This window comes from Eutrigla gurnardus (genome assembly GCF_963514095.1).
Source record: "Eutrigla gurnardus genome assembly, chromosome: 13".
In the NCBI taxonomy this organism is placed as follows: domain Eukaryota; kingdom Metazoa; phylum Chordata; class Actinopteri; order Perciformes; family Triglidae; genus Eutrigla; species Eutrigla gurnardus.
In genome coordinates this window covers 13364601-13436689 of record NC_139936.1, presented here as the reverse complement: position 1 = coordinate 13436689, position 72089 = coordinate 13364601, and the positions used below count along the sequence as shown (strand labels likewise).

At 41.4% G+C, this 72089-nt stretch overlaps 4 protein-coding genes across 6 annotated transcripts; 1 reads left to right on the top strand and 3 right to left on the bottom strand.

Moving 5' to 3' along the window:
- Positions 1 to 29837: 29837 nt before the first annotated feature.
- On the bottom strand, positions 29838 to 35400 carry adra2b (adrenoceptor alpha 2B). The gene is made up of 2 exons (XM_084024520.1): positions 34491 to 35400; positions 29838 to 34318 (listed from the first exon to the last, which is right to left on the bottom strand). The coding sequence occupies exon 2, from the start codon at positions 34294 to 34296 to the stop codon at positions 32722 to 32724; it is 1575 nt and encodes a 524-aa protein (XP_083880646.1). The 5' UTR covers positions 34297 to 34318; positions 34491 to 35400; the 3' UTR covers positions 29838 to 32721.
- Positions 35401 to 40141: 4741 nt separating this feature from the next.
- Positions 40142 to 42955, bottom strand: dusp2 (dual specificity phosphatase 2). Its single transcript, XM_084024541.1, has 4 exons — positions 42390 to 42955; positions 41953 to 42074; positions 41637 to 41856; positions 40142 to 41071 (listed from the first exon to the last, which is right to left on the bottom strand). Exons 1-4 carry the CDS (start codon positions 42775 to 42777, stop codon positions 40854 to 40856), a joined length of 948 nt encoding a protein of 315 aa, XP_083880667.1. The 5' UTR covers positions 42778 to 42955; the 3' UTR covers positions 40142 to 40853.
- A 1824-nt stretch (positions 42956 to 44779) lies between these two features.
- izumo1 (izumo sperm-oocyte fusion 1) lies at positions 44780 to 50585 on the bottom strand. Of its 2 annotated transcripts, none has more exons than XM_084024294.1 (10): positions 50456 to 50585; positions 49155 to 49379; positions 48820 to 48894; positions 48630 to 48713; positions 48493 to 48513; positions 48276 to 48365; positions 47887 to 48014; positions 47536 to 47686; positions 46587 to 46755; positions 44780 to 46266 (listed from the first exon to the last, which is right to left on the bottom strand). In XM_084024294.1, exons 2-10 carry the CDS (start codon positions 49354 to 49356, stop codon positions 46185 to 46187), a joined length of 1002 nt encoding a protein of 333 aa, XP_083880420.1. In that variant the 5' UTR covers positions 49357 to 49379; positions 50456 to 50585; the 3' UTR covers positions 44780 to 46184. The 2 variants fall into 2 exon arrangements, with proteins under 2 accessions (XP_083880420.1, XP_083880421.1); XM_084024295.1 differs by lacking the exon at positions 50456 to 50585 and adding an exon at positions 49966 to 50018.
- Positions 50586 to 50682: 97 nt separating this feature from the next.
- On the top strand, positions 50683 to 57693 carry LOC311023374 (myogenesis-regulating glycosidase-like). 2 transcript variants are annotated; one of them, XM_084025165.1, is made up of 6 exons: positions 50683 to 50729; positions 52463 to 52913; positions 53929 to 54460; positions 54847 to 55651; positions 55763 to 55881; positions 56192 to 57693. In XM_084025165.1, exons 2-6 carry the CDS (start codon positions 52636 to 52638, stop codon positions 56537 to 56539), a joined length of 2082 nt encoding a protein of 693 aa, XP_083881291.1. In that variant the 5' UTR covers positions 50683 to 50729; positions 52463 to 52635; the 3' UTR covers positions 56540 to 57693. The 2 variants fall into 2 exon arrangements, with proteins under 2 accessions (XP_083881291.1, XP_083881292.1); XM_084025166.1 differs by lacking the exon at positions 50683 to 50729 and adding an exon at positions 51080 to 51097.
- Positions 57694 to 72089: the final 14396 nt, after the last annotated feature.

Sequence of the window (72089 nt, the reverse complement as noted above, 5' to 3'; positions counted from 1 at the left end):
CCATCCACCCACCAACCCATTCATTTACCCCAGTTATCCATGTCAACACCCTCCTCCAGCTATTCCGGAGTGTTCACATTATTTCCGAATCATATGAATTGTGCGTTTTACGGAAATAACCACTATAAATGACAACAACAAGTAAAAGGATAACATTGAGAATTTTGACGGTTTACACTGACTTCAGGGCAGTTGAATTATTTTCCAAAATTAAAATGGTCTGGATCTTTGTATACCAGTTTCCATAACAACACAATCGATTGGTAGTGGCGGCAAGAAAATGTGATCGGGGCATATCTAATGGTTGTATTTGCTCCCTCCGGGGCGTGCGATCCATGACTAAAAATCTCTTCCAAACTAATTAAGTTAATCACTAGGCCTTTTTACACAGACGATTACGCCGTAAAGGTGGAAAGGTGAGTGAAAATATGCCGTGAACCGCACCATTTATATAGAACTTTGCTTTGTGGCGTAACGGTAGTGTTGCTTTCGTTAACGAAAATTATGACGAAATATGGTCGTCAACGAACCTTTTGTCACGTGAGGAAAACGAGACGCAACGAAAATACCAAATGCCGGACATGTGACGATAACGATAATCAAATATATAATGCAATATTGTAGACGAATAATAACGAGACTAAATGTGGTTTACAAAATAAAAACTAAAATGTGTCTTCATTTTTTCGTTGACCAAAATGAGGTGATACGAAAAGTTATAACATTGTTTCATCTCGTTTAGTCACGTTATTAATAGTAGGCTCGTTGGAGATAAACTGCGCCTCACCGGGAAAGCAGACGAGAGCCGGCGGAGCAGCAGGAGGCGGAGCCTAAAAGCTGCGCTCCAGTCGGACAGTTTCCATCGGTCTTCGAAGATTTGACAGGAAGTCATTAAAAAAGTTACATCCTGTTAGATGCGATCTGCAGGCTATTTGTAGTTTGGGACCACATTCAGATTTATTTATATTTGTTCATAAATATCTGTGGAAATCAGAATCATAATACTTTAGTAACCCCTCGGGAAATTGTACAGCTGCAGTTGAAGAAGAGAAAGAGAAGAAAGAAAGAGAGCCAAATAAGTATAAAATATAAAGTATAAAATAATGCTTATAAATATTACTACTATTTATTGGCATTATTTTTTGACAGTTTTACTGTATTAAATGTGTGGGTAGTGTTGCTTTTGTTTCACGTGAAAATGCTGGTCATGTGATAACATTTGGTTGGTAAAATAAATATGTTGTAAATTCAAATCAGAGCATCTTCTGTGTCTGGAATGGATGTATTCTTGAGTCTATAAAGGTAACAATAATATAATAATAAGATAACCTTGTTTAAATTGTGAAATGGGTTTGGCTAAATATAATCTTGGACTAAAACTAGACCAATATGTCATCAGTTTTCATCAACTAAAACTAGACAAAAATGTCATCAGTTTTCGTCAACTAAATCTAGACTTAAATGTCATCAGTTTTTGTCGACTAAAACTAGACAAAAAAAGTCATGGACAGTTCTGACTAAAATAAGACTAAAGTGCTCAGACTTTTAGTCGACTGAAACTTGACTAGACTTAAAATAGTATGAACGTGACTAAAACTAATAAAAATTTAAATGATAGCTTGAGACAAAGACTAGACTAAAACTAAAAGTAAAACAGGCGGCCAAAAACAACACTACGCAATGGTGGGTGCGTTTACAAAGTAGCCCGGCTTTGTGGAACGAGTGAGACATCACACCCAGTCGAGAGCTGCGCTGCCCATGTGACGTGTTAAATGCGCACGGGAAAATCCAATTCGCTCAATTGTATCAAAACAACTATGAAAGGTGAACATTTGCTTGTCTCGCAAATTTACACGCATCATAAACATATCGATGTGTACAACGGCAACTACCAACGTTTTATCATCCTCGGATCTACGCTTTGAGCTCGTCAAATCGGCCATCCTGGTAACATGTCCTCACTACGTCACATCTTTCCCACCTCGGCGCCTCGAATCGTTTACAAAGAACGCTGTATCGCCTCATCTCTGATGCGGCTCTGTGACTCTGTTGCCATCTTAGAGCCGTAATATTCTGTTATGCCTTTCCGCCTCGGTGAGCGTTTTCGACGGGACGGAATAAAGGCGTAACACTCATAAGGGTCTACTCATTTGCTTTCATGTAACAGGTACTGAAAATCTCTGGTTACCCTGACTAAGCTTTTGCTAAAACCTTAACTAAGTCAAAATAAAATGCCAGATTGAATCAATAATCAAAACTCAACATAAAATCTCAATGTAATTCCCATATTTGGCAGTTAAGTTCAGCATTACCAACATTCAAACGTTTTGATTCCAAATTAGTCCAAAAGTTGAGTGCACAGCTTCAATTGAAGTGAAGGGGGTTAGTCCCAAACTGAACTATTCCGATTTCAGTGACCAGTGTCTTTGACCAGCAACATCTATTTTTCTTCTTTTTATGAAAAGAACAGATTTTTTTCTGAAAAAAAGAAGAGCCTGGGAGAGCCCAGTAAGACAATTGTCAAATCATATTTTAATTGATAAAAATGTAATGCATTAAATAGGCATATGCTATTCTCTCATTTGGATCAAAAACTTGCCAAGGCAGACTTTTTGATATTCAGCAAATATCATATAGTTGTCCAAAGAATCGATTTAATGTTGAATCGTGATGAAACTTGATTTAAAATGTTTCATCACGATTCTCTTTTACTCTTTTATAAAAAAAAGACAGTTGCAGAAACACTATATCCACATGCTTTTTATGTTATTTCTTAAGTGCTGGGAAAGGAACCTTTCACCCAACAGTAGGGTGATTAGAGCAAAGTAAGATATTACACTGAGAAAAAGCAACCATCAACCTAAAAAAAACAACGATTGGCCTTTGGAGCAGGACATGACACTTACCATGATGCCATTAGTGCGCTGTATCCACTGAAGCATACACACACAAACACAAAGTTGAGAGCCCTCTAGAGCAGCTGATTAATGTCATGGGAATACAGGAAAAATACCCCCCAGCCCCCAAAAAGAATAACATGGCAATGTGAGGGCAACAAAATAATACTTTGGTGATAACTGTCTGTGAAAGAATCTAAGCAAAGGAACAAATGGATCATGTGCTAATATTCTAAAAAAATCTAATGATATGTATCTTATCAATTATCTTAGCTACAGTTAAAGTTTAACATTGTAAAGGAGACATGCATTCTCATACTGACGTTTAACTTTATCCTTTTAAATGTGACATTCATGTCAATCAACTGGCTGTTGCTAGTAACTAGTTGCAGCATTCAAATATTGTTACTTACACTACCCACTACTACTGATGTTTAATCCTGTCATGATTTCAACGATGTTAGCAATTGTGTGGTTGAAAGACAGCGAATTTAGCAGTAACATCATAGCTTTGGACAAAGTAGTGCTGTCCCGCTTAGGCTCTTGGTTATGAATAAATATTTTTATCACACAACAGCAAATCACACAAAACAACAGCAAATCACACAACACGGCAGCAAATCACACAACACCACAGAAATTCACCACAATCTGTAACTTTGCTACTGCACAGAGCTAGAGAAGGTTGGGATCTAAACTTTTGTTTTTTTTCCCCCTCGGCTAGAGCGCCATTCAAGCCTTTTATTATTTTATACAGACGGTGTGGTAACAGGGAGAGAGAGGGAGAAGACATGCAGGAAACTGATCCTGATAAACTCTGATAAACTTTTCAACTATCAAATCAAATTCCTCTCAACGTTATGTCCCATCTGTCTCCCCTTTCACTCAGAAATGTCACGGTATAGAAGCTAGATGCTTTTGAAATGCCGTTTCAGCTCAACTTTTAGGAGGACTGACCTTTAACATGGACCAGCTATTCTCATTTGTGTTTTGACTCCCCGAGCAGTTATATTTATGACTGTCAACCATTGTGTCAGGAGTCTAAGCCAGGCTCAAGGTGATGATTCAAAATATAAAATGAATGGTATTTAATGCAGGACAGTGCTTTTAAAGATGTATTCCCCTGTACTATGACAAAAAAAAGAATAAAGTTGTTAGTAGATGCAAAGATGTTATAAGTTATTTTGATTGCATTTTTGTCCAATATATTTTACCATATATATCAATTAAGAGAAATTGTTACTGTGGATCCCATATGCAACACACCCAATAGAAGAGCTTGTAAATGGTTTGACCATGTTTGCAAACCACAGGCAGTTTGTGGAAGGTGAGCAGCACCCAACTCATCAGGTAGATGTCAAGGTGAGTGGCAGCTGGCACAAGGACACACTCAATGTCATTGCCTTTTATCACACTTGCTCTCTCTTCCCTTTGTGGTTAGCCAAGTTTCTGGTTTACCTAATCCCATGTGTATTTTGGTCGGTGAGGCCGATTCAGTGATGCTTGTGCACACACACAAGCAAGCAGTCAGTGTCAGTTTAGCTTTCGCATGAATTAGACTTGATTCGATTGGATGCCAGGCACCCAAAAGAAGCAGCTTGCTATGACAAAACAAGGCAAGAAAGTAGTCAGCTGGAAATGTTTTAATGTCCGTGTATTTGGCTGTCAGCCGGCGCCTATGAAATATCCTACATTCCAATCACAGGCCTTCTCTCCGAGATCAAGCCAAACAATTTATCAGTGATATGTTTAAACATTCCAGCAAATGCACTCTAGCTCCAAAGTGACCGGCATAGTTTTTAAAGGGGATAGGTTTGGATAACTTCAACAGAAACGTGTGAAGGAGAAGAAAAGGTGACAAATGTGGATAATATATGGAAGAGAGTGGTGTTCGAAGAGGACAGTGAAATTGAAAATGTAAATAGCGAGGTAGAAATAGAGACATTACAAAAACACCACTAGAGTGTTAATTTGGTAGAGGTATGAAGCCACTCATGCACTATTAAAAAGCAGACTCCTGCAGGGATATTGAAACAAGTAAACACTCCACAAGCCTCTCCAAATCACACAGATGTGATGGTACTGCAGGCACTACATTGTGAAGTGGCAAAAACAAGGCACAAACAAAGCACCACAAAAGGACTAAGGTACACAAAGGCCACCAGTGTGGAAGTGAATTGACGTCAGCAAGTCCTTGACGCACTACAGATTTTGCACCTCTGATATGCACTCTCAGTTGTTGATGACGCTGATAAGAATGCTATGCTAATAATACCAACTCTATTACGAGCACAGCTGTGGACTTTATGGTTTAAATGAGAATCATGTTTTTCTTCTGCCTGTGGACTGGGGCCTTGCAGAGGGGGGGCTGCAACAGAAATGTCATTAAATAAACTAATTCAAATCTCACTGGAAACAAATCTAAAATGTAACCATGCAAAATAAATCATATCCCTGACATTAAAATAGTGAGTGAAGTTTAGAAAGAAGGAAACACAGACATCTGTCAGCGGTAGGGGTGTAACGGTACACAAAAATCTCGGTTCGGTACGTACCTCGGTTTTGAGGTCACGGTTCGGTTCATTTTCGGTACAGTAAGAAAACAAAATGCAAAATATAAATGTGCTAGTTGTTTATTACTTTGGTGCTTTTAACAGTAGGAACATGCACTGGAGCTAGAATGCTGCTCAAAAATATAAATACAAGTATTTAAAATATTTATTTAAAAAATAAAAATAAATAAAAATAACAGACTGTTTCTTTAAAAAAATGTCTCCATCTGATGTGGAAAATTGAACAGTTGCAACACTAAATAGTTTCAAGTTGTTGCTCAGATTAAATAACATGAATAAGGCTCAGACTGTTTTTTTAAAAACAAATCTTTTCTCCATCTGATGGTGCAAAATTGAACAGGGCAGGGAGAGGCTGTTTAAACGCGGTGGGGAGCTGTGTTTGCACTAACGTTACGCTCGTCTTTCTCCCCGTTGTAGCGATGTTCACGTGGGGGTGGTGCCGTTTCAAATACGTCAACAGGTTTGACGTGTTGCCAGAAACATACCCGACCTCACATGAACAATGTCGGCAAACCGCTTTGCCGAAGTTTTCCCAAACGGGAGACCTTAATGTCGCGGGAGGGTCCTCCAACTCTGGCTTGTTGCCAACGCTAGCGGCATTAGCCCTGACGTCCGCTACTACTGCTGTTTATTGTGTCACGGTGTGCGCAACTGCGCATGTGCGGCTGCAGCACGCTCCACAAATGCGGTCCTCTACTTAATATGTCCGTATGGAAACTCGTTCGGTACGCCTCCGTTCCGAACCGAGCACCCCGTACCGAAACGGTTCAATACAAATACATGTACCGTTACACCCCTAGTCAGCGGCCATCACTTCTGTCCTCTGTCCCCATCCCTCTGCTGTTGTCATTCATTGCCTGCAGGTAGCACTGGTAAAGGGAAGAGGGGCTGCTTTGTCTCAGCCAGCAGCCAAGTTTACAAGAAATTGCCAAATTTTAAGATATGTGGCAAACTAAGCTAAACGGTTCAACTTCATACAAACCTTTTTGTTTTAACCTCTGTAGCTGAGGGTTACATTGCACCTATACTTTATGAAGGTAATAAAATAAAAACAGAGGCTACATTGTCTAGACCAAGATGGCAGCAACTTTATAACTTCAACCTTGTCAACAACAGTGCATCATCACTTCCCTCCTTCACAATAAAATGAAGGGGGAGCTGAGCCAGAATGCAAGGCTCTTAATCTACCCGTCCATCTAATATCAATCTATCGTGATTGATACTGAACACAAACTTTGGACAACAAAATAAAAATGTACATCGAAATGCTCAACTTAAATGATTAAAATATTAAGAAAATAGAGATGTCCCAAGCGAATACTAGGGAGCAGAAAATATGCAGGATCAGGGCTGATTTGGGCTGATTTTGATAGATCAACATCAATCCTTATTTACTGTACTCTCTATCAATGCCAGGCTCTACAATGCAGTGTTTTACTGCATATGCAAGTGTGAGTGTAAATGATTATTTTGGCACACTGGTGAGTTACTGGAAATGCTGACACAAAGGCTGGCAAAATACACAGATTTAACTATGATACTAATTTTCATTAGCAAAGAGCGATGAACATTCCAGTAGCAGCTTCTCATTTCTAGCCAACACTGACTGTCACCTCAATAGTTTGACAGGTGCAGTCAAGTACTCATGGACAAAAGTGTACTGAAGTCCTTTCAATAATTTGTTGGGGCAGCGAGAAAGGTTGCGTTGACATTTTATAGTCTTAAAATAAACTTGGATCTCTGGTGAACAAATTATGGAACTAAATCACTATGTCTAAACTACCACAAACATTTCTTTGGCATTCCTGTGCAAGTCCAGGATACTTATTGGCCAATGCCGATTTAGCTGTGGCAAGCTAATAACAGTCAGTATATCAGCCTGGCTTATTAAACAGCCATGCTTTATTTACAACATCTGCTTAATTTATCCATAGATCCATATAGTAACAATCTTAAACAGTGTTCAAAGAATAACATGCATGCTCAGTCTTCTAGTGCATATTACCCATAGTAACCGTTTTTGTGATTTTCTTCTTCATACTAACCCTTATGTGTCACGTGTCCCAACGAAAAATCACAAACAGGAAAATTATTTATGTCTTTAAAAAAAAACTTTCTACCACTGGTATAGTTAGAATATAAAATAGAATAGTTGTTTACAAGTTTTGCGAGACGGAGGGGTTGATCATGGCACATGGTGAAAGCAGTGGTTGGGGGGTTGAAGATAAAGAGATACTTATATATACATTTGCAACCTCAAGACGGTAGATGCCCACCCACTGTCTCCTGGCGAGCAAAAGTGTGACACGATGAGCAGCCCAGAGAGAGAATATCCGCTTTGTGTGAGAGCATATGCTCGAGGAGATTTTAAAAAAGAGGGCAAAAGTGAGGAGAGGAAAATAATTCAGACAGTCTCCCTCAAGCCTGTTCCTGTGGTTCTGCAGTCAGTGACACCTCAGGAAGAGGAGAGAGGGTGGGGGCAGAATGTCAGTTGACTGTGGTGCACAAATACAGAGGTACAATCAGCTCTTTGAGAGCATTCACCCAGCAAATAAAATAAGTTAGTCCCTATGTCTAGTAAATAAGGGCAGACATAGGGAAAGAGACATAACTACTACTTGTGAATATGAATACTTTTAAAATAGATGCCATTGCCAGATAGGATTCTGTTTTGGTCTTCAATGTTGCTGATGAAATTTGGGGGAATAAAAAGAACCATTTTTTAAACAATTTTTCTATTATAAGAACATTGGAAAACATGCTGGTCATAGCGAAAATAATACTGGATTCAATACTTATAATGCTCATTATGGATATAAATATTGAAGTGTAAAAAACAGAACAATATATTGATCTATATTCATATTTTTGAAAAACAAAATCAATTTACTAAAAAATTAATAAATACATTTGTAGTTTTCTTTTGTGCACAAACTATGTAATGATGATACCGTTTCTAAGTCATGTGATTGTGATACAATTTATGGCCAACAAATGAGCCAATACAGATATCTCTGTCATATTCTAATCTAATATTGCCCCATAATATTGACCAGGATCTAATCCAGAATTTCAAAACATAATGTTGTGTATGTTATTTACCTACCATACCTTCTAATGGGTGAAACACCAATGCATCATATATGGTAGCATTCATTTCAACTGAGTCACTCAGAGACACCTTTACAAAAATCATGTAACCACACTGTGCATTCCCTCTCAAAACACGACAGTAAATAATCAATGAATGTTAACAAAATTTACATTTTAGGCCCAGAAAAATGCCACTGTGATATTTACACTGTGGCCAGCATTGACCAACAGTGGTGCTGTCCACACCAGTTAGTCCATCTAAATCACACTATATAGTCCCATGATGTTTTGAAAGCGTTCCATTACAACAGTAGTTGTTGAATGCTAACAAAATAAGATGTGGAACAATAATTGATTAATCAATAGGTCATCACTTACAAACAAACACATCCACATGAACTTGCATGGACTAACTAACACAATTCCCTCAAGAGCACTCATGGAGAGGGAGACAGATGCATTATCGCCCACCAGATACCATGAATTACTGCTTCAGTTCCCTTGACACAAGACACTCACAAGGCAGAGCACTTCAAAGACCCACATGCAACTCAAATAGGCTATATCAGTTGGTTTGAAAAAAATCTGAAACTAGGGCTGTATTCATATTCCCTGTAGACTGTTTATAGTACAGTTGTGTTTACAATAGTAGTGAACACAGAACACAGTAGAGAGAGGGAAATCCTGATTATGCTACGATGTACACCATAAAGTACCACAACGTACCTCTCACAAAGACATTTATGTATGGTACTAATTCATCTATGATCATGATTTGCACATATATCTTACCTGACCATGCTGAAAATTCAAAGGAGGTTTCCCTCCCAGAAAAACACTCTGTGAAAGTGATGACAATATACCGTTGCTATGGTCCCTTGAAACATAGCAACTAAGTGACTTATTCAGTACATTTTCCATAGAAAATCTGTGGACCTCCGACCAAGGCCTTAAGAACACCCCAAGGGCAGCGTAGCTCCCCCGCCCCAGTACATCCACTGGTGGTGATAACAAAGAATGGGTTCTCTCACACACACACACACACACACACACACACAGAGAAACACAAACACACACACACATATGCAGGCAAAGACACAGCAGGCTCCTTCTGCATTTTGTTGTGACGGAAACAGGAAGAAAGAGGTTTATCCTACCTTACTCTGAAGCAGCAGCAGGTTTGTCTAGACATTCAGTGTTTGTCTTAAAAGAAACAAAAGCAACGTTAGGAGCCTGAAGTCGTCTTAGTGAACAATTTCTTTAATGGTTGTAAAATCTAAGTATGAAGCAAATAAATACATAAACAGCAATCAATAATGAATAAAATAAGGGTGTCTACACATATGGGCATAAAGTAATATCTTAATTTTTGATTTTCTACAAAGCATGCAGATGTGTGCCTGAGTGGGTAGGTAAGCAAAGAAGGTCATGACACACACAGGCTTGTTTATGCCAGTATGAACTGTATGTGGGACATCCACCCCACCCCACAAAGAATTCATGTCAGCCCAACCATGTGATGAGATTAGATGAGAGGAGGGGTGACGGATAAGAATAAAAAGGAATGAAAGTGTGGCATCTTCAGCATGATTAGGTATTCACAACCAGACAAAGTAATTTAATAGGGTAGACATCTGAGCAGCTACCAAAGTCAAATGAGAGTGGAGAGGGGTGAGATGTGAGATGTGAGGGGAGCAAGAGAAAATCTCTGACTCATAGCTCATTTGATTGCAGAGGACAACTCTTATCTATCTACTATGACGTACATGTTCACACTCACTGGCACACTACATAATACTCTTTCAGCAAGCCACTGTAGATGGACGTTGCTTTTGACTTTAATAAAGTCAATCAAGTCATTTTACCGCCAACCGTTGCTACACACTCGCCCACATAGTCAGGCACTTGCAACGTGGATTAGCTCATGTATCAACATGACACGGATACAGGCTTCCCTCCTCTCCTCTCCATCAGAGGGTGAAATGACATCTCTGATCCTTTCAGGGCTTAAAAACATCACATTAGGGCCTCAGCTGTGCTTTCACTTTCTCTCAGTTTCGCCATTTCATCCTTTTGCCAAACCTCGACTCGACCTACACATCAGGTGGGTATTTAAAAAAAATCTTGCAAGTGCAATATATCCTGTTTGATTCTTTAAAACAGCCTCATTACATTTGTATAATATACATTTGTATACAATATAATAATATAATATATACAAACGTAATGATGTGTGAGGAACTTTAATGATTATGAAACGCTCAATTTTAAACCAAGCCTCTACTGTATATGACCTATATAAGTTAACAAGACCATCAGTGAGATAACACTGTTATTCTGCACGCAATCAGACAAAATCATGCAAGTTCACCACAATCTCACACCGCACACAGATTCATCTTAGCCGACTTGCAGACTGCGCAGTAAAATTAGTTTTTCTACAGGGACTCTGGCATGGGCATTGCTAGACCCCTTTTACTGGGGCACGTGCCCCAGTATTGATCTGCCGTGCCCCAGTTAAATCTCACATTCGAGTTTTAACATATTTTAACATGTTTTATATTGATAATAACGGTAAAAGAATGGATTTTTTTCCTAATCTACAATGTCAAACCAACGCAGTTTAACCCAAAATACAAGCCGAGGCGTGCACCTTGTGGTCCGGGTCCGGCGCACACATTACTGTCGTAGCCGGTGCACCGCTGCGTGCACGCCGTGTTTCAGTGCGAAACAAGAATTAGGAATGAGGAATGAAATCGCAACGTCAAGGGACTAAAGTACGTTTTTAAATAATACCCATGATCTTATTTTGATTTCGATTTGAGTGACTTCAGAAAATAATTTGGACGTAGTAGCAGAGACAAGGAAGCAGTAAGATAGATAAATGCAAAATAAAAATAAGTCATGTTGTTTTTTTTAAAAGAAAGTGCGTGTAGTTTCTGTCTGTGTTGCGGTCGTTCCAGTAAGGAGCTCAAACAACGATGTGTTACACATTTCTTTTACCACTCAATAATCATCACCAGTCCTCATTCCTGCTGCTGTGAATCACAGATCACTCTTTGTGATCACTCAGCTAGCTGACGGTTTACCCCATTATCTTTCATTTTAATACAATTTCATTTGTAGTACTTTGTAAACCAAGTGATGGCTCAGCATTAAAGTAAGATTTACAGTAACAGTGATTTCCCCTACCCCAAAAGTCTGATTTTCTTCATTCACAAATGAGGGACTGATAGTCCAAAATTACGTTAAAATGTACAGTTTTTTTGTTGTTGGTTTTTTAAAAGGGGAAATTTGGGTGCTCAGCCCCCCTAAAGCTCTGATCCTAGAATCGCCCCTGGGTAAGACCTTGCTGTTGGCTGCTGGCCAGTTGACAATCAAATTATCTATCAATGATTGAGAAGATGATTACAGATTGCCAGTGGCCCTGCTAATTTATTTGTGTATACAAATCATAATCAGTCTGTTGCAATCAACCAGTAGTTATGTAAAAGCATGTTTTACATGTTGAACTGGAATATAATAGCGCACAGCTCTGATTTATGTCAGTACCTGTGACATACAACAGTAAGCTGCTGTCACAGCATCGGTTATCACTCAGTTCTGCCTACATTGTACTTTAAAACTGCTGTGAAGACATTTTAGGGGGAAGAAAAATAATGAATGTTAATCAGCATGAGCCATGCTGTTTTTTGACTTAGTTTTGTTTAAACAATCAGTGGAGACACATGCTCCTGAACAAAAAGGCTTGTGCTGTGTGGCAAAGGAAGTTATTAAAATGCTCTGATTTTGATTCATTCTGATTATGCAATCTGTAGATAAAATAAACTAAGCTTGTTGTGAACTTTACATTTCCTGGTTTCCCACACTTTTAGGAGCTGATGTGGCATTCTGTTTCTCCATGAATCTATACATTTTACACAGCGATAGGTAGCTAACATAGCTTTTTTTTGTAGTCAACTAGATGTTTAAGGTAGCAACACTACCTTAATTCAGCTAGAACTTCCAATCAGTCAATTGCTTTTCACAAACTTATTAAATGTTCTTAAAGACTGTAGACTCCAGCTTTATACTATATGTCAATATACAACACAGGCCTTTAAAACTATCTATATAGAAATATGAGACTTGTGGTTTATAAACCCTTCCTGTTGCTTACTGAAAGACTAATCATTTGTCTGGTTTGATCATACTCAAATTATTTGTTAAGTGTATGTATACACTGAAGGCTGTCATATGTCAGTATCTTTCAAAAACCAATCTCCTGAAAGCAGCAGCACAACCCATCAAAGAGGAAGCTTATCTCACAGATTTATACTCCCAGTAATTCTGCACACAGAAAGTAAATGTATATCTACAGATTTATGGGGACAGGAGGGAAATAAAATTACAGTATCATTGCATTACAGACCATTCACATGGCAACAAGACAGCCCTGCAAGAAGGAAACTTACCCTAAGCCTCACCTCTTCCATTATTTCAATTCAATAAATCCATGCAATAATTAACTAATGTATACGTAAATGAGGGTGAAACGACATGCTATCATCATAACAACCATAATCACCATCATGTTACTCTGTAATATTCCAGTTAAACTGTGTATTTGCAGTGGTCAGTTTGTTTACCAGGGCCCTCATTTATAAAGCTTGCGTACGCACAAAACGGGGCTGGAAACGTGCGTACGCCACTTTCCACGCAAATGTTGTGATCTATAAAAACCAAACTTGACGGGAAAGTGTGCGTACCCGTAAGCAAACTCTGAGGCATGCGTACCGGTACGCACATTCTGGAGACTGGAAGGGAATCAGCAGTAAACGTGAGAAGAACTATATATTTTTGATGACTCGCACACATTTAATTACACTCCATAATCATACGTTAGATCTGCGTTATCATGATGAACTCCAGCAATGTTTTTGACGCTTTTAATGAGTGATAGTTTTTTTCATGTTAACACCTTCTTTTAACAGTCTGATCAAAATCATTTTGAAATATTGAATCAGCGCTGTCACCGCAGGAGGAGGAGACGGCCCAATTGCATGTAATACAGTATACAATAAATACCTTCCATTAGATCCCTGCAGAACACAGCGGGAATAACTAAATATTCTCCTTATTTATGTGCATATATCATCAACACACATACATACAGCCATTAAGCCATCGTATAATTGTTACACTTATCCTCGTTTTTAAACCACCAGAGCGCAGAGGAAATGCGCTATAATGAGTGCCACGCTCGTGCGCGCTCAGTCGTGGAGCGCGCAACTTTACCGAACTTCAGAGGCAGAATCTACCACCCGGCAAAGGTGGTAGAGACCCCAGCATGATGAGCCCGAGCCACGGCCCCCTGCCCGACTGGAGGGGTATCAACAGGGCGCAAGAATCCGTGAGGATGTCATGCTGCGTTTGTAAGATAAGGAAGACAACAATCAATGTTCATTGTAAACGTATTATTTTATTAATCACAGTGCGCGTTTGCCGTAGCTCATCTGCAACGTTGTTGATGGCGGTGATTGTGTCTCGCTGAAGTTGCAGGACGGCATCAGTGAGCACCCGACCGCTTGATGTGCCATTCGTCCGGGGTGCGCTGCTGCTTTGCGCCGGACCCGGACGCTGTGCCGAGGGCCCGTCACCTTCACCCTCCTCACATCACCCTGAGCCCAACGCTGCAGACTCTGGAAGGACAGAAACGATTTAACGTTTTATATACAATAAAAGTTTAAAATCTATTCACCCTTATCCCTCTGGTCTCAGTCGCGTCTGTTTCTCCCTCCTTTTCGGACACGAACCCCGTCAAAGTCACATCAAAATCAAACTTCCTCAAATACTCTAGCAATAGGCCTACATTAAATCCATGTTAGGAGCAGAAAGATGTCATTTACCTTCAGATCACCGTCCGCTCCGTCCAGCTGACGCCGTTGACTGCAGCAATGTGTTGTCACTCGCACTGCGTCTTTTTCTTCGTGATCCCGCTGCTGTGGCCACTAAATTAAATTATTGTCCGGGCCTCCAGCTCCCCAACAAGTGTCTCTTTCTCCGTTTCTGAAAAGTAACGTTTCTTCGCTTTTTCCTGACCTGTCGCCGTGATTCACCACACGGAAACGATTGCATGCCGGCTCATTAACATAGTAAAATGTGGGCGTGTACAGGGCGGGACTCAGGTACGCACACTTGTAGGTGATCCTGTGATTTATAAAGGAAACATTGCGTACAGCTTGCGTGCGCACAGTTTTATAAATCTGATTTTTTTTTGGCGCACGCAAACTTTGGCTTTTTGCCGTACGTACACTTTTAGTAAGGATCCTACGCACAGTTTTATAAATGAGGGCCCAGGGGCCTCATGTATCAATGTTGCGTACGCACAAAAACATGGCGTACGTAATTTTCCACACCAACGTTCAGATGTATCAAAAGTGAAATGAGCGTGGAAATGTGCGGTGTCCCACGGCAGCTTCATGGCTGGCGTACGCACGTTTCTACAGCTATTGTTCCTTTGGCGACACTCTGAGGTGATGCTGGGAAACTGTTAATTATGTGAAAACAATTAGTCCTCAGAGTAATGTGCACATCAGAGACACATTAATGGACAATTAACACACGTGTTTGCAATCATATGGATGAATATAAAAGCATGCACAAAGTGATGAAAAAATGGCATTAACAATGGCAGCCTTGGCCTTGTTAGAAGACATCGCAAACGGTAACATCAGACGTGAGAGGGTGTTTAGAGAACGGGAGGATATGTTAGCAAATGACGACAACTGGCTCATGAGTCGTTTTAGGTTGCCGAGGCCAGTGTTACTGGAGCTGTGCGCAGAGCTGCGGCCGGCCCTAGAAAGAAACACAGCCAGGAGCCAGGGGTTGTCCGTGCCCACACAGGTGCTGACCACTCTGGGGTTTCTGGCAACAGGAGCCTTCCAGAGGGAACTGGCCGATCGGTCAGGAGTGTGCCAGTCCACTCTGAGCCGAGCCATGCCAGCTGTGTGGGACGGGATCATAAGAATGTCATCCAGGTACATCAAATTCCCATACAATGCTGTTGAACAGGCCAACATTAAAGCGCAATTTGCAGCAAGAGCCGGTTTCCCTAATGTAATCAGAGCTATTGACTGCACACATGTTGCTTTAAAAGCGCCATCACAGGATGAATTTGTTTTTGTCAACAGGAAACATTTTCATTCAATAAATGTTCAAATAATATGTGATGCGCAAATGCAGCTCACCAACATCGTGGCAAGGTGGCCTGGTTCAACGCTCGTTCATTCTTACTAATAGCATGGTTGGTAACAGGCTGGAGGCTGGCACGGTGCGCGATGGGTGGCTTCTCAGTGAGTAAATGTATCCGTTTAATTGCGCCCCGAATGTAAACCAGCACGATGCCCATTTGGGCACGTGCATTCAAATATGTGCATTTGTTTTTCCCTGGTGAAAATAGAGCTGCAGAGCTATCTAACAAGCCCTTTATTGTCTCCTTGTGTTCAGTATTTGTGTCGATAAATGCGTGCGTAAAGTTGGAAATGTCACACTGCAGTAGCCACGGCGCACTTCTGCAGTCATTAATATATATAATAATATAATATATAATATATTAATATCCTCCTGTCCCCCCGCCCGTTGCGGTCACGCTTCGGCGGTGGGCCGAAATCCTCCTCTTCACCTCCACCTTCACGTCGGACCATTTCTTTTTTATTTCAGGGAGTGTGCGCTGCTCCGACCCCACAGCGTTCACTGCCTCACACACACGCTCCCACTCACATTTCTTTTTTTGTGTGTTTATGCCTGATGAGAGGCTACCAAATAATACTGTTCTTCGAGTCTCGACTTCGTTTAAGAGCGTTTCGAGCTCAGACTCGGTGAAGTTGCGCTTCTTCCCTTTTTCATTTTGTAGATCTGATGGTGCAGAGAGGGGAATCCCCGGTGCAGGCCCTATTTAAACTCATTTGCATATTTAAATGGAGGCGTGGACAGGGAGGAGTTTAGCACTTCCACATGTGCGCTTAATTCCACGTTGATTGGGATGTACAAAGGAAAAGTGCTTGGATCCATGTGTACGCACACTTTGATACATCTGATTTTTTTTGTGCGTACGACAGTTTCTGGATTCTAGCGTACGCCATGTTTCAGTAGGAAATCCACGCAATTCTTAGTACATGAGGCCCCAGGTCTTTACACCCACGTCTGTAGGTGTGCTCAGTTATTTTTGATAAACGTGAACTGAGTCCCAAACGCAAGGACTGTTCCTCGTAACCTGACTTGAACGCTTGCTGGAAAAGATCAATCTTTTAACTGTGAACAGCAGAGGTTGTGAAACTGCCCTTATTAGCATCACATAAATGGGAGGAACAGGTTATTCAAGCAACCAAAATACAAACATGTATTAATAGTAATTAGTGTAATCTTAATATTCCACAAATTAATATTTAATGCCATTTGGAGCCCACTTGTGAAACCGCCCCTCTCTCTCTCTCACACACACACTATTAATTATAGACACCATATGCTTTGCTCTGCATATTTGTGCATTCCTGTTATTGAATTGCATCACTCTGTATGCAATTTTAGGTCTGTGGCATGTAATAGAAGCAGTTCCAATTTAAGCTACCAGTAAGCTTTCTATCCAGCATGTAGGCTGTCTGTAAATATTTTGTGTTTCATGTGCTTAGACTAAAAGATGGGTTGTCTATTACAAGCCACCTGCTCTAATTTGACACTAGCTAAAATAGTTTCCAGAACAATGAGTGTAGTGTACATGGAGTATGGCTCTCCTACTTCAGTACATTTCTTGTAATACATGTATTAAATTATTCAGTCTGAACAGAGCTGAAAGTCACCATTAAAACACTTCTGAATATCTAGTTTTCTACTCATCTTTACAAGATCCCTGACAGCAGTGGTTTTTCTCCAATCCTGTGCAATTTGTTGCAGCTTCATGATTTGATTTAAGGATTCATAATGATATTTTCTCAGCCATGAAGAAACTGCCACAGATGGCCCTGTGTAGGGGGAAACACTGATGTCAGTGCTGATGCCATGGACCAGCCTGCTTCAAGATCTCCACCCAGGTTTTATGTTACCCACCATATGCCAGCTTTTTCCCGCTTTTATGTACAGGCGTCCGGTAGCTTAAATAAAATAAATAAATTAGTTAATTAATAGCCTATTAAATAGCCATTTATTGTGCAACTATGCTTCCTTTTTAACCAACTTAACTTACAATCACAACCATGACATGATAAAATGATCTCTAAAATATGCACCCTAATCTGCTGAGATGCTTCTGGGGAGATGCTTCTGGTGGAGCGGCATCTCAGCCTGCTGAGTCAGCACAAAGTGACAAGTGAATTTTAAAACAACCCCCATCTCTCTTTCCACACCAAAATGTTGAGGTTTTTGAATGAAGCTTGGTATGTTTATGTGTGCTTGTCATTATAAAAATGTTATTTATGGTATATGCACATATGCATACGGGAGAGTTTTGACTGGAGTGAAAATGTTGTTTTTGAAAAGCTAAACACTCACAAATATGGATTTCATATTATTGGTGTGTAACAATATACTTTGTAGGATGTTTCTTTTGTACCTGCAGCCTGTCAGTCAGTCAGTTTTTATTCAAAAACAAAACTTATTCCTCGCCTACTTGTACAATGCACTTTTAATACAATTAAAACATTTAATTAAATAAATGGGCAATGGGAATGCAATTAATAAAAGGGAAATATAAATAGATATTGATAATGTAATTCAGTGACATTTTCAACATCATTGATTACTGCAATTCATTGATTTGCATTACGTCCATCGTCGCATCTCAACAATTGCTACACCTGGTCAAAGCATGCATTCCCCTAGACAACAAACTGCAGCAAATAAAAAAAACGTGCCAACTATCCTCTGAAGTGTGGGAGTATTTAAGGCAGAGACCCAACCCAAATTGGAAATGACTTATCATAGCAGTACAACAGCTATGCACACTTAAAGCGAAAGCATCCTGGAGCTCTTTGTCCACCAAAGCTTTTATATTAGGATTATCAACACATGGAATACATTTCTGTTAGTAATTATTTAAAAACATTTTTTAAATGTTTCTTAATTGGCACTGCTGCTGTTATTTCTGTTATACAACTTGAAATAATCATAACATACAGATAGCAATGAATAAATGAAATGCTCCGACATAAAAACATTTTTTTTAAATGTCATCTGGGACCTTGGCAGGAGTGCAAAAACCCTGTCCAATCAAAAAAGTTCAGTCAGAGAAAATAATTGGACTGCCTGCCTGTCTGTCATTGCTTACTTCCTAATTGCACGCACTCTCGAGAACTTGTTGGGATGAGTGACCCATCTCAATGCAAATAGACTTACACATCCAAATGAAAAGTAGAAAATTCCAGAAGAGCTACAGAATGTCTGAGAAATTGCCAACAACTGTTCGCAAAAGAAAGACAGTCTTTGAGACAGCAATGTCCAAACAGTGATAGAATACAGTCAGGGCCCGGGGCAAACATCTATGGCAACAACTGAGGGGAGAGAAGGGGCAGAAAAGTGATGCTGTGGTGGGTCTGCTTTGGCAAAACTTCAATGTTACCAAGATGGATTACAATAAGCGCATCTTACACCTCGCCCCATGTTGTTGAATATATAAACAGCTCCTTCAGTGATAGGCTCTTCTTCACACGGTAGGTGTGAAAGAGAGTTAGTACAGGTCCTCCTTGTTACTGCTGTCACACTTTACAATCAACAATGCAGCAAGTTGACTGCACAGACTACAACTGTTAATTCACTAGTGACTACTATAAATGACAAAATATCAATATTTCCTCTGTGCAATTATGTGAAATCACCGACAATTCCCTTTCCTTTTTGGTTTGGTTGTCCTGTTTTTAAATGTGTTATACAAATAAAGTTGACTTGACCATGCATTACAATTTCATATCCAACAACACTGCACTTAAACCTCACTATTGCTAAATGGATTGGTCCATAAGATTGAGAGAGTACTAGGTAACTGGAATATGGAATAAAACTGTCTCCTCCTCTTATCTTCATCAATACATTTTCGAAAGAGCACCCATATGTTTTTATTTTATGGTCACCACCAAGTAACTGGTCTGTATTTGCAGGGCCACAAAGCTGGCACGAAGCAGCCATTACAACGACAAAAAACATTAGCTTTCAAACGGCTAACAAGCGGCAGTGAGAGGGACGTGCTAGCTGTTCCCTGTTGCCGTGACGCGCGCCATTAACCGTAGTTCAGAAATCTAGCAGAGCTTCTCAAGTCACACAAGTCATGTAGGGTCATTAGCAAAAGTGGCAAATAGTCAAACAACTTTAGTGACTGTAGCGACAGCGTGACTTACGTTAGCAACCTTAGTCAAAAGCAAAAAAGCTAATACTTCCGTTGCTTGGTTGTGTGACGTAGTTATGTTTTAGCATGCTAATTAACGTTAGCTGTTTTATGCTAGCTTTTCAAGACAAACACAAAAGTCCATAGATAATTTTACCATTGCCGTAAAAGGACTAGAGGGGTTATTAACCATTCAAAGTAGTGCATGGACGAATACAAAACGTCCTGTAATGTTCAGTAAACATGTAGTAGCATCTCTTCACCTATCTCTGGCTCTCCCGGCGTTGCACCTGTGCTGAATCGACCGTCTTAGCAGCTCTTTGTTCCCCACTTACAACAACGACACAGCATATTTGTGCAACGTCGGCCAACTTTCAAAACCCCACAGACACTTACCGCAGTGTTAAAGATGTCTGTAGAAGTTCGTCAGAGATAAATATTCCGCCCGCTGCATTTAAAACAGTTTTTCTGAGCGTTTCTGAAATCGCGTCTCCAATCCAAACGAAGATCGTTACCGGAAGTGTCATTATATCGACGCAATCAACGCATCAATGCAATGTACGTACCAAGTGATCCAGAGATATCGCCGATCCAAGGGTAATCAGCGCTGACGTTTTGAAATGTATTATATTCCGTTAGAAAAATAGTTCGACTAAATAATTCAAAACTAAATGATTCAAGGACACTTCCTGTGTTTTTCCGAAGATTTCAATCCCATCTATTCTGAAAGCTTCCACCATTCCAAGTTGACCTTGAGTTGGACTTTTTTCCAGTTAATATGCATATTAAACATACATTTTGCAGACAAAGAAATGTTATAAAAAGAGGAAAATACTTCATCATCATTTAGATATCCTATTATTTAATGAAAAAATCGGTATGAGTAATAAGGCCATATGAATACATTTATTAAGCCTGAAAAACAGATCCTTGTTATCTATAATTGGGACACTGCCTGGTAACAGCCGATCTATTTGAACTCTGATCATTGCAGAACAACCACTTGTTTGTGTTTCAAAGCGTAAAAAAGAACATTTTATTATTATGGTCATTAATGCCTTTTTTATCTACCTATTATTTGCAGTGGTTTTTGCTTGAATGTGTTGTCAGTGCAATCTATCACAGGTCCTATCTTGACTGTTATCTTGTCAGTTATTATTATTATTATTATTATTATTATTATTATTATTATTATTATTATAAACCATAGGTTTGTTCAGATTTAACCTTCACAACAGATGACAAATTGCCTACAATCTGCCAACTATCAGAATTACACAGAAAGATTTTCTGCAAAATGTGGGGTTTGTTGTCATTCCCCACGCCAATCAACTCTTTGATGAGGCAACAGCCAGGCATTTCCCATCATGCCCTGTGACTTGCAGTGGAGAGAAACAGGGGCACCTGACTCTAACAACTGCAGCTGCCTTGATTTTGTGCAGTTATTGTTGCCTACATAACATGTGCAGGAAGTTAGAGCAAGTCAGGATCAAGTCGGGCACAACAATAACATACATACATTGTGATCGATTCTCCGCAGACCTGGCTCATCTCTAATCTCCCTGCCATGCAACTCTCCATACCACCTGTTCCCTCTGCTATCTCCAGTCATCCCCTCTCTGCAACCAATCTTGATCTATAGTACAATTACAAAACACCCGTTAATCCTCACCTGTATCTTTGTCTGTTTTCTGCGTTTGAATTACCTACGAACAAACCTGACAGGCTGCATCGTCTAGAAAAGGAGATAAACCTTAGTTTGTCTAAAAGGAGAGGCTGAAAGAAGAACAGATAGATAGCCAGTCAGGTAGATAAGAGACTCACGGACAGTTGACTCATCTCAAATATAGGAGTGCAGAAGCTGTCGAGCCAGGGCAACGCAATACTGGAAGTTGTATAAATGCCATGGTTGCAAGTCTCAAGATTCCCCGTGAGGATGAATCATGTTTGTAGTGTTTTAGTAGTTTAGTACCGAGGCACTTTATCAGATGTGGAAACCAAGTGTTGTGTAGACTTGATTGTGCACACAACATCAAGCTTTCAGTGCATCTGAAATCTCTCACTGAACCGTTTAATGAGGAGATACTTGTTTCCAAGATACCAGTGGATTTACTCCATTGTATGCATACAACTATTGACAAAGCCTTGAGGGATTTGACATGCATCCAAGGTAATTTAACAGATTATTTTCCCTTCCTGGGTGAAGTTATTTTAATGAGTAAAATCACCCTGGGTGAGCCAAAAACATTCAGAAATCCATCCTCTTTCCTCTGTGACATGAAAACTGATGGGATCACTGTGTGGCTCTGTTAAGGAGGAGATGACAGAAGCTGCAGTGTTGTTTCCTCCACAGGGAGCTTTTTCGTTTCAAAGCATTGGTACCACACAACATAGGATACTGTTTTTAAATATTGGAAAATAATCTACTCTGTCGGACTATAATAATCTCGTTTAATGCTCCCTCCTGTTTTAAGTGTTTGATTCTTGTAATAAACCTGTATTGATTTTAAATTCTTTGGCAGCAGTGGAACAAGCTTGAAATTTCACATTGTGTCAACTCTTTTCAGTTGTGGGTTTTTTTTTGTTTACACATAATTAGATTTTTTTTTAAATCATACAATAATATCATTTGCAGTGGAACGTGAAGGAGAATGGCTTAAAATCCCTGCAGCGACTCCAGGCATCATTTTGCAGGAAATAATTACAGTTATATAATATAAACAAATTTGTATGTACCCATCAAGCATTTCAATACTTTCGGACATGCTGGTGGAATGCAATAATTTGCTTATTTACACATCCAATAGATGTGGCCCCACATTAACATTAATTTGGAGACATGTCTCTGGCTACTTGACAAATCTGAGTCCAATAGTCACTCTCCTTTTAGGTCTGTTTTTTGATCTCTGCCAAGCCCTGAGGAAACATATCTGGCCCCTCAGCAGGTCGTTAACTTTGTCTGCCTGCTAATTGGTGCTGGGCTTGTATAGTGGAAAACATCTGCTTGCTGCTGCTGAACTCAAGTTTGATAAGGACAGTCAGAAATCAATGAGCTCAGCACATAGAGGAGAGTGAAATGAGTATTCAACATTGGGATCTATTGTTTATATCTTAAAATATTGCAACTTTGAGTATTCACTATGAAAGTTTGTACAAAAAAATGTGTCAAGTACACCTATACTGAACATCGGTCGTAGAATATAGCAAGGCTGGCATTTTGGATGAAATATCAACATGACATTCATGCTTTGCTCTGGTTGTGCTACAACTTTAATTGCCGTAATGTAAGCTTGGGTACATCACTTATGGCTGGGCCACTAAATCAAGTGCAGAATTCACTTTTCCTGTTGCTGCCCCTTGCACGTGATGCTGATCTGATGTTTTTTTTTTACATACATCTTATTCTTATTCCTGCTGTTGATATGTATGACAGTGTTGTCTATGTGCTAATCTGTGGATGGTTTAAACTACAAATGAATTGCCCTTTTGGGATCAATAAAGTTGTTTGAATTAAATTGAATTCCTCTCTTGATTTTGCTGTTGCAAACATATGTATCCACATACTTATCCTCTTTAGCTCATCCCCTCTTCTACTTTGGGAAAAGAGGAGCGGCGAAAAGCTGCAGCTAGTCCAAGTCACTGCCCCCCTTGAATATCCCTATGGAAAATAAAACATGATTTTAACAAAGTGCCCTCTAGGGTATCTCAGCAGAGAAAACTGCCCAGTATGTCCTTCCAGTAGGGAAAATGTCATGAAGTGCACTATAGGGTGCCTTTTAATGGAGATAATGTTATAAAGCGCTCTCTAGAGTACCCTTCCAGTGGAGAAAACTCAATGAAGACCCTCTTGGGTACCCTTGCAGTGGAGAAAACTCAATGAAGACCCACTTGGATAACTTTGCAGTGGAGAAAACATGATAAAGTGCCCTCTAAGGTGACTTTAAAAATTTGAAAAGTAATGTTGCAGTGCTATAAAGGGCTTACATTTTTTTGGGCCCCTGCCACTCATTCAGCCTGATGAAGCATTTCATAACATATTTATTGTAGGCGTGTAAATGTCATAAGTTATTTAAGCCCACATGATGTCAATAAGGTATTTAGTGTACTTTACGTTTGGCAGAATATTGAGATAATTAGCCATCCACCCACATATGCATTGAACAGAGGGCACACATCCATACCCTCCCTAAAGCCAGACTGGTGCACGATGAGCCTTTTAAAGACATATCAGGATATATCGCATTGCAACAGCGTCACTACATCCGGTGACGCTGTAACTGTGTATGTCAGGCACGACTCTTCAAATGCTTTGTATTTACTAAGGATCAGCTGATTTGCTGCTGCTGTATGAGAATTGCAAAGTTAAATCAGCAGCTGTGTTGTGTGTGTCCACGCATGAGTGTGAGAAATACACACTCACAGGTAGATGGCTAATCCCATACTGTCTATTGATGCCAACTTGTCAAGTAGCTCTGTGTCGTGTGTCATTGTTGTTCATTCCAGCACTCAGTGGGCAGCAGTCTGGAGAATTTCTCAGCTGTCAATCAGTGACACCCGTCCCAATCAAATTACCCTCTTGTCTTTGATCACGCAGGTTTGCCTCTTTTATCATCTGGCAGGAGATGACAGCCACAGGCGGAGCTCTGCGTTCAACAATCATAGACAGAAACTCTCCTCCCTTTGGCATGTGTTATTCTGGAATAAAAGTGTGCAATGTTTTCCTGAGGATCACACATAAAAACTAGAGCACACACATGCACAAACACTTTTGTCTGTCTTAGACAGCTGGGGTATTTGGCTGTTGTTCTTATGCAGTCTGGCATTAGGGTCGCCATGGTGGCAGGGAAGTGCAACTACAAAAAGTTTTTCACTTCATTTAAGTATATGTAATCTTTCTTAATGCGTTGGAAGGAAAAAGGGGGGAGAAAGGTAACAAGGGAGATTAGAAGGAGTGAATGAATATTTATTTATTGTTCCTTGGGTGACATTACCCTGAAGGGTACTATTTCTGGTAGCAAACTCCACTCTTAACTGCATATGTGTGTGTGTGTGTGTGTGTGTGGGGGGGGGGGGGGGGGGGGGTCTTTCCTATGAAGTGTGTGTTCAGGAAAACTCTCAACAACATCTTGCAAAATGGCTTGACTTTTGACATTCAACATTACTAAATGATTGGCATGGGAACACCATATGTGTACTTCAACATCCTGGAATAAGTATATACCCTTTTCTGGAAAATGTAGTGTTATCTGCTTGGCACAGGGAGCCCTACAGGAAATATTTATCTTAAATATCTCAGATGACATGTCTCAGAAGTCTGCCAGCATATGATAGATAGCAAGGTTTCCCTCTCTTTGTTGTTGGACATTCAAGAAATATTCAAGCGTCAACACAATTGCTGCTATAAATGAATGGATGGGACTACGACATCTTCCCTCTATGTCATAACCTTTTTCAGGAGAATAACTGAACATGTACTTATTTAATATTCAGTACTGTCAGTATGCACACATATATCAGTGTATGTGCTGGTTGACTGTTTATCAGTAGAAAACATAATATTGGAGACCTTTGAATGTTTTAAAGAAGTAGAAAAAGAGAATATATGCTGTGTGCAAAGTTATTTGCCTGCTGGCCTCATTCTTGGTTTTCCAAATGGACCAAAAAAATTGATTAATGTGAAAAAAAAAAAACTACACTGAGAAGCTTTGAAACCCTAAGAGAGATTCCTGATACAAAAACTCAAACATGGATTGAATATTGAGACTGTGATAAGAAATAAATGCCTCATTCTCTTTGCTATGCTGGATGCTCTCCTCCTGTTAGTCACATGGAGCCCTTCATCCACACTGATGATGAGAGGCCAACCACTGAAATCAGTCACTGTTGGGACTTCAAAGCAGAGGGGAGAAACTGTGGGATGATGCCAGAAAAATAAGGTCAGCACCCTAATTTATAAAATTGTCTTATCGTTACATTTCAGATTTTTCTTTTTTACGGGTGTGACAAAAAAAGTCCAGCAACTCAGTTCACCGTTCAACACATAAAGTCCCGTAAAATCACATCGTCATTTTTACTCTTTGGTTTTTGTTGAAATGAGTGAGCTTTAGAGGTGCTGAGGACTTTTTACGGACAGAGTCAGGTTAGCTATACTATGACAAAGCTATCTTCTCATGTAACTCTTGGAAAACAAAGTTTTAATAAGAAAGTTAATGTGTCTTCTAAATATTATTTCATCAAATCAAGCAGAAGTACCATGTCTAATTACCTGTCAATGTAATCTTCATTCTGTACATGCACACACATGTGGATAAAGTTCACATAGAGTTCATATACTCAAGGTTCTCATTGCGCACTTCATAGAACATGCTTATGCAGCATTTTTGTTCTATGTGCTTTTCCCCCCAAATAAAGCATAAGGCATCCATGAAAAGTGAATAGTGACATCAGCATTTCATTGAAACAAAATGGCACATCATGCACAAAGAAGGAGTCCCAGGCTTCCGACATCAGCAGGAAGTTGATGCAACGATGTCAAAGATGTGGGAGCCCCCCACTATATTGAATAGATGTTGCCTTGTGATTATTTGTAATGGGAACTGTGTTGTTATTGCCTTATATAACAAATCACAAAGTTTGCCACAGGGGGCTTTATCTGTACATCAACGCTCTTTGTCCTTTTAGGCCCCTTCAGATGAGGGGAAATATGGAAGACACCTCAGAGCAACCCTCTCCCAGGAAGGACAGACGTGTAATAGATGCCATGTGTACAGAACTGTACCAATGTAATAACAATTACATAAAGAAGGTTAATAAAAAAAGATACATCAGGAAGATGTCAAGCAGTCGCCAAATGAGCCTGAGCCACAGGGAACAGCACAGCCCTTTACTTGGCCTACTGTAAAACTGTAGTGTTAGACGGCAAGACACTCAGCGCATCCTGTTTGCATTCCTGTGCCAAAAGTGACACACACACACACACACACACACACACACACACACACACACACACACACACACACACACACAGGGACACTCATACTGCATGTCAACAAACATCCATTCTGTTGCATTGTCATATCTTTTTGCTTCACTCTATCGATAGATTTGGGTGAAATCATGTCGCACTGATTGCACTCGATCAATTAATGAACTATATATGTATACAGTATACGTGTGTGCTTGTGTGTGTGTGTGTGTGTGTGTGCTTGTGTGTGTGTGTGTGTGTGTGTGTGAGCACGTGCTGACATTCATGAGTGCTTATCTGTTCATGCAGTTGAGTGTTAGTCATCTGTTTCTCTATTTTAGGCTTGAGTTTGTTTCTCTTTGTGTGTGCTTTCAGTTGGTGTGTGTGTGTGTGTTTGTGTTTGCCTCAGCGTGTGTGCGCATGTGTGAGAGTACGTAAGTGCATGTCTGTGTCAAAATGAACTTTGTGACCTTTCCATGATGGCGAGGCTAAATTACAGACACAGCCGTCTTTCTCTCCTCTTCGTATTGGCCAACGTTGCTTGTATGACACACACAACATGCATAAGTGTTTTGTTTTACTGCTGAGTTGATCCGTCAGCACGTCAGCTGTGGATTTCACGGCCGCGTCACAGTCAGCACGCGCACCTTTCAATTTTATAATTCAGTTGGATTCTTCTCAGAATTCTGGCTACATTTCGGCGAAAGAAGAAGAAAATGAATAGATCTGTTAAAGCAGAGCTTGATGCTGCCCATGATAATAATGTGACAATTTGGCCTCTCGATTCTTTTCTTCACACCAGGAGGCACAATAATGCATCAGTGTTTATATCCATGAAAAACACGAAAGTAATTGTGTCCACGGGGGAAAACGCAGAAATGAGGCTCATTGCTAATTCAATGGTGAGGCCGGACGAGAATATTTTTCTGAAAATCATCACACTTCCAGCTGGAAAACGGCTTGGCTTTTATTTTGACACATCTTTTGTGCAGCAATTAGTGAACGTTCATTTTTGTGTTTTATAATCTGGCTCATTTGGACTAACACGATCACAGAACCGCATGTGTCTGCGCTTGTGGGGACTCTCTTTGAAATAATGCTTCACTAAGCTCTCACATTAAGAAAGCTTCACTGCTGTGCACTAAGTGTTGGCGTTTGAGTAGGGAGTGCAGATTTTTTAAAGCTGTACTGTATTGATAGAAAAAAAAAATCTTATTACGACATGAAAATTATTTTTACCTCCATATAAATAGCATGTACACAGGCAGATAGAGCACAGTGACATCCATGGAGGCAGCAATGAAACTTGCTAAGACGGAGTCAGGTCAGGAAGGTTAAATATGTATTATTTCCTCTGAATGCTATGCTATATATAAGTGCTAAATTTGTATTTTTCTGACCCTGGAAAAAGCAGCTGTTGCCAAGGTAATCTGAAGAAGAGAAAAATAAACAATAAACGATTGCATGTCTAACCAGAACTCTTAAATCATGTTGTGGAAAAGTGAATTTCCGTATTTTCAAGGTTTGAAGCTCAATTTAGTCCTCCCAAAGATAGAACTGCACACACACACAAACACACACATACCCGTGCCCACATGACTGAGTGCCACTCCGTTAAAACAGCCACAGACTCTTAAAGCGACTGTAATCATAATTGCCTGTGCCCCCTAAAAATGGCGTGTTTATCACAGATTTCACAAAGCAAAAGTGCAATGCCTCCACCTTGAATAGGGAGAGAGCCTGCGTGTGCGTTCTGACTCTCATTTTTCATCCCGCCTCTTGGGTGTTTTCAACAGCCAAATTACAGAGTGAAGAAATCTTTCTGCCATTATAACGTGCAGGAGATTGGAAATGAAAAAATTGAAAATGCTCTGCGATGCAACGCCCTCCAAACACATACATATTCATACCGTTGAACGCCACATCCATCATGAATGTGAAAATTAGCGTTAATATGTGTCCTTCTGCATATGTGCGTGCATATGTGTGTGTGAGGAAACCTCTCCTTGTATAGGCTTTGCGTGCAATTTCTTTTCCCTCAGTATTGTGTGGAAATAAGAGACTAATGAGCATGTTGTGTTTGTTGTGTTTCAGTCGGACTCTCTTCATCCACTCTCTGGAGGGTCCACTGCCACCAGTGAGGCCTGCTTTGTATTCCAGCCGAGGCTAGAGGATGAGCAGCTTGGGGACATCGCGTCTCTATGAATAAACACCATAAACATACACATCCCAGCTCCTTCTGCTCGGCTATAAGTTCTATCTGGTCACCTCCTTGTGCACCTTAAACATTCATGAAATTGTTAATGCAACGGTGCCAAGGCGGGTGGTGTATCCTCTTATAATGTAAATATGTGTGTGACGGAAATGCAGGATGGAAAGGCTTAATTCAGTGTGTAGAAATCCCCAAACTGCCCATCAGCATATATCAACTACAATTCACTGTGGGCCTGCTGACCTCAAATATAACAAGCTGTCACTACAAGTGTGTGTGTGGATTGAGCCTGTTTCATGACATGAATACAATATGTGACACTTGGTGCACATCCAACAACGTGTGTGTGTGTGTGTCTGCATGATATTTGGCAAAATCCTTCAATTCCTTATAGACTTCCTCTGTTTGTTGGCAGCAGGCGACGTCACTGCTGCAGCCTACTTCTCATGTCCTACTATGATAGGACACTTTCCAATGAAATCTTGAACTGCCATCAGCCCACAACGTTATGGACCATTCCTGAGGTTGTATTGCCATTCAGGGCTATTTCACAACGGCCGGGAATTGCTTTAGATTGCACTTCAATGCGAAATGCTAGAAAAACATCCATCTGTTAAAACTCTCATATTTGTGAAACAACTTATTCTCTCCCCTTATTTTTTTCCCCCTTTTCCCCTCCATCCCTGACATCGTATCATGCGGAAGTATATGAAATAAATGAACCGAGGAATGACTTTTTACAAGTAGCTTTATTTCAAAACTGGAGAGGGATGATGACAGATGGGAGGATGTAAGATTTTAAAGCTCAGACCATGCAGTCTGGTCCCAACACAGAAGGAGAAGAGACAATACAGGCAGTTTTAGGGGAGATGGTGGCGATCAAGAAGCAGATTACTGCATTTCTCACCTTTAAGCCATAATTAGACTTTTTATAATTATTTTGACAAAGCAGCAGTCTCAACAATGAAGCCATGTTTGGGGTGGGTGAGGGTGGGATTGAGCAGCTTTGCAACTCGTATTTATTGAGGCCATGAATTCATGAGATCTGCGGCATTTTTTTGTTTGTTTGTTTGTTATAATTGCGTTGCTATAGCTGTTTGTATTTCTGGAAAGAAAAGAACCGTTTCAAACAAGGTGCAGTTGCTCGGAGCTCTTATCTCCCAACTGTTTTCTTCCATCAGGTCTTTGAATCTCTAAGCATGTCTTCACGGTGGCATTCGCCCTAATCTCACAAAACCTGCACATCTCAACCCTCATGCTATTTATGTTCGATTACCTTTTCTGGAAAAGTTTAACAACAGTGCTGAAGAGAGATTCAACTGCTGCAGCAGGCATGATGAATTGTACATCCATGAATGTGCTTGTTTTTCTTCCATTTGAACATTTTACTGTGCTGTAATGAAACAATGACAAATGTCGCATTGTAGTTTCTGCAAATATGCGCATAACTCAAAGTTCATATTCTTTCAGTTCAAAACAAATACCCCCCCCCCCCAGCTCATGTATAGCCCGGACTCCATAAAGCACAAGCTTGATGGTAAATCCATTTTGCGTCTCCATTCGAGGTGTTCAAAGTCTGTACAGTGTACTCACTCTTTGATATCCGTTCCACTTCACTTACTTTCAGAATAGAAGCACATTAACCGAACAATAAATAGATAACAAACAGAAAACACAAAAGTAGATTGAAATAAATAATACAGTGTCTTCAATCTTTTGCCTCCCGTCACGCACGCCAAAAATAAAGTGCTGCTTCCTTAAAGCAACCACAGAGCCATGTGTAACTATGTGACTGAGTCAGGCTGGTGTCCGATGAGGCTCTTTGGAGGGTGATCACTAAAAAGCTGCATGTTCGGTATCGCTGGTAAACACTGACTTTCAGCTCAATAACACTTTCTCAGAGTAGCGATATGCTACTGATCAGTCCGTCAAGTAGGAACACTCCCAAAGTGATGCCTGGCCAGGAAATCTGGACTCTTTTCTGATCAATATTACAGTAGATCTGTAGCACACAGCAGCCAGACGAGCACACTGATACTCTCTCCAGAAAAACACTAAAGTCAACTCACGCACACACACGCACACACTCATACAGGTCAGCAGTAATACACAATTAGTAAATTGAAATGTTGCTGCTGACAGCCCTTGTCCCACTGAGTCAATGTCTGTGTTCTGTTCACAGTTACAGACACATTTTCTATTATTTTTTCTTTTTGCGTGGAAGAATCCAACAGAGCCTCAGTCTCATGGTAAGAGAAATAAATGTACCATTCATACTCTGGCTTCTCGGCTATAAACCAAATGTCCCTTGCACACTGCAGGCGATGATGTGCCGGTGGCGTTGGTAAAGAGTGATTCAGCTGAAACGGGGCTCAGAATAACCTCGTGCCATTACACGTCCATCACTGTGTTGTTCATCCTCCCAGTCCAGTAAATGTACATGTCTACCTGCTCAGTCAGGTCTCTGGAAAATAACGTCGAATAATAAGAATCTAGTTGTTTTTGAGTCTTCAGCAGATGCACCTCCCGTGAGAAAAATCCTCCGAAGCACTTTCAAGAGGCTAAAAGCCTTTTTAATGTTTCTAAAGTGTCCAAATGCTGATTTCCTTGAACTGGTATAGTTAAGTTCAAGTTAAAAAGCAGGGTGAGGAGGGTCAGACTGTCTTACTTTTACATCGCAGCAAACATACATGTGATTTACTTATGAGTCCAAAATCGTATTCTGTATTTCATGAAAGTGTCATTACAAACAACCTGAGTGTCGTTATGACAGAGCCAAGAGCAAGGTGTCTGACGCATCCGACCCCTCCCTCCTGCAAAAGCCCACAAGTTCCATTTGAAAGGGGGCCCTTGTCTGTGCTATCACATTTGAAAAATGGTCAGAAATCTTCTCTTGTTGGTGTGCTTTTAGATAAAAATCGAGGAACACATGTTTGCCCTGCAGCTGGGCAAATTAAGACTGCAGACGTAAGAAATTACCGCTAACCTTGTGTGGCCCTTGTGCTCTGTATTGATAAATGAATGTCCCTAGGCTCACAGGGATCTAAGGTCACTTTTCCTTCTTGATTCTTATGCCCCCCACTCATTGGACCAGGAGTATTTGATAACTACAAAACCTTCTATATACATTAAATTGTTTTTTATCCAGGAGTGCACTCTAAACATTGCTAACTGTCAGTTTTATAGGGAGTGTGTGCATTTCTTCTGATCCATTATTAAATGTGATTCGGAGATTAAAAAAAAAAAAAAATCCAAATCCTATCAGCGATTCTGAAGTGCTAAGCAGTTAATTGTCGAGTGGTGCTTCTATTCCATGTCCTGTTTTAGGCCCACACCCTGTAAAAATGTGTGTTCATCTGCTGCGAGCTGGGATTTCACGGTCCTAGTGGCGTGTTTGCGCACACGTGGCTATTTAAAAAAAGTCCCTCAGTTCTGAATTTTACACCGGAATTCCCACAGTTCGACATATTTTTAAATAGCCCTTTGAGTTTTCTGAAAAGTGGAAATTAATGATGTTTATATCCCTCCAAAATGGCATTTCTGTGTGTGTGTGTGTGTGTGTGTGTGTGTGTGTGTGTGCGTGCGTGTGGGTGTGTGTGTGTGTCCACGTTCTAAAGAGCGGATTTTGGATGCTAAAAGAAAGTACCCTTGGCGCTTCTGCACAGAATCTTTTTGAAGGCATTTCTAAAGTCTTTGTTGAAGATGGTGTATATGACCGGGTTGAGGGACGAGTTGCAGTAACCGATCCAGAAGAAAAACGTGAAGAGGGGCCCGGGGATGGCGCACGTCTCCGGGCACACGGCCATCAGCGAGTAGGAGAAGAAGAACGGGAACCAGCACACCACGAAGACGCCGATGACCACCGCCAGGACAAACGTGAAGCGCTTCTCCCTGTTCACCATCGCTTTGCGCCTCGCCGCTCCGGGGTTGTTGTCTATTTTGGACCTCCCCGGCGCCAGGCGAGACCCCTTCGAAGTGGCGATCATATCCCGGTAGCGCTTCACCGAGGCCGGGGAGTGGATCCCCCCGCCCGCGGGCGAGCCCGGCATGCTGTCGCTGCCTCGGCCTCCCCCCTGGCTGTGCTCCATGTCGCTCTCCGTGCTTGAGCTCTCCCCGTTGTTATTGTCCGTTCTTCTCCATCCCCGCCGCTTGCCCTTTTTGCCCTTCTCTTTAGTCTTGGCGGAGGCCGACTCGGGCACAGGGGCGGGGGCTGCCGGGCTATGGGGAGTGGGGTCGGTCGTGACGGGGGTCATGGCGATGGAAGGGGACGGAGGTTGCAGGAGATTCTTTGCGGTGGGATTCTGGGAGTTGTGAGTCTCTCCCGGGGAAGCAGACGGGGTAACGGCCAGGTTGGGCGGTCTGGCGTTGGACGTTTTGTTGGACGAAGGGGGGGTGTCGTCCGGGTCATCCTTCCCGTTGGCCTGCACGCGACGCGCGGGCTGACTTGGCGTGGCGGAGCCGACCCCATCCTTCCTGGGCTCTCCCGGCGGGCAACGCGTCCTCTGCTTGGCAATCTGGTAGATTCTCACGTAGACCAGGATCATGATGAGACACGGGGCAAAGAAGGAGCCGATGGTGGAGTAAAGGATGTACCAACGCTCGTCGTTCAGTTGGCACTGAGGGCCTCTCTCGCTGCCCTCTTCCCCTCCCTCGCGTTTGTTGAGCGAGAGCAGCGGCGGGAAGGAGATGATGGCAGATATGAGCCACACCACTACAATCGCGGCTTTGATGCGCTTGGGAGTCCGCTGGCGGCCGTAGGTGACCCGGGAAATGGACAGGTAGCGGTCAAGGGAGATGGCGCACAGGTGCACAATGGAGGAGGTGCAGAAGAGCACGTCCAGCGCCAGGTAGATCTCGCACCACAGGGATTTGAAGTACCAGTAGCCGAGCAGTTCATTGGCCAGAGAAAAGGGGATGATGAGCGTGGCCACTAAAATGTCTGCAGCAGCCAGTGACACCAGGAAGAGATTCTGCGGTCCCCGGAGAGCCCGGCTGGTCAGCACCGCGATGATGACCATGATGTTCCCCACGATGGTGAAGACGACCATCAAGGTGATGGCGGTGGCGAAGGCCGCCGTGGCTTCGGGGGAATAAGGGGCCGACTTCAGGATGCTCTGGTTGCAGGGCGCGGAGGCTCCGGCGCTGATCACACTGCTGTTCCAGTCGCTCAGCTCCATGGAGCAGCCGTTGTCCAGAACCGCGGCCATGCTGGGATGAGCTTTCCAGGAGCTTTTACAAACAAGAAATACGTTGGTCACTGAATAAAATGTATTTTCTAAAGACGCACAGCCCTGTTTGTAATCACCGTGATGTGGATGTCATACATTTGTTGGCGCACAATAAAATACAATGTTTCAAAGAATATGTGGTTATAATAAAATCCAATCTGTACAATATTTACCTCAGTCGCTCTCGTCGTTGTGTCCCTGTGTTGTTTCCAAACGATGGCTCTCTTGCATCCTCCACGGCAGCTCTTCCAAGTCCATTTTAAGCATACAAAACAGTCCCGGGTAATGCGTCAAGAGACGGATCACTGATTTTCAATTTAAAAAAAATGTCACTTTTGAGAACATATTTTCCTCCCCCCTCAAAAAGGAAGTTTGTTTTTTTGAGACAGCCGTGCTCCAACCTTTTCAGAGTTACAATAAAAACATTGGACACTTCTTTAGCGCATGAAGTTTGGCCTTGCCCCCCGCAGTGGATTAATTACTGTCTTAACAATTATTCACATAATTTAACATAATGTAATTTAGGGTCATTTACAGCGAAGCAACATTAAATATAAGAGCCCGGATGAGAGCAAATAATCTCGAGCCTTGTGCGATCTCCGTGCGTCCTCGTTTGGAGACGCGCGTGTAACTGACAGTCTCATCTGAACAGCGAATCACAGAATGGTTCAGATGAAGTGAAATCAAATGACAATATTTACAGTAGTGAGCAGATATATCCTACTAATGTTTCCCCGTGTGACGGGATAGTCTGACTGGTGGTGGCGTTTCCAAGTCAGTCGAATAACAGAAAGTTAACCTTAAGTTCTTCGGCTTCGGCGCGTGAAGCCAGATATGAAATCAAAAACGCGCCGTTCCTTCAGTCGTGGAACGATCCCCGCAGAGCAGCGTCGGTCTGTGCGTCTCTGGAGCTGTTTCTCGGTCTTTGGGACTTCTGTCTCCCCGGGAGTTCATCGGGATAACAAAAAACAGCCGCTCCGCTGGCACACGTCGCAGGCTTCCTCACAGGGGCGCAGCAGCATCTTCGCTTGCGCGCAGGACCCTACGATGAAATCTAATGAGCGGGATGCCTCCCATCTCTCCCTTGCGCTTCTTTTTAGACCCGGTGATGTCACTGTGGAGCTGCGGGCGTCATGGGATCCTTACTCTCTCTCTCTCTCTCTCTCTCTCTCTAGCCAACCCTCCCTCTCTCCCTCCCTCACCCTCACATCAAACGGATCAACCAACGCCGGTCATGTTGGAAATGGCTTGCTGGGTCGCACCGCTTCGCTCAATTAACTCACGGGACGCTGAGGTGTCCAGCTGAGTGCCAAGCTGATGCCATCTGCTTTATAAGAGAGATTCGTTTCACTCCAGGGACTCCTGCACTTTTTAAAAAGCTACTCAGTCATCATCATCATCATCATCATCATCATCATCATCATCATCGTCATCATCATATACGTATTACAATATCCGATTAGAAAGATGTGTATTTTTTGCATCTTAAGACGTAAATCTTCAGCACATTTGGGAGATGTTGGGCTTCCATAACATGTCTGATTTCAGACTACTGGAAAGAAGAAAAAAAATCAAAATACACATTTAGGTGTGCATTAAATAATGACATATTTGCATATTTAAACATAACACTTTGTTTGTAAAACAGAAATAATCCTCTTAATGTAAGTGGCAATTTTCATGTTGGCATCTGTTACTCTCCATGATGTGTTTTTTTTACTCACACTAATAGCAGAGCACTTACATAAGTTTTTACAGAACGGTTTGTTCTGATATTATTCAAAGCCAGATATAAATTATGTTTTATTCCTAAAAATTGTTAGTATTTTTCTGATTTATGGTTTGATACAAAGAGAAATCCAAAATGCCCTGTGTAAAAACCTTTGACTCCAAAAAAAGAAAAATCATTGGACCTGACACTAACACTGATTGGACCTATTTGATATAGGTTTGTACCCTATTCACCTGTGTCTCCCAGGACTCACTCCCTGCTGTGAGAAAGTAGTAAAAGGTTCACAAGTTTGGGATTTCCAATAAAGTGAAAGCCCTCATTTTGAGAAATGATCCCCGTCAGAGGAGGCTTGATAAATTATTGATGCTTTAAACCGTAGGTGGTCAGATTTTGCACCGAAACTGAGAATTACAACCGTCACATAAACGCTGCTGCAAAAGTCAATCATTTCTTTGTGAAATATGGCCCGATAAAGTCTCCTCATGCTTGGCTATCTCTCCTCCAACACTTGACCGGGTAAATGCACTATGTTGCTTCCACCTCTGCTGATTGTGTGTGCTGCAGGCCAGCAGGTATAAGGCACTGACTTTCTGTGCTCATGCATTTACATCATCACTTGACTTCCCTCTGCATCATGCACCCTGCGACACTGCCTCCGCCGAGGAGCACGGACATGCACGGCCCCCTTTGTGATTTGTTGCCTACCCGAGATCAAGTGCTCGATTGTATAATTATGGAGTGGAACCTGCATCACGCTGCTATTTTACTGAGCCATAAATTAAACAGTAGCAGAGGTGATCTATCCTGTGGTGTTTAAAAGTGGGTGGGTTGGCCTCTGCGATATAAACTCACACAAACAAACAAACAAACAAACAAACGGTAAACACATCCACCAGCCTACACATGCACACACACATTCTTATGAATGGTGTGTGGGTAGGTGGTCCTGTTTACTTGTTTCTCTAGAGTGTTCCCCACGCATAGCTTTTTTAATGAGAGAGAAACCCAGCTCGTCACCCGTGGAATTACAATTGGGAGCCCTGCTCTCTGATTGTGTGACCCGAAGCAGCAGCCAATAATGGTTTGTACATTTTCTGCTCCACGCTACACATTCTAAATATAAAGGGAAAGAGAATAAAGCTTTTAGCGGGAGAGTGCACTCCAATCAAGTGTCTCTGTTTCTATGGGTGAACCGTGCTTAGTGACACACTGAAAATGCATTCTGGGGGAGAGGGGTGTGTTACAGATGCCAAGGTTATAGAGAATGAGCAGCACACAGCGTCCAGTGCTTGTTGTGTAAGAGCATATACAAACGGATGCACAAGCCTGGAGGACATTCTCCTGTCACGGATCGCATACAGTGGGATCAGTAATTCCTGTTTGACGTCCACACTAGAAAAAGTTTGTCTTTAAAGGCATCCGCTCCTCGAGAAAACTTTTTTTCTTCCTTCTATTCAAAACTCTCTTGGCCCAGGTGGACTTTACCCAACTAAGATGAAGCAAAGATAAATTGACTTTTAAGACAGTTTCCCGGAATGAGTGCCAGATAAGTGCAGGTCAGCACACTGCAGTGTTGTGGCAGGAGTGTGTGCACAATGTGGTTCAGGTCCAAATCAATTACAGCACAGTACGTGACCTTTGGATGCTTTCAAGTTAGACCTTTTCTTCTTTTTTTTTTTAGTTATTGGCTATTGCTCCTGCCTCCTGTTTTCTGTGCTTGTGTGCTATCTTTGTGAGGACCAGTTTGATGTTTAGAAATTGACAGTTTGGCTTGATTTTGGGGTTAGAATTGGAATAAAGATTAGGTTCAGTGAAGATACTGGTTAGGGTTAAGCATGCAGTCTGGATGTTTAAGGTTCGGGTGGGGGACAGAGGCAGCTGTTTTGGCCTCTTATAAAATAAGTAATTTCTGCTTGAAACCCCTTGTCGCAGGTTGTAATGAACTATGGGTTGCATGCAATTTAGCCAAATAGGGACTTTCTCTTCTCAGGTTGAGTATTTGGATGATTTTATTTTAGAGGCCTCAAAAGGTTCACAATAAACAAATATTAGAAAAAAATCTATGCAGTAGAATATGTTTTCATCTTATTTCCTATCTGCTCATATTCTCACGAGCCCTTCCACTGCATGGGCTCATTGGATTGCATTATATCATTGATGGTCCTCAGAGGTATGGCATCAGAAGTGAATGTGTGTGTGTGTGTGTGTAAACGGCAAACAATTACAGGAAGCCTTCCCAGATGGTCACAGACTAATTTTCCCGACTGCATTTCAAATGATGACAACTGCCGCTTGTGTGTTATATCACCACATTGTGACACCTCAGCTAACAGTATAACACATACTGCTCATATTATCTGTTCACAGTTTTCTCCGGATGTGATTTCTCGTTTGAGTGACACAGTCTTCAGCTGTGAATAGCAAATACGGGAATCGTGGTCGACACGTAAATCCCTAATCTCCCACGCTCCCCGTATGTGCATACAGCACATAGAGGCATGCACACACACACACACACACACACACACACACACACACACACACACACACACACACACACACACACACACACACACAGGCACACAAACTATTGGGAGGCACAGCCTAATGTAACGTGATTGGTTCTGACAATGGTTTAGCATGGATGCAGACTGTGAGTAACGGTTTCAGTCTGTTTTCATTAAGGAGCCTGACTGGCTGAGAAGGATCTGAATCCAACAAATGAGATGAGAGAGACGTTGAGATGGAAGGCGGCGGAACAGTCTGCTTCCAGTAATAAATGACCGACTGAGACGACAGTGAAGTGTGTTAAGTGTGTGTATGGGTGTATGTGTGTGTGTGTGTGTGTGTGTGTGTGTGTGTGTGTGTGAGAGAGACTGTTGTGGCCTTTCTGTGCTGTCTCTGCCACAGTGAACAGTCCACAGTCTGCTGGCGTCACCTGCTGGTTACTTTTGAACCTCCGAGATTTCTGGTCATTTCAAGAAACGTCACTAGAGGGCACTGTCTCACGACAAACTAATTTCCAGTGCTTGTTGGAGCACTGTTACCGTGATAAAGAGTTTTCTTCTGAAACTACCTGCAGTGGTGGAAGAAACGCATCCTTTACTTTAGTAAATACAACAGTGGAAATAATGCACAAAATACACAATTGCAATTAAGATTACTGTCAAAACCCCCCTTAATGTAAAAGAACAGAGGTATTATCAGCAGAATGTATTAAGAGTAAATAATGTTTTTATATTATTATATTGTTAACTGTGATATATTTATGTGTAAGCAGCGTTTTACTATTGGAGCTGGTTGTGATGGAGCTAATTATAACTTTTTTTAGATGCATTTAGGTCCAGTGGTTCCTATCATAAGGTTTTTCAGATAAATATAACTATGCAAATTAAAAAAATAAATAAATATTTGCTATTTTTTTATGGGAAATACTGTATACATGATATACTAATAATATAATAGAAAAAATTATAATTTGACCACTTCTGGCCTTCTCTCTCTCTCTCTCTCTCTCTCTCTCTCTCTCTCTATATATATATATATATATATATATATATATATACTTAAATGAAAACAAACCAGATGATAAAATATTATTTTTTGGGGTTTCGTGTGAAAACCTGGAAACTCCCAGGTGAATTTACCTTGTGTGTGTCTACACTGTGGGAAGGAAGAAGTCAAAGTACAACAATTGTGTGTGTGTGGGTGTGTGTGTGTGTATCATATCTGCCTATTGGGTTTAAGATGAGTGTTTATCCGTTTGTCATACAAGATTTGAAACAATGTATTGTAGTTTTTTTAAATTTGATTTCCCAAACTTTCTCATTAAAAATGTCCTCAATGCCTTTCATATATCCAAAATTGTTCTCGCAAGTTGAGCTGATGTAAAATTTCAGTCAGTGGTTGTTGAGGTCAAAAAAGGGACTTCAAACTGTGGATAATCCTCCAAAACACTCAGCAGTGACCACTTTAATACCTTCTGGTTCAGCAAGAGTCTAGCAAGGCCAGTGTGTGTAACATGGACTACAGTATCCTTTAGGACATAGAAAATCAAATGCGTCACGGCATGTATGAAATAAGGACATCGTACAGAGTTAACAGACCCAGTGTGTTCTCCAGCATATTTTATTTCAGTGGAAAAAACAGGAATCAGCCAAATGCTAAAGTGCAATGTACTAATGCTCACAATGTCATAACAAACATTGGAATAAATAAAAATATGTATTTACATAATTAAAAACAACTTCTTCCAGCTTGAGTGAACCAAGTGCAATCCGTCTTAGGATGCAATGAAATGACACCAACAGTAGTTTGTGCATTTCCATAAATTAGAGAGTAAAACTTGAGATTCATCAGGTATTGCCTTTAGTAGTAAACACAGCGTTCTCCTGGGAAGATACATGTCATGTCACAGTGGTTGTCAGTGAAGGAATGACTTTCAGTCTGATAACAGGACAGCCCTTGCAAAAGATCAGGCACATCAAACTCCAACAGCGTAACACAAACACACACACACACAAACAAAACCAGACAAGAAGGCGCCCTTCTCCCGAATATAAACTGTCCGGAACAATGAGCTCATAGCTGCTCCAACTTGCTGGCTCAGAATCACAATTGTCTGTCAGTTTCTCCTGAAAAGTAGGAGACCAGATCCACCATTGTAGAAAGGAGAAAAAAAAAGGGACCCATTTCTGAATGTACTCAATAGTACAAGCGGTACATCTGCACGAGTCCTGATAACGCTTGAGTCGAGCACAATGCCTACAAGAGGCGGGAAGACAGTCTTGTGAATGTCCTGCCTTCATCCCTGGCAGAGGACATCTGTCTCAAACTGCAGCAGCTGCCCCATGAAGGCCAGATTGGGGGAGATCACCTGCCGCCGCTGCTTCACAAAGTCAAAGGCCTCTTCAAGCCTGACACGCTGCGTGTGCATGAGGTAGGCCAGACAGATGGTTGCGGAGCGGGAGATGCCTGCCTGGCAATGCACCAGCACCCGACCACCGCTCTGCTTCACCGAGTCTGTAGGTGGAGCAGAAAAAAAAAAGAAGAAAAGACAGAAAGAGGAAGAGAGATTAGCATACAGGGCTCCATTCCACATCAGTGAGAAGGTTTTACAAGCAGAAATACACAGAACTATTTTAACTGAATGACTGAAGGGACGAGCTACCTAGAAAATAAATAAATAAAATTAAAAAAACGCAGTAATTAATCACCATTAGTGAAGTTAGTTCTGAAAAATCCAGCTGCATCTTCGCATGAACTCAACTTTACAAGGCGAAGTGCTCAGATTGAGGTACATTTTGTGCAGCATAATCCAGTTGTTTTGTAATCAGACAATTACGCTGTTGGGCCATAAGTCTAAGCTACAGAATGGATTATAGTGTACAAGCGGCTTAGAGACATATTTGGGATATTTTATGTTTCATTAAGAGTGTTGACTTACTTAACTAAAACAACACTAAAGCTCACAGAGTCTACCGACTACATGTTACATGACAGAAAGCAAATGACGAGTGGACTTTCATCTAAAGGTTACACTGGTCACACGCGTTGGCAGCTCTGGATGTTTAGAGGGGAAACTCACCGATGAAGGCGATAGCGGTGGAGAAGCAGGCTCTGATGTCAGCAGCGAGGCTGTCCTCCACAGTGAGCCGCAGGTACTGAAACTCCCCCTCGTAGAAGTTAGAGCATGTGGAGGAAACGTTGAGCACAGCTGTGATCCCCGCTGCTGCCAGGGTCTCTCTGCGTGAGGAGTGGATGGCACTGCCCAGGAACAAGAAGGGGAGCAGCTCCACTGGGCCACCCTGCAATTAAATCAATTAAGAGCTACTTAAAGACCCATTTCAAATTGTATGACATCACTTCTGATACATAAAAAAAAAAGGAGGTAATTTGCTCACCTGATCATATGCTGGTGTCCTCCGACCTGTCACTGCTGGCTCTGGTTCCACTGTAGAGAAGTGACTGCTGGCTGAGCTGTAACAGAGCTCTGGATAGGCCTCTGAAAAGCCCTCAAATCCACCTAAATGGAGGTCACATATTAGCTAAGCCCCAAGCTTTCCCCACCCAAAGTGCTCCTTAAAAATATGTTCTGTATGAAACAATAACAGCTCTAATAATGTGGTGTGTGTGTATATATATATATATATATATATATATATATATATATATATATATATATATATATATATATATAATAAATAAACAAACGGATGTTTGAATGCACAGATATTCGTAAACATACAATTAGGCTCAAAAACTTAAAAAACTATTTCAACAATAGCCTGAAAGGTTAACTTCTGGTGCTGGTAATGAATGGAATTAAATGTCTTCTTACCTTGTAGGAAGCAGATGTGCGTGTGAACTTCGCCCTGCAGGGCGATGAGCAGCATTTGGGCCACGCTCTCCGCCTTCAGCTCGGCCACGGAGCGGCTGCTCTCGTCCACCACCACCACCGCGGAGAACTCCCCGCGCCGCAGCCGGCCCAGGAACGTCTTGTCCGGGACGAGCCACTCCAGAGCCACCACCGAGCCCTTGGACCTGCGGCGCAGCATCGAGTTCCAGTTGACGTTTCGAGACTCGCCAATGTGCGCGAAGGAAAAATCGAGGAAAGGTCTGCAGTCCAGCACCGCACACCCGGCAGAGGTGTACTGGTCCCGGGGGGTTCTGAGGATGTGAGCCAGTTCGTTGGCAGTTATTTCCAAAGGTTCCCGGCTTGAAGTCATGGCTGAAGAAAGTGTGTTTAAGAGTAACTTTTAAAAGAATAAATAACTAATTAAATATATAAAAAATCTGGTGTTTTTGTGCGTATATGAAGGTGATACAGTAGGCGACCGTTAGAGATGATTTTTTAGAGTAGCCTACTGGTGGAATTCTCGTCTGGTCTGTTAAAATCAGTTTGAGTGAGTTTCACTTGTTCATTGATAACAGCTGTGGGAGGGGCGGAGTTACTGCAGCCCCAGCCTTTGTTTTCCACGGAAGGAGCAACGTCAGAAGCGGAACGACCATATATGGACCGACCGTCATTCCACTGACGTCAAGCCCGATTTTCCTACCGCGCACGTGGTGGTTTGGGGTTATCCCGTGATTTTAGGTTGAATGACGTGATGCTGCGAGTTGAACCTCACACCAATCGGCAGCCTGCAGTTATTGAGATTAAAGCTGAGCTTCTCCGGGACACTGCATCATCTGAAACAGGAGTTTATGTTCATGCAACATGCAGATTACACACAAGAGTAGCACTTTCCTCTTTGTTGTTTGTTTGCACCAAGAAGATACTAGAGAAGGAGTTAGTTTCTGTGTTCTCTGTACATTTTTTTTAAATGACATCAGCATTTATTACACTGCCAATTTATAATATGATATAATCTCTTTCTCAAATTGCAGTGCACTGGTTATATCAAATGCTCAAATACAGCGATTGGTTCTGTTCATTTCCCAAGGATTTAAGCTTAGGCGTGTGCCAGTTATGGATTACACAATTTGATCAACCGCACATTTCATTTTGCACAGGGGCGAGGTGGAAAGTAACAGTCATGACGTCACGATACACCTCATTGGTGTATTTTGAATAGTGTTTGACAGCAGAAACTATTCAAGAGGAATAGAGGGATAAAATAGAGGACAGAGGAATGAAATATATCAGACTTTGGCCTTTCGTGAGATTGTTGATTTGTATCATTTTAGCAAATTAGTGACAAAATATTGAGCCAGAAGTTCAGCAAACAGCAGGATAATACTCTGAAGTTTGAAGTGATCCTCATTTCTCTTGGCTGGCAGAAAGCCTCTAATAAGGAAACTATGGACATCCTTCACTAAACTAAAAAAAAAAAAAGCCATCAATAATGTTGCATAAGATTACACATAACAAGTGTGTTGTTTGTAGGGTGTTTTCATGTTGAAGTGGTTACAACTGGGATTCTTGGTGACCTTTAACTGTTTTCTCAGGTTCTTTCTATCACTGTTGGGGTTCTCCATGAAACTCAAAGTTTCTGTTTCAGTTAGAACAATTGTCTGCCATCTTCTTCTTGTTGTTAACAATATTTGGATCAAAATATCTTGATCAAATGTGATCAAACCATAACTAAATTCCTAATGAATCAGATTTGTCACAAACAATAACTAATGATGTTTTGTTCACTAACTTCTAAATCTCAAGAGCAGTCTTTGTGCTTTTACTTCACTAGTTTTCAATACATGACGTCTCAAATATATATATAAGTTTCATTCAAGTCCAACTGAGTGGGATACTGTAGATGTCTTTCCGCCCCTTGACACAGGACCGTCATTGTCCTGTAACCCACAGGAAAACAAACTTTATATGCAGTGTGGGATAGATGGTATCAAAGTGGACTCTGACGTCTTTGTCTTCATTTCCTCATAACCCATGTTCAAGCTAGTCTGCCTGCCCCCATACGTCTCCCACTCAAACCTCTGACTCCACTTTCTTTGCGTTGCCACTTCCCTTCTTTCCCTCCCTCACCGCTGCTCGCTGGCCCGTCAGCAGCACTCCCACTTTGTCAAACTCCCCCCTGCTGAGGCTGCAATTTCAATCCACACACACACACACACACACACACACACACACACACACACACACACACACACACACACACACACACACACACACACACACACACACACACACACACACACACACACACACACACACACACACACACACACACACTTTGGTATGCAGTTCATCATGGCCGTCGGCTGAGCATGCATTTACTGTAGCCTCAACCTGCACTTAGGGCGTCAACATACACATACAGTGAAGCTATGAGGTCTGTGGAGTTGAAAGATCGTGACTCTGTGCGAGGGAGTCTTGAAACGGATTATTTAGTTTTTCGCCCCCGTCTCAGCAGCCTGACAGGAAACGGCACCACACAGACATCCTGTTCCCATCCATGCAGACCTCAACCTCCACATACACCCTCATAATGACATAATGTATCATCACAACCCTATACAATATTTGTCGAAGCTCACTATCCAAACTGACTTGCCCTGAGTAAAAGTGTTTGTCAGAAAATACCCTGAAAAACCTGAGCAGTGATTAATGAAATCAGAGGTGACATAGTTGCTTATTTTCCTGGACGTGGTGACTCATCGATCACTTGCTTCAGTTTCATTTGGATCAGATGTTTTCTTTGTCTTTCCTATGTTGCACATCAGAGTGTCATGGTTGGAAATGAATCAGCCTGCAATACATCTGGCCTGACGCACAATGCTGAGAGATCAGTGCAAATTTGTTGTTGTTGTTGTTGATGATGATGACGACTTTCTACTCACACAGGAAATCTGACTTTTACATCAACAGCGAACGCAGAACTCCTAAAAGATGAACAATGAAAAAAGGCGAAGCATAAATATGATAGGTGAGCGAAGTGTAGAGTTGATGACGAGGAGGTTGTCGAGATTATGAAAGAACTTGCATGAAAAGAGGAGACTATTTTTTGCATCGGCTGTGTGTCGTCAAAGCGTACAGAGAGGACACCAAAGGCAGAAGGAAACAGATTTCTCTCTCTGAATGAATATATAGGTAAATAAACATTAAAAGAAACCCAATAAAAACATCTGCTGCTAGCTTTTACCCCTTCATGTCTCCCCCCCCTCCTCCCACATGCGAGATTATCCAGGATTAATTGGATGGCTGGGGCTATTAATCTCTGAAAAAACCCCACTGTAATCCAGGAGATTTACCTCATCCCTGATTCCTCTCATAAACGGCCACGTGACAACGCGATCACTCCATTCAGAGGGGAACGTGACCCTGCTGGGGTCGGATCATTGATTTAGTGGGTGTGTTGAAGTGTGCGTGTTAATGTATCCTCTGGTTTTATTACACCACAGACTTTCTGTTTTGTGAGTGAGATCTCATTGTTCCATCCATCATGCTTCACACTGACGATCCTGGTTAAATGTTAAAGACAAACAATGTATCTATCCAAACCATTTTAGACCCTTTTGAGCTGCATTCATTTGCATGTAGCTAGCATGTTTTCTCACTTCTGTGTGATTCTAGAGACGATGTTGGAAATCTATTTACCACTGAGAGAAATGTCCAACATGGAGTAAACCCCTCCCCCGTCGTTTAAACTTGTATTTACTGTATACAGTGTCTTCATCACACATTGTTGTGTGCGTTTTCCCCCTCCTTCTTCCTTCTCAATGGCTCCTCTGTGGCTCTTCTCTGACTCATCATCATTCTATAAAGATCACAAACACAGTCATGCTAATTTTATGTCCTGACTAACAAATAACATAAGGATCCTATCAATATAAGTTGATTTTGTGCTTAAGTAACTGACATCACTTCCTGGAAAAAATGTGCTTAATGACGTTGAATCGGTGAAACTGTAAACAGAAAAAGTCTATTGTACTTATACCTAAACCTCAAAAATCATGATTCACTCCTCAATCTAAATACACAGTCACATCATTTGGTTTGTCATGACTGTTCTGTGGTACTTCTTTCACATCCACCCCCTTCCTGCTAACTCCCCATTGCCTGCTTGCTGTCTCTCACCCCAGGACAATGGCGAGGCCTACGCTCACTGCCAGACTCAGAGCAGTAACCATGGCGATGACTGGTACCAGCAGGCCCTCAGTAGGTTGCAAAGGTGAGTAGTTGTCTCCATGAAGCAGGGAGGGCAGAGTGATGACGGGACTGTGAGTTTGGTCGGGCAAAGAAGTGACTGTGAAGGATGAAAACAGAAGAAAGATTAACTTTGTCGAGAGCTATTTGTGTAGAGGAAATTATACAGGCAAGACTTTACATTGTTTACATTGAATGTGTCTGAGATTGACAATGAAGAGGGGTTTTCACTTGATTTTGCGTGTCACCCGCCTCCAAACAGACACGCAGTAGACCATGCACTCCCTTTACAAAAGACTTTTGTTGGGGGAAGATTTATTTTGTTCCTTTAGTAGACTATTGGTGGATTCGTAGGCAATAGGTACCCATGGTACGAATTAAACTACTTTATTTCTTAGCATCCTATGGTTGGGCGTACTTTGTAAGGCAATTTTATTTATAAACACAGTGTGCTTTGCATTAAAATCCATCCAGCGATAAGAGCATTTATGGAAGGATACACCAAATAAAATACATGAAAGCCCACACAGTGACAGAGCAGCCTTCTTCAAGGAACTGACACACCCTACAACCACCCCACAGATACAAACCACAAGCAGACACAGACGCAGCAACTCATTATAAGCCTTTTGTTTATGTTTTAAACATCCATCCATTATCTGTAAAAGCTTATCCTGTTAAAGGTCGTGGGTCTCAAACAGAGACATTTGATGTTAAATTGCTTTATTTAGAGTCTACAAATGTTTATTGGAGTGTCTTTTCTCTTAAGTGGCAACTGTAAAAAAAACAAACGGTGAATTAACTCAGATGTGTTTGCTCTTTCAGAGTTAAATTATCTGACAGCGTTTTTGTGATGTCGTGCCTGAGAGCTTTACTCTACCAGTGAGTGAGAAAGTGACTCGGTAGAAGACCGTTCCGTCTCGGCCCTGCAGAGAGCAGCGATACATTCCTTGTTCATCCGTATGCAGCTGATTTAAGAGCACAGATGAGTCGTCTGTCACCACCAAGGCTTTGAAGTCACTCTCGTTCATCTGCATTAATACATTATAGGAAGTGATAGTCGTAAATTAGTGGTTGTGAGACAGTAAAGGTGTGTATTCATGAACACCCTCTACAGCTGAATAGGGAACAGACAAGGGAATAAGGAAGTATGCAAAGTGGTTTTAATGTGCTAAACTACCGCTTAGGTTCCTATTTGTATACACGTTTGAGATAGTATCGGCAAAGAGACCTTTTCAGTTCCTGGAACACCAGGTGCCCAGGAATAGTGGTACTCTGGTCTTCCCAAGAGAAGATGATGCCATGGAAGGAAACAGTTCAACACTGCCTGGCCTCCCTCCTCAGCCTGCACCGAGTACTCTAGAGAACAGTTGAGAGGAGAGAAAAACAGAGACGCTTCATTCATTTGCGTTAGGATTACTTGAATAATCTTTTTCATTAGCCATGCACATGGACGGGCAGCAGCGCCCCGCTTAGGGACACATTTACACACTCGTGACATGTGGCCATGTACTCTGAAGAATGGTGCACCGCCAGAACACAGGTACGACTAGCCCCCCCACACGCTCACCAACAACAAGCACACAGAAACACGCAAAGAAAAAATGAATTAGAACATACCACCGCAGTCCTGCCGGCCAGAGGGAGAGGAACAGATGTATATCTTGTAGCGGCAAGAGAAGCAATCCATTACTCTTCGTTTCAAAAGCCCTTAAAACCACACCACAAACACATGCAGACACATGTTCTGTAAGCATGCACTGAATATACATGCACATTGTGTCCCTACAAGGATTTCCAGAGATAAAGAGGGGAAGATCAGCCAGAACTCACTTACCACACTTGTTGGGGCACAGTCCTGAGGGAGAGACAAACAAATGATCTGTAACTAATGCATTGTGTATGTGAAAATGACCTACGCAAAGTGCCCTGCCCTACATGCGCAGAACAAACACTGTTATTTATGTCAATTACCATCACGGATGAATGCGTCCAAGTGTTTTTCTAAGATCTTCCTGCCCTTCTCCAGGATCTGAATGGCCTCAAATGTTACAGATCCTTAAAAAAAAGAGCAGGATTTACCTTAAAATCTGATGGACATTGAGTTTGTGCTATATCTAAATATAGTAAGTGATGACACAAGGGAACACATTTTGTTTCTCACCAGTGTGCTGGGTTTTCAAGAAATGCTCAAATTCACTCTGGTACTCAGTTCTGGCTCTGTACAGAGTAGTGGGATCTGAGCAATGGGAATCAGAGAGTAAGATTTTACTGATTTTACCATTTTACAATTACACATCTCACTATTTAAAAAAAAAAATCAGAACAAATGAGGGCCACAGCATTAAAAGCTTTAATTGCCAAAAAAAAAAAAAGCAGTGGCTGGTCTGACGATATTTGAGAAAAAAATTAAGAGACAAGATATGGGATATAAGTTGCTCTACATGAATGATCAGCACGTCCTGGGTTGTTTCATGCTAAACCAGGTCTAGATCTCACCAATGACTCCCTTTCGCTCCCGGCTGGTCTCTCTGTAGGTCACATAGGAATGGTCCCAAATTTTTTTCATTTCAATCTGGTCGTCCACAGAGGGAGCAGAGAGGACAAAGTCCTCATGTAGGAGCCTGATCTTGCGGTCACACTGCAGACAGGCCTTGGCTGAGGGGACACGGCAGAGCAGGGACACAAGCACCAGCAGCATTTGCCCTCTGCACCTCGAGCTCCCTGCACACATCAGGATGAGTCACTTCTTTCAGTTCTGAAATAGAGTTGCCAAATAGTCTTGCTGCTACAAACGTCACTATTGCTGCAACCCTTGTCACCACTCCTACAGCTGCTCTTCCAGCAACTGGTACTTTAGCTGTTACTATGGCTACAATACCACCAGTACTTGTGTTACTCCCATCACTCAATCAGGCCATCATTTCCATTGCCAAAAAAATAAATAAAATGCTTTTGGGTCCGTGCAAGTGTCAGTATTATACAGAATATGTAATTGTTTTCTGAAACTAACATTTACTTTTATTATTTATTGATTAGTTTGCCTTTTATTCTTGAGAGTAATTGATTAAATAAGAAAATAATTCTAAGTATAGCACACTGACACTAGCACTTGTTATTGCTACAATTGCTATAGTTACCGGTAGCTAGGTTAACGTTAGCTTAATTCAGCCGTTGCCACCTCCACCAATAACGTTACCAATAAAGAAAAACAGTATTAAGCTAACTTGGCCTACAGTTTACTAACTTGTTAGCTAGTAGTGCACTGCTAGTTGACAGATAGTTAATGGAACAGCAACAACAAGAATACCTGCACAGCCGAGGAAGATAAACAAGGACACAACAGAGCCGAGTACTACATCACAATGCTCTATCAATGCTCTGACTGTGCCGTCCGACTCGCCTGTTACAGCTTGTTGCTGTCACCCAGTGGTAACTTAGAAAACACGCCAGTCACAACTACATGGTATTATACTCTGGATGATCTCGCCGCTGTAGTTTGTTCAGGAGGACAGTTGTGCCATCTTGCGCCAGCCGATACAGTCGAAGCTTGTCCGATTCAACTGCTATTAACTAACTAGCTTGTTGTGCTACATTTAAACGCAACAAAACGGTCCGTTCACCCTTCAAAGTCGTCCAAGTACAAGTAGTTTAAAATAAAAAAAATCCTGTATATTCACAGTCATTTGAAGATAACATAGAACAAAGTGTATATGAATTGTTTCTGTTTACAACGGTAGGAACACATACAAACATGATCATTTAAACAAAAAAAATAATAATCATAAATAATACTTCACCTCTCTTATCACTGTTCTGTGTGTTTGGCGATTTCAATTGCTGTCAGGACACAAACTTGCGAAACTCTTGGTGTCCTTTAGGAAATAATTCTGAAGACCAGTTTATTCACTCACACTACATATCCCAGAATCACATCCGGTGATGAGTGACAGTTGCATGGACGAATTGTTCGTTGGTGGGCGGGACCATGGAACTCCGAACCGCTCTGCAGTTGCGCAGTGGACTACTGCGCTCACAGCTGTGCTCGTTGACCCCAGAGAGTTGGATGCGGAGGTAAGATAATTCTCTTTTTATTACGACGCTATAAATGACCGTTTACATCTATTGTCTAGCCTACATGATGTGCGTGCTATTGACACGGCCAACGTAGCTTTCGATTGTGTACACGACAGTTTTCAAGCCTTATTCGTGACAACTGGCACAACCGGTTACAGTGTCACTCTGATGTCCCGATGCAGTATCAATTGTCGTGTCGACGAGTGCTAGGGGGTTATCGATCAGGCACGACACATCGGAAATACTTGAGCAGTTATTGATTTGTCACCTTTGCACTCACAATGACATACAAACACGTATGAGCGTGCTCTCCGCGCGACCATTTCAGCAAAGTCAGACGGACTGTCTTCTGAGTAACATTTAAGGTATGTGGCTTCAACTAATGTGAACACAAAACAAACAGCATTCACTGTGGAGGGAACTGTGGGGCTTTGTTCACGAGTTCGCTGCTTAAACACCAGAACAGCTTATCGTACTGCACTCACCAGAATATGGTGGATATTTGCTGATGCACTTTGCATTGCATGTATTTGGTTCCCCCTTAGAAGCAAAATTAAAATGTTTTGTGCTCACAGTAAGGAGGGTATTGTCCTTAAACTACCCATAAAAGAATAGATTTTGTTCATGCATGACACAACATTGTGTGTGCAGAAAGGATTGTAGAAATTATGAATTTATGGCATAGTTATGCGAAGTGAAAATGGAAGTCCCCCAGGACTCCCAACACAATGTGTCATGGAATTGCTTGCACCATCAAAGCAAGTGATTTATTTTTTTAATACAAATAAACCAAGTGGGAACTGGGAAGCTAGAAGTGAGATGGTGCAGTTTTGTGTGTACACACAGAGTAGGTGAAGGATTATTCTAACAGGCGAGTCACCAGCAGTCTGTCTGTGAAGAACTGCATTGAGTACAGGAACACAGTTGTTGCAAGGTGAGCAAAAAAAAAGGGGGGGTTTCCAAGGTTTCTTTTTGTCCCTGCTGCATTGGCACAAACACTGCATCAGAATTAAATAAGAATGTTGAGCTCTAGCATAATGACACCTGTTGGGTTCTTAAATACGGTGCAGTGCCGTTATTTGAGGGCTTCTAGTCTTAAATATATGATTTAGTCATGTTGAAGGTGTTCTCACCTGAGAGATAGGTGTAACTGAACGACGCTGACATGGTGTCTGCTCTTTCTCTGATCATAGCCTGTTTCTCATGGTGTCATTGGTTCTGTTATCATGGTGACAGAGCATATCTACCTACCATTTACCAGATTACAGCCTCTGTGTTCTCTCTTCTGGACGAGCAGCTGTGTTGGAGAGACTAACAAGAATACACTACAAGGGCATCACTAAACATTTTATCAGTTTGTGTTTTACTAAATGAAATCTTAAAGAATCCTTGTACAATCTGTTATTTTTAGAGAATATTAAAGAGCATGCAGTGAGGTAGTGGTAATAATTAGAACTTGACTGTCAAACAAACTTTGTCTGTGATGGGGGTTAAAAGAGTCCATTGCTGGATTATTATGTCCCACACTGATTATTTGGAATTTAACTAGTGTGTCTGTAAATATATGACGATGATTGTTTTATATATCTGTAACCTGATATTTAGGTTGATCGGTGCATGACATGATAATACCTGCAGTAGTGTTTTTCTGTTTGTTGACACATGTTATGTTACGCGTGGTAATGTACTCACTCCAACTGAATCCCTGTCTGCCTCTGTCCACCTCGCAGGTTTGGCCAAATCCGCCCTCATTCAGAAATGGACAATATGATTAAGATCAACAGGTAGAGATCAGGCTTTCCTTCATCTCCAGTCAATGATGGCAAGTTAACTAAAGCTGCACTCCTGCCGCTCCACCTTGAAACCTGCTTCCCTACAAACCTCACCGCCTTAAGACTCCAGTATGTATCAGATTGTCCCGATGGCTCCTGGGGAGCCGCAGCCGGCCGGTGGAGCTGGTGGTTCTCCACTGAAGAAGAAGTTGGCTCATGAAGGCCGCCCCCTGGTGTTGGCGGGCATGTTGGGCTGTGTGTTGGTGCTGGCTGCTGTAGTTGCCTGGTGCTACTACTCGGCGTCCCTCCGTAAAGCCCAGCTGCTGAAGGCTGAGCTGTTGGATCTCAACAAAGACGGTTTTATTATTCGTAACCAGGCGGGGGCTGTCATCTTCAGTATGACCTTCAGGTGGGTGCACTGTAGGGATTAATTTCATTATCCATTAATTCCTTTCTCTATACCAAGGCAAAAACCAATAATCACAATGTTTCAGAGACCAAGGTGACATTTTGTCATTTTGTTGAATTGTCTAGACTCAAATAATAAATTGATGATCAAAATAATTGCAGAATAATTTTCTGTTAATCAAATAATCATTTTATCATAAGTACTGTATAAGTATAAGTTGATTAGGAACATCCTGCTGATACCGTGACCATTTCAGAGCAATCAAAATACTGAGTGAACAGAAAAAATAGGACTATTTGTACGTTGCAATCCATTGCAATTCTATAATACATACTTTGCTAGCTAATCTCAGCAAACGGTAAACTTTGTAACATATATCATTTTCTTTTTGGTTTCAGCACAGTCGTTCCTCTTTGTGCGCTGCAGTCTGCAAATGTGTGGATGGATAATGGAAAGCCACAGAGACATACACATGATTACACCCTGAGGGAACACTGATTTGGTCATTCCCTTTATCAGCAGAGCTCACTTACAGAAATAGCCTTAGTACAACCCCTGCACTAAAGTATATTTTCTATTATGATTACATTTCTTCTCTGTTTATTTTTTTTTTTGCCATTTAAAAAAGTGATTATAATACTTAGGGACGCATAGATCTGACTTTGTTCAGTCCAGAGATGGCGATACTTGAGCTTTCGGTATCAGCTGATACGAGTACCCATCTGATGCCAGTGTTTAATGTATAAGCTGTATGCCTCACTGTCTGGAAGTGGGATCATTATTTTATGTGTAAGGCAACATCAGGCTCGACTCAAACATTGCTTTTATGTAAAACAAAAAAATAACATTAATACTAATGTACTGAGTTGTTATTTATTAATATAATGTAATCCGATAACAGGTCCAGCTATGCGAGTCAGTAACAGACAGAATAGCCAATATCTGCACCGGTGCATCTCTAATAAAACTTAGTGCTGTGTTTAACACATTCATGTATATGTTCTTCCCCTCCCAGGTCTGGCACTCTGGATCTGGGCTCCTGCACAAAGGAGGGAAATACTCTGAGCTGCACTCAGTCAGATTCTGGCAAACTCAACTTCTTTATCCAAACAGTTCGACTGAAGGACACGGTGATGTGCTACCGCGTTCGCTGGGAGGAGCTGCAAAACATACGCTCGGTGGAGCACACCATGGCCTATAATGACTCCCACTGGTACGGAGGGGCAGAGACGGCAACACAGTACTGGCCCATCAGGGTGCAGGGTGAGGAGGAGCCGCAGCCCTTCATCACCGGTGATGTCTATGCCAATCGGAATGCTTTTGGGGGAATCTTGGAACGCTACTGGCTATCCTCGAATGCGACTGCCATCAAGATTAATGACTCGGTGCCGTTTCATTTGGGCTGGTCAGAGAAGGACAGGACACTCAGGTTCCAGGCCCGATACCAGGACTCTCCCTTCAGACCACCAGAGGGTCAGCAGGCCTTCCCCGAACTCAGCTACAGAGTGTGTGTGGGGTCGGATGTTACCTCTATTCACAAGTACATGGTGAGTGGATTTTTTTGGTAAGAGCACCATTGTAACAATAACTGTTGTTAATAAGTGCAGTGCAGTCTAGTCAAGGCAAATTGTGGTGTCAATAATGAAAAGAATGACTAGTTGATTGGTATTTGATTAGTTTTAATTTCACGTTACTGTAGTATTTGAAGGATTGTTTTTTTTGTGCCAAGACTTGGATAAGAAGATCGAAGATCACTCTCATATCTATGTGTAAAATGGCTGGTTATTTAATGGACACATATGAATGTGGTTTCTGTCATCTCATCTAATTCTTCCCTGGAAAGTAAATGGAAAAAAACATTATCACTCTGAAATCTTGGATGAAAAACCAAACTGTAGGCGGTCTCTGATATGTGTGCATGTGTTGTGCTCAGGTGCGTCGGTATTTCCCAAAGCCTGTCAAGGTGCCATCTCCTCAAGTGTTCAAACAGCCATTGTGGTCCACATGGGCCCTCCACAAGACGGCGGTAACTCAGGAGAAACTGTTGCGCTATGCCTCTGACATCACTAAGCACGGCTTCACGTGCTCCCACCTGGAGCTGGACGACCGCTACACTGCAGACTATGGAGAGTTTGACTTTGACCCTCAGAAGTTCCCCAATGCCAGCGGCATGTTTGACAAGCTCAGGGAAGACGGGTTTCAAGTGTCGCTGTGGACACATCCTTTTATCAACTATGACTCCATTAATTTTGGCGTCGCTGTGGAGAAGGGACTGTTTGTCCGTGAGCCGAGCGGAGAGCTGCCCGCTCTGGTTCGCTGGTGGAACGGCATCGGAGGAATCCTGGACCTGACCAACCCAGAAGCCCGCGAGTGGTATTCCTCACACCTGCGCATGATCAAAAACCGCTACCATGTGACGTCCTTCAAGTTCGACGCGGGCGAGACGAGCTACCTCCCGCGCCAGTTCAGTACCCTGGTCCCACTGTCCGACCCCTCCACATTCACCCGCCGCTACACGGAGATGGCCATACCGTTCAGTGAGCGCGCAGAGCTCCGGGTGGGTTACCAAAGTCAGGACATCTCCTGCTTCTTCAGGATCATCGACAGGGACTCTGTGTGGGGTTACGAGCTCGGCCTCAAGTCAATCATCCCGACTGTTCTGACTATCAGCATTCTGGGCTACCAGTTTGTCTTGCCTGATATGATAGGAGGGAATGCATACCCCAACCGCACCACAGGTATGTTACTCCACGACATATGGCCACGGAGAGTTTTAGAATAGAAAGTTAAGACACATATACATCTTTCATGTGGTTTTAAATTCTGACATTTGAGTCTTGTGTGTTTAGTTGGTTTAGATAGCAAAAATGTTCTGCCGGACAGAGAGCTGTACATCCGATGGTTGGAGCTGTCTGCTTTCATGCCTGCCATGCAGTTCTCCATACCACCATGGGCCTACGACAATGAGGTGAGCCAAGTGAAACAACGTTGTATCAGTTGCAAGAAATACATGTTTTTTTACCCTACCCCTGTTCTGTTATCTCCTGTGCATGAATGTAGTAATTAGACGAGCAGAATGAGTAGAATTTTTAAAATGTTTTAAACTTTTCAAGCCAAAATTGTGTCTTCATTGGAGAAAGCTGGATAACCAGTTTAACAATTATGTATTATTTGCTAGTTGGTATAAATGTGTATCAATGCATACAAGTAAATGGAGCCATTGCGCTACTCTGTTTGTTAGGTAACTTTCTGTGTCACTGTGTCCTGTGAACCTGCAGGTGGTACAGATAGCGCAGAAGTACACAGAGCTCCATGAGACTCTAGTGGCCCCAAGGGTTCTTGAACTGGCAGGAGAGGTTCTTAACACGGGAGATCCGATCATAAGGCCCCTCTGGTGGATCGCCAACGACGACGAGGCGGCCTACAAAATCGACTCCCAGTTCCTGATCGGGGATGACCTGATGGTTGCTCCGGTGTTAGAGCCGGGGAAGCAGGAGAGGGACATCTACCTGCCTGCGGGACATTGGAGAAGCTATAAGGGGGAACATTTTGATAAGGGCCCCATGTACCTCACGGACTACCCTGTGGACCTGGACGAGATCGCTTTCTTTACATGGGTTCACTGAGGACGTCAGAGGCACATAAGTGTAACGTGCACACACACACACACACACCGTATGCACATGTACATTCTTGTGAGCACACGCACATGCCAAGAAATAGCAGAGGGTGTTTTCAAAGGGAAATGACCACTAGGGGAGTTTGGTTTAATATTTATTCTTTTGGTTAAGATGGACCTCATGTCTCCTGTTTCTTCGGACTTCTCCCTGCAGATTAGCGTCCACCCAAAGAATTACAGTGAAACTTGCGTCCACTTCTATTTCTCTTGCTCCATCCCTCAGCTGATCCTCATCCTCATGTGCCTTCCACAGCCAAAAAGGAAAACCGATATCCGATTGTATCGTCACCGCAGTCTTCCACCTAATGGACATCTAGATGATGAAAACAAGCGATTCTGGTTTTGTGCTGATGCATCAAGTGCGATAAGTCTTTATTGTGGCTCGACAGGGTTGGGCACTGAAATGGCAATAAATATGCACTCCAAGCCGTTCCGCTGTACACCTGCTCAGAGGGTACCCAACCCTATGTTGCCACAGCTACACTCCCAACTACCTATATTTAAAGCTCTGGTCTACGATTTGAAAGATTTGTCAATTGAGCCAAAATTGATCCAATAGTAGCCATCCGGTCCGCATGGCAGTTTGGGATCGGGGATGTTCTGCAGTCAGGGTGAGAGAGAAATCCGACCGGCACCCGCTGCATTTACACCGATAATGTGTCATCATTCATGGCCGTAATAAACACAATTACTGCTTTGTACATGTTGTGGAAGTCCCAGACACACTGGGAAACTAAACGGCGCCCTGCCTGAGTTCATACCCGGAGGGGATGTTCCCATTCATTGTCTATGTTAGAAGCTGTGCAATGCCGTCACGTCGCGGCGAGTTTCGAGAGACGGGGCGCCTCCGCCCGCAAGCTCTCCAAAATCTTTTAAACTGACCGTTGTTGATCTAAAATACAGACAGATTCAGCAACTGCATAGCTTATTTCTCGCGTAAAATGTTTTCAGAAACACATTTCGGTGAACTATTTTCGTAAAATAACGTTTTTTCTAATTATCCCGGTAATTTGTCTGCGTGCGAAATACTAGATGTGACGGAGACGTTAGCCTGGAGGGGGTGTGTGCTTCGTGGGAGGCTCCGAGGGGAGGACGATACGAGCTTGGAGGGGAGGGATTAAGGAGCACAGAGGGGAGGGGTGTGTGTGTGGGGGGGGGATGCTTTTTTTCAAACCTTTCAAATCGTAGACCATAGCTTTAAGCAAACATGCAACAGCATGCCTCATTCGTCACTTTCTCTTTAACATTTGTTAACATTTTTTTTCTGTTGATTTGTAGGTTGATATTTGAGTGTGTATTAAGTAAATGGTAAATTTGGGGTACTTGTTATGATCAACAGACTGCAAATATTTTTACGTCTACATTCCTGTGACCCGTTGTGCCATTCTGTCATTTCATTGCCAGAATCTACTGCTAAGTTAAATTCACAGCTCAGGGTAAATTTAAAGGGAAAAAACGAAACATTATGTTAGTATTCATTTTGCAAGAAATAGATTTATTAAACCAATGATACTGGTTTGCCTTGTAAAACAGGTATTGTTCTCAAAGATACCGTGTTATAACGTGCCGTCCATGTCTGCCTCCTGTGACTTTATTTGCCTTTCCAGCTGAACTCAGCCGTGCCACCCTCAGCACTGAGAACCTGTAGAGTGATGAAACACACAGTGATATATGCTCGGTGCATTGCACCTTTACATTTTTAAGCACTTTCAAATTGCAAAGTTTTCTGCGTCTGAATACATGTATGTACACACTCACTGATTTCTGGCATGAAAGTAAAGCACATCACTGGTTAAGTCTTCTAAATGCCTTGCTCGGAAAAAACATTGAAGTGAGATACCAGCTCCTCTGTGGTAGATAGATTAAGTATAGAAATGTTAAGGTATTATAGTATCTTTCAAATGATTCTGATGTTTTTGTTTTGTTTGACTGGTTTTTACTGGTAAATTCATTTTTGTAAAACAATAAATGCATCATTTCAAATAATTTGACCAATATATGGATTTAAGAAACTAGATTAATGACCATGAGAAAGAGGTGTCAGTTCAAATGAAAGGGATTCAGTCAAAACGAGAAAAGGAACTGGGGAGTGTTTTACAATGATTTTGGTGAAATATTTGTGTGTATTTCCACCATGATACAACAGCTTAAGGGAAGTGATCGTTAACAACGTAACAGCCTTCATATTGCAGCGAACAAATACTTCCTGCGCTATGAACTGTCCAAAAAAGTAAAATGGTTATACAAATCTTTCTAATCTATGTAATGACTAAAGTCAAATGTTTTCACATGACCACAACAATATTCTCCGTTTCTTCAATGAATGGATGTTTTTTTAAGGCTCAAACTAAAAAAAGATTTGACCAACTATTTACTTTGTTTAAACTTATAAAACCCTAGCCACTATTCACCTATAGAGACTGTTTTATCAGTGTGCCATATACACACCACATTCCCTGTTCTTTTTGTCCACATATGAAAAGAAATTTTAGCAGATGGAATAATCTTATTTGCAATTTATTTGACGGATTTATTCAGCTTGATATCTGACACAGAGCACACCAAACATTTAGTACATTTTATTTGAGTCTGAAGTGGTGAGAATTAATCAGAATTAACAAGAAACCATGTCATTTATTGATTTGCTCATGATTGTTCACCTTTTATGTCTTCTTATGTCACCCATCTTTCTGATGAGGACATCATGAATAGCTCTGTAAATAATGATGTTAAATGAAGAATTAAACAATGAAATGGTCGATCATATTGTCTTTATTGAATCCATATCGATCTGCAGTCAGCTTTAACGTATTGAAAATGGCCTCTTGTGTGTTCTTCTAGTTGTGCAAAATTGTGTGAAATAGAATGTAAAATATGTCAAATATTGTTCAGCGTTGCTTAAACTTCTCCGGTGGCTCAGTGAAGGAGTGTGATGATGTCTGAGGATGCCAGTGGGAGGAGGACCCTGGAACCAGTGGTGCTGACTTTGTGGTTCTTTCTTGCATTCTTGAAACCACCACCAGATGGCGAATGTGTCATAAATGATCAAATCTTACAGTGGCTGTGACTGTAAAATTACTCAGCAACATTACTATAACAATGAATGCATCTTTGAGAATAATATGATCTTCGTGGCAGACATGAAAGGAAACTCAAGGGATTCAGTCAAAACACCACACATTTACTGAAGGGCCTTCTGGGTGACATCTATGTAGGTATGAAAAGAAAGTGTAGCCTAATTTTGTATCAAACACCAGTTTGATATCTGACACAGAGCACACCATATATTTACATTTTATTGTGTCTGAAATGAGAAAGTTGGCTTGACTTTGAATCCTTTGCACTTCAGCACTTTGTGGTGACACATTTAAAATATAAGTACTGGACTCAAAGCAAGAGATGCAAAATCTTCTCTCAGGTCTGCTGATCTGCCTCTCAGGATCAACAACCATGGCATTTATTGATTTGCTCATATTTCATGTGCTGTTCCAGCACTCATCTTCTAATAAGGGCTTCATAATAATGCAGTTCTTGCTGTCAATAATGATGTGAAGTGAAGAACTTAAGAATCAAACAATTAAGTGGTTGATCATATTGTGTTTTTATTGAACAAATATTGATCTGCAGTCGGCATTTACATGTTCAAACGTGTTTATTCTTCTTAAGTTGTCCAAATTGAGGAAGATAGAAGTGAAGAAGCTGCAGTTTCTCCGGTGGCTCAGTGAAAGAGCATGAGGATGGCTGAGGATACCAGCAGGAGGAGGACACTGGAACCAGTGGGTATGGCACCGTTACACAGGTCTGTGTCACAGCATACTGTGGGGCTGACACATTTGGCATTGTTCAGGCAGCTCTTGAGGACAAAACCTGACAGAAAAAACAACACCAACTATACAAGTCACCATGCATTCAGTACAGCAATGCATCAGCTTAATCCATTTGAAATGAGCAATATCAGCTGTGGAAGAACAACTCACCATTCGAAGTGACTGAGCCACAGGAATCCAAGCCGGCGGGACAAGTTTGCACTGTGCAGATTTTACTTACACATGTGTGGCATCTCAATCCAAATGCTGTACAGAAATACAGAAAACTGTCACACATGTTTTTTTTTTTTTTTTAGATTCAGACGTTAAAATGTAACTGTAAACAATGACAGTACGAGAAACTTGAAACAAGCTGCAAAAATATGAATCTAGTCAAAAGCGTCTACCTACCAGCAGACAGAGTCGCCAACAGCACCAGAGCTCCAAAAAACTGCATTATGAACAGACAAAAACAAACAAACAAAACAATCAATTAACCGTCTAAAAGGAGACAAGTGGACACAAGATTTCATCTCTGTTAAAGCTCTGCTTTTGTAGTCCAACCCTAAAGCTGGCGGTTGTATTGTAACATTAGTCTCCACCCTGTAGTTTGACCACATAATAAAAGTAAAAGCAAAAGTAAAAAGAAAAAAAAACTATAATGAGTGAAATATTACGGAAGCGTATTGCTGTCTCAAAATAAAATAACTGATCTGTATCACGTTATAACGCAATGGCGAGGCTAGCCCTTTTTCAGGGGGCTGTCAACCCTCCCCAAAACTTGCCTTAGCCCCTTCTATCGTTAAATCCTCAACCCTTATATTCTACTGTTTTTTGAAAACTTGTTTTGTTTGGAGCTGGAGAAAATGCACGGGTGTTGGACCCATTGTATGAGGGTTGGACAAGTCCCCTCACTTTTTAATATCATTACTTTGGACCCCTCCACTTTTACCGTATCAAAATGTAACCAAGTAACTCACAGGAGCTTCAATAAAGAGGCCACAACAGTCAGGAAGGGTCATGCCATTTACAAAGGGAAAAAGACTAAACATTATGCTAGTATTAATTTAGCAAGAAATATATTTATTACACCAATAATACTGGTTTGCCTTGTAAAGCAAGTATTGGTCTCAGAGATACCATGTTATAACGTGCTGTCCATGTCTGCCTCCTTGTGACTTTATTTGCCTTGAGAACCGTGATTTGATTTCCGGTAAGCAGTCGGTTAGGGCTTTGGGTGGTAGGGTGGCAGTGGGCTTTGTGGAAAGGTAGAGTTGGGTATCGTCAGTGTAGCAGTGGAATTGAATATGGAATTTCCTTAGGATGTAACCAAGAGGCAGCAGATAGATAATGAACAGAACTCCACTGGAGACTAGAGAGGAGCTGGATCTCAGGTTCTTTAGTTTGACAAACTGTGCGGCAAAGGAGATAGGATTGGAACCAGGCCAGGGGGATGTCTGTGATTCCAATGCTGGAGGCTAGCCTGTTCAGGAGGATGTCGTGAGAGACTGTGTCAAATGCTGCGCTCAGGTTGAGGAGAACCAGAATGGAGAGTAGCCCAGAGTCAGAGGCCATCAAGAATAAGCTGTCCTGACTAAGGTTGAGTAGTATGTGTTTTTTGCTGAAGAGAGGGCATCCTTGTATTGGAGTATGTGGTTATGGTACATTTCTTTATGAACTGCAAGACCAGTTTTTATATAGAGGCGCTCCAGGCGACAGTCTTTGGTCTTGAGCTGGCCTAGTGCTGGTTTAAACCAAGGAGCTGAGTTGGATTAAACTAAACCATCCTAGTTTTCAGAGGTGCAAGAGAGTTAAGCAGTCCATGAAGTCCATTATTGTAGTGAGATAGCAGTTCCTCTGTGGTAGATACATTAAGTATAGAAATGTTAAGGGATTATAGTATCTTTCAAATGATTCTGATGGTTTTTTTTCGATAGAAAATGAAATAATTGCTTTAAATTGTGTAAACTTTGTGTTGCTCGTTTACATTCTTGATTCACCACCAGATGGCGACGCACATACATTACACACATTGGCTTTGACTGGTAAATTCATTTTTTTAAATCAATAAATGCACCATTTCAAATCATTTGACCAATATATGGATTTTCTGCAGGCATGTAAAGAAACTAGATTAATTACCATGAGAAAGAGGTGTCAGTTCAATCTTAAAGGTATTCAGTCAAAACGAGAAAAGGAACTGGGCAGTGTTTTACAATGATTTTGGTGAAATATTTGTGTGTATTTCCACCATGATACAACAGCATACGAGAAGTGATCGTTAACAGCGTAACAGCCTTCATATTGCAGCGAACAAATACTTCCTGCGCTATGAACTGTCCAAAAAAGTAAAATGGTTATACAAATCTTTCTAATCTATGTAATGACTAAAGTCAAATCTTTTCACATGACCACAACAATATTCTCCATTTTACACAAATTCTTCAGTGAATGGATGTGTTTTAAGGCTCAAAGTAAAAAAAGATTTGACCAACTATTTACTTTGTTTAAACTTATAAACTCCTAGCCTTCACTTTATTCACCTATAGAGACTGTTTTATCAGTGTGCCATATACACACCATATTTCCTCTTCTTTTTGTCCACATATGAAAAGAAATTTTAGCAGATGAAATAATCTTATTTGTAATTTATTTGACTGATTTATTCAGCTTGATATCTGACACAGAGCACACCAAACATTTAATTCATTTTATTTGAGTCTGAAGTGGTGAGAATTAATTAATCAGAATTAACAAGAAACCATGTCATTTATTGATTTTCTCATGATTGTTCACCTTTTATGTCTTCTTATGTCACCCGTCTTTCTGATGAGGGCATCATGAATAGCTCTGTAAATAATGATGTGAAATGAAGAATTAAACAATGAAATGGTCGATCATATTGTCTTTATTGAATCCATATCGATCTGCAGTCAGCTTTAACGTATTGAAAATGGCCTCTTGTGTGTTCTTCTAGTTGTGCAAAATTGTGTGAAATAGAATGTAAAATATGTCAAATATTCTTCAGCGTTGCTTAAACTTCTCCGGTGGCTCAGTGAAGGAGTGTGATGATGTCTGAGGATGCCAGTGGGAGGAGGACCCTGGAACCAGTGGTGCTGACTTTGTGGTTCTTTCTTGCATTCTTTAAACCACCAGCAGATGGCGAATGTGTCATAAATGATAAAATCTTACAGTGGCTGTGACTGTAAAATTACTCAGCAACATTACTATAACAATGAATGCATCTTTGAGAATAATATGATCTTCGTGGCAGACATGAAAGGAAACTCAAGGGATTCAGTCAAAACACCACACTTTTACTGAAGGGCCTTTTGGGTGTAGCCTAATTTTGTATCAAACACCAGTTTGATATCTGACACAGAGCACACCATATATTTACATTTTATTGTGTCTGAAGTGAGAAAGTTGGCTTGACTTTGAATCCTTTGCACTTCAGCACTTTGTGGTGACACATTTAAAATATAAGTACTGGACTCAAAGCAAGAGATGCAAAATCTTCTCTCAGGTCTGCTGATCTGCCTCTCAGGATCAACAACCATGGCATTTGTTGATTTGCTCATATTTCATGTGCTGTTCTGGCACTCATCTTCTAATAAAAGTGACACGGGAATAATCTGTAGTGGTACAAACCGGGCTGTAAATTTGGCAGTGGTTCACCTCAAACCATTCCATTGGTTTCTCCAGCAACATCTGATATTTCATTTATTTTGCAACCAATGTACACAGGGACCACAGTCTAAGACTAGCTTTTAGCTTCATCTGACATGATGTATGCATTGTGCTGGTTGGTGTGTGTGATATTAGCTGATAAAAGTCTAACATGGAGATACGTGATGCGTGTAAAAAGTAAGGTCCTTGATCTGCCTCGTTAATCCTCAGGATCAACAACTAACCATGACATTTATTGATTTGCTCATATTTCATGTGCTGTTCTGGCACTCATCTTCTAGTAAGGGCTTCATAATAATGCAGTTCTTGTTGTCAATAATGATGTGAAGTGAAGAACTTAAGAATCAAACAATTAAGTGTACGGGTGTTGGACCCATTCTATGAGGGTTGGACAAGTCCCCTCACTTTTTAAAATCATTACTTTGGACCCCTCCACTTTTACCGTATCAAAATGTAACCAAGTAACTCACAGGAGCTTCAATAAAGAGGCCACAACAGTCAGGAAGGGTCATGCCATTTACAGAGGGAAAAAAACTAAACATTATGCTAGTATTAATTTAGCAAGAAATATATTTATTACACCAATAATACTGGTTTGCCTTGTAAAGCAAGTATTGGTCTCAGAGATACCATGTTATATCGTGCTGTCCATGTCTGCCTCCTTGTGACTTTATTTGCCTTGAGAACCGTGATTTGATTTCCGGTAAGCAGTCGGTTAGGGCTTTGGGTGGTAGGGTGGCAGTGGGCTTTGTGGAAAGGTAGAGTTGGGTATCGTCAGTGTAGCAGTGGAATTGAATATGGAATTTCCTTAGGATGTAACCAAGAGGCAGCAGATAGATAATGAACAGGACTCCACTGGAGACTAGAGAGGAGCTGGATCTCAGGTTCTTTAGTTTGACAAACTGTGCGGCAAAGGAGAAAGGATTGGAACCAGGCCAGGGGGATGTCTGTGATTCCAATGGAGGCTAGCCTGTTCAGGAGGATGTCATGAGAGACTGTGTCAAATGCTGCGCTCAGGTTGAGGAGAACCAGAATGGAGAGTAGCCCAGAGTCAGATGCCATCAAGAATAAGCCGTCCTGACTAAGGTTGAGTAGTATGTGTTTTTGCTGAAGAGAGGGCATCCTTGTATTGGAGTATGTGGTTATGGTACATTTCTTTATGAACTGCAAGACCAGTTTTTATATAGAGGCGCTCCAGGCGACAGTCTTTGGTCTTGAGCTGGCCTAGTGCTGGTTTAAACCAAGGAGCTGAGTTGGATTAAACTAAACCATCCTAGTTTTCAGAGGTGCAAGAGAGTTAAGCAGTCCATGAAGTCCATTATTGTAGTGAGATAGCAGTTCCTCTGTGGTAGATACATTAAGTATAGAAATGTTAAGGGATTATAGTATCTTTCAAATGATTCTGATGGTTTTTTTTCGATAGAAAATGAAATAATTGCTTTAAATTGTGTAAACTTTGTGTTGCTCGTTTACATTCTTGATTCACCACCAGATGGCGACGCACATACATTACACACATTGGCTTTGACTGGTAAATTCATTTTTTTAAATCAATAAATGCACCATTTCAAATCATTTGACCAATATATGGATTTTCTGCAGGCATGTAAAGAAACTAGATTAATTACCATGAGAAAGAGGTGTCAGTTCAAATGAAAGGTATTCAGTCAAAACGAGAAAAGGAACTGGGGAGTGTTTTACAATGATTTTGGTGAAATATTTGTGTGTATTTCCACCATGATACAACAGCATAAGAGAAGTGATCGTTAACAGCGTAACAGCCTTCATATTGCAGCGAACAAATACTTCCTGCGCTATGAACTGTCCAAAAAAGTAAAATGGTTATACAAATCTTTCTAATCTATGTAATGACTAAAGTCAAATCTTTTCACATGACCACAACAATATTCTCCATTTTACACAAATTCTTCAGTGAATGGATGTGTTTTAAGGCTCAAAGTAAAAAAAGATTTGACCAACTATTTACTTTGTTTAAACTTATAAACTCCTAGCCTTCACTTTATTCACCTATAGAGACTGTTTTATCAGTGTGCCATATACACACCATATTTCCTCTTCTTTTTGTCCACATATGAAAAGAAATTTTAGCAGATGAAATAATCTTATTTGTAATTTATTTGACTGATTTATTCAGCTTGATATCTGACACAGAGCACACCAAACATTTAGTACATTTTATTTGAGTCTGAAGTGGTGAGAATTAATTAATCAGAATTAACAAGAAACCATGTCATTTATTGATTTTCTCATGATTGTTCACCTTTTATGTCTTCTTATGTCACCCGTCTTTCTGATGAGGGCATCATGAATAGCTCTGTAAATAATGATGTGAAATGAAGAATTAAACAATGAAATGGTCGATCATATTGTCTTTATTGAATCCATATCGATCTGCAGTCAGCTTTAACGTATTGAAAATGGCCTCTTGTGTGTTCTTCTAGTTGTGCAAAATTGTGTGAAATAGAATGTAAAATATGTCAAATATTCTTCAGCGTTGCTTAAACTTCTCCGGTGGCTCAGTGAAGGAGTGTGATGATGTCTGAGGATGCCAGTGGGAGGAGGACCCTGGAACCAGTGGTGCTGACTTTGTGGTTCTTTCTTGCATTCTTTAAACCACCAGCAGATGGCGAATGTGTCATAAATGATAAAATCTTACAGTGGCTGTGACTGTAAAATTACTCAGCAACATTACTATAACAATGAATGCATCTTTGAGAATAATATGATCTTCGTGGCAGACATGAAAGGAAACTCAAGGGATTCAGTCAAAACACCACACTTTTACTGAAGGGCCTTTTGGGTGTAGCCTAATTTTGTATCAAACACCAGTTTGATATCTGACACAGAGCACACCATATATTTACATTTTATTGTGTCTGAAGTGAGAAAGTTGGCTTGACTTTGAATCCTTTGCACTTCAGCACTTTGTGGTGACACATTTAAAATATAAGTACTGGACTCAAAGCAAGAGATGCAAAATCTTCTCTCAGGTCTGCTGATCTGCCTCTCAGGATCAACAACCATGGCATTTATTGATTTGCTCATATTTCATGTGCTGGTCCGGCACTCATCTTCTAATAAGGGCTTCATAATAATGCAGTTCTTGCTGTCAATAATGATGTGAAGTGAAGAACTTAAGAATTAAACAATTAAGTGGTTGATCATATTGTGTTTTTATTGAACAAATATTGATCTGCAGTCGGCATTTACATGTTCAAATGTTAATTATTTTTGAGTTGTCCAAATTGAGGAAGATAGAAGTGAAGAAGCTGCAGTTTCTCCGGTGGCTCAGTGAAAGAGCATGAGGATGGCTGAGGATACCAGCAGGAGGAGGACACTGGAACCAGTGGGTATGGCGCTGTTACACAGGTCTGTGTCACAGCATACTATGGGGCTGACACAGTTGGCTTTAATGTGGCAGTCCTTGGCGACGGCATCTGATGGAAAGAAACTCAGTTTCAACAACAATAAAAGACATCATGCATTCAACACAGCAATGCAGTAACTTAATCCATTTGCAATGATTAATATCAGCTGTGGAAAAACAACTTACTATTCCCAGTGGCAGTGGCACAGCGGTCAAACTTGGCTGAACAAGTTATCTTTTCTGAGCAGGATTTAGGAGTACATTGGTAGCAAATCAATCCACATGCTGTGCAGAAATACAGAAAACTGTCACACATTTTTTTAAAGATTCACATATTAGAAATGTTACTGGAAACAATGACAGCAGGAGAATATGAAGAGAAACTTCTGAATCCTACAGTAGTCAAAGCTTGTTCTTACCTGCAGACAGAGTCACAAACAGGACCAGAGCTCCATAAAACTGCATTGTGAACAGACTGGAAAAACAATCAATTAACCATACAGGAGGAGAAGTGGAGACAAGATTTCAGCTCTGCTAAAGCTCAGCTTTTGCAGTCCAACCCTAAAGATGGAGGTTATAGTGCCAGATAAGCCTCCGCCCTTTATTTTGACTACATAAGCTCAGAGAGACATTTTTATTAATAAATACAATAACTGAAAATAATAAAAGTAAAAGTAAAAAAAAAAAAAAAACTATAATCAGCGGAATAAAAATGATATATATATATATATATATATATATATATATATATATATATATATATATATATTATTTGTATTATTAATTAAAATAATATATAATTAATAAAATAAATAATATATTTTGGCAGGATGATCCATTTCAGAAAGCTCTATTACAGTAAGGAAGTGAATTCTCTTTGTTCTTATCATGGGTTGCTTTGGTTGAATGATGTCATCCAGTGGATGTTATGCTATTCAAACAAACACCAACTATCTGAAGGACTTTTGTTATCAATAGAATGTGACATGTTGAAAATAAAATAATTGACTCAAACTCAAGTTTGCCAAATTGTCACTTGACTCCCTCATCTGGCCACTCCCTCCTGCCCTGCACCCATCCCTTTCCCATCATTCCCATTATGTGAATTACCCCATCACCTCCATTATTCATGCAGCATTTCTACCGGTCCATTCCAACCCATCTGATTTTCTCGTTTGTGTCTGTCTCAGCTTTCCAGCTTCTGTTTCTGCCTGACCTAATTTCCGAGTTCTTGTTATAGTTGTTGGCACAACAAATACAGTAAGGCCGTTGTTGGCAATAACAATCTCCAGATCTAAGTGTAGCAGTAGGTCACGAGGAAGCAGCAGAGAGCAGAGACCAGAGACCAATCAGAGGAGACAGGAACTGAAGAGAGGCTGATTAATAGCAGGTGTGACTCCACTCTCTCCAAATCCTTTGTGTGCACTGTGGCTGTGACTGTTGACTCCCTGCTCTGGTAAGATAGACTTTGGGGGTTTTAGCATTGTTTTATTATCAGGGTAGTATTTTAATTGTTAGGGTAATGTAGGGGTGCATTCATGCACCCTGAGGTATCTGTTTTAATGATTCTAATTGTGGGTCTATCATTTGTTTGTAGGGCTGAAACCTTGTTTGTTTTAAAATACAGAGGTATGTAAAAATATTATCATTTAAACCTCATACTATGTCCTACAAACTAAAGTAACAGTGCTTTCTTTTGCTTTTAGGCACAGCACTGACTGCCGTTTATTTTATTTTGGTTTAGTATTTTATATTTTAGCCATACTGATTGTATTGTCTTTTTATTATTTGAGTTTGCTTAGTTTAAGGATTTTAACATTCTGTCTTCTTCTGTTTCTAGTGTTGCGGCTGGTGGGGTCCTCCATTCACCGGTGTGGTTGAGATGCTGGGAGTTCACTTTAGATGGTGATATGGTTTGTGGTTGCACATATGACTGTCTGTCTTCTTGTCCTTCATTGACTGTGTTATTTTAGAATTTGATTTATTTTCAATAAATAGCATATGATTGACCCACACTGACCGTCGTGGCCTCCTTAATTGAAGCCCCTGTGCGTTAGATCATCCTCAAGGTTACATAAGGGTCATATATATTTACATTAAGGTCATTGAGCAGACGCTTTTGTCCAAAGCGACTTACAATAAGTACATTTGTCAAAAGAAAGAAACAAAGAAACCACAACATATCATTGCCGATAAATTAAGAGCTAAAAATAGAACCTAAAAAGTGTAAGGTCCTCGTCTGAGAAAAGCAGTAGCTGTTCAGCAAACATACCTTAAAGGAGTCATAACCTGGTTTTATACGTATCCAGCCCCCCTTGGATCGCTTTGGATCAATTCGTAAAACTTATTAGAAAAAAAAAAAAAAAATTTAATCAAACATTGAGCTTGTTCTGACCCTTTTTCGTACCGCGATTTTATCACGCGAGATTACGCGCGAGGTTTTGACTGGTCCGGATGTGCATTGTATAATATGTAATGAGGCGCGCGTTGATTCGCCGCAGGAAGGACAGAGCCGGGGGGGCTTGCCTGCATGCAGACTCCAAAACATAATGGCGGCGCTTCGGCGATTTCAGGTAGCGGACGGGGCGGGGTTGGGTGGTGAAAGAGGGGTGGGCTTATGCAAGTAGCCGCCACGGTGACGTCACCGAAGGCGCAGAATCAAAATCTCGTGCTTTAGGAATGCACACCCTTGTGTGCTATTCCTGTTCGGAAAAAGAGCAGAAGCGAAAAAACGGCGCCACTTTCAAACTCCAGCCTTTCAGGCAAGTTTCAACTGAGGTCAAACACAGATATGCATGTTTTAACAAGAGAAATTGCGATTTCCTGGTGATGACTCCTTTAACAACAGTGCTATGATCAAAGTGCTATAGGGTTTTTTTTGGGGGGGGGGGGGGGGGGTGTTAGTGGGTCATGCTATGCAGAGTCGAGGTGAAGTCTGAACAGGTGAGTCTTGAGCCTTTTTCGGAAGTTGGCAAGTGACTTTGCTGTCCTGACATTGGTCAGGGCCCGTATTTATCAAGCTTCTTAGAATTACTCCTAAGAACCCTGCTAAGAGATGACTTATGAGTAAAACAATTCTTCGCTGCACTTAGCTGCACTTAAAAGTTAGCTATCAAGCGTCTTACTCACACTTTCAGCGACGTGTAGGACTGAATCCTAAGTGTCACTCTCAGAGCTGAATTACGACAGTACTATGTGCCGTAAACGGAATTTTAGGTGACGTCATCCAAGATGTTATAGTCTGCATCGAACACTTGCGTGTTGATACTGTGGTACCTCTTCCTGTTAACATACACACTCTCATCCACACTTGGAGGGATGATCCTTACGTGTGTACCATCAATTGCACCGACCACTCCAGGGAAGCCAGCTACCTGCATGAATGCAGTTTGCTTCTGCTGAATTATCCGGGGTGTAGTTGGAAAGTCAATGAAACGCATGACGAGGTGAGGAGCAGTAAGGGCCATTATTGTTTCCATAACAATTCTAACTGATGGTTGTGATGGCCCCAAATCATCAGCGTTACACTGTTGCATTTTCCCAGTGGAGAGATATCTAAGCATTGTGATGACCTTTAGTTCTGCCGTGAAAGCTCTGCTGCGTGATGTTGCTGATGAGATGATGCCCCTTATTAAATCTGTGACAAAAATAATACCCGCTCTGTCTAAACATGGACAGGACATCCTTCCGCTCCTGGAACGTTCGCGCACGTCTCTCTCGCCTCAGTGCCATCCCCTGCTGGCAACTCCTAACCACGGACACCCCTGGAGGTCTCTTAAATATCTGGGAGTGTAGGAGTGATTCTTATACTATATAAATAGCTTTTATACCTAAGTTTCATAGTAGGACTACATTTCACAAATTCTCAGGACTTAAGAGTAAAATGGCACTCTAAGACGCTTGATAAATACGGCCCCAGGAGTTCGTTCCACCACTGAGGCGCCAGAACAGAGAATAGTCTGAACTTCGCTGAGCGACATTTGAAGGTAGATGGGTGCCATTCCATTGATGGCCTTGAAGGCCAGTGCAATCGTCTTGAATTGGATGCGTGTTGCAAAAGGGAGCCAGTGAAGGTCACGGAGGAGGGGGGTCACATGGGAGAATTTGGGTAGATTGAAGACAAGGCCTGCTGCAGAGTTCTGGATACGCTGCAATGGTTTAGTCGCCGAGGCCGGGAGTCCAGCCAGGAGAGAGTTGCAGTAGTCAAGGCGGGAGATTACCAGTGCTTTGACCTGGAGTTGCGTTGCATCCTTTGTGAGGAAAGTCAGAATCCTGCGGATATTGTAGAGGGCAAATCTGCAGGATCGGGCCACAGCAGTGATGTTGGGGGTGCAGGATAGTTGGTCATTGAGGATTACACCCAAACTGTGATGCCCTCGACAGTGACCGACAGGTCCATGCGAGGGCAGTCTTTCCCCGGTATGAAGAGGAGTTTGGTTTTATTCAGGTTATGTATGTAAATGTAAATGTAGGTTAAGCTTGAGGTGATGTGCAGTTGTCCAGACAGAGATGTCTGCCTGACAGTCCGAGATGCGAGTTGCAATGTGAGTGTCAAAGGTTGGGGGAAAAGAGAGGAATAGCTGGGTGTCATCTGCGTAACAAAGGTAGGAGAA

Coding starts and splice junctions, on each gene's coding strand:
- adra2b (XM_084024520.1), bottom strand. CDS start 34,296: ATGGCCGCGGTTCTGGACAACGGCTGCTCCATGGAGCTGAGCGACTGG.
- dusp2 (XM_084024541.1), bottom strand. CDS start 42,777: ATGACTTCAAGCCGGGAACCTTTGGAAATAACTGCCAACGAACTGGCT. Junction 41,857..41,952: donor GGACACCAGCATATGATCAG/GTGAGCAAATTA, acceptor ATTTAATTGCAG/GGTGGCCCAGTGGAGCTGCT. Junction 41,072..41,636: donor CACCGCTATCGCCTTCATCG/GTGAGTTTCCCC, acceptor CTCCACCTACAG/ACTCGGTGAAGCAGAGCGGT.
- izumo1 (XM_084024294.1), bottom strand. CDS start 49,356: ATGCTGCTGGTGCTTGTGTCCCTGCTCTGCCGTGTCCCCTCAGCCAAG. Junction 48,366..48,492: donor ACTGTGCCCCAACAAGTGTG/GTAAGTGAGTTC, acceptor TGTGGTTTTAAG/GGCTTTTGAAACGAAGAGTA. Junction 47,687..47,886: donor GTGTTCCAGGAACTGAAAAG/GTCTCTTTGCCG, acceptor GTATTAATGCAG/ATGAACGAGAGTGACTTCAA.
- LOC311023374 (XM_084025165.1), top strand. CDS start 52,636: ATGTATCAGATTGTCCCGATGGCTCCTGGGGAGCCGCAGCCGGCCGGT. Junction 54,461..54,846: donor CCTCTATTCACAAGTACATG/GTGAGTGGATTT, acceptor TGTTGTGCTCAG/GTGCGTCGGTATTTCCCAAA. Junction 55,882..56,191: donor CATGGGCCTACGACAATGAG/GTGAGCCAAGTG, acceptor GTGAACCTGCAG/GTGGTACAGATAGCGCAGAA.